Raw genomic sequence first — 72,089 nt, forward strand, 5'->3', positions numbered from 1 at the left:
ACCGAGTGTTGAAAAAACAAACTCGCAAAGTTGAAGAAACTTTTAATCTTACCTTTGATGATTACTATGTTAAACAAGTAGAAAGAAAGTTCAATAAAAAATCAATTCTTGCTGAATCAAACAATCAAACTGAGAATGATAATTCAATTGATTTTGATTATGATCTCATTTTTGGTGTTCCAGATAGGGCAATTGATGTTGAAGTTCATGCTGATGATAATCAAACACCTGAATCATCAAAACATACTGATGATTCAACACTCACTTCGGATACTACTAAAAATGGCGAAAGTATGCTAGATGTTCGTATGGAAGGGGAGCATACGTTTATTCCTCTAAATTTGAGGGGGAGCATCCTTTCGAGGGGGAGAAGAGTAGTATGAATCATGAATTTGAGGGGGAGCATCAAAATGATAATCATGTTTAGGGGGATCATGATGATACCGATACAATTAATCTTGATCAAAATGATGAATTTCACGAAATTGATGATAATATTTCTGTGGTAGGTACTGAAAATGAAGAAATGTACAAAGATGCACCTTTGGAATTTGGTCCAGCATATCCACCACTTGAGAAATGGACGAAGAATCATCCAAAAGAGCAAGTTATAGGAAATCCACAAGATGGAGTTTTAACAAGAGCTCAAATTCATGCGAAGAATGAGGTACTCAATACGAATCAAGAATTTTGCATGTTTAATGTTTTTATTTTGAAAATAGAGCCAAAAACAGTTAAGATTGCTATGGAACACTCAGATTGTGTTGTTGCTATGCAATCTGAACTTGCTGAATTCGAACGAAACAAGGTTTACAGACTTGTTCCAAAACATAATGATGTTTCGATTGTCGGGCTAAAATGGATTTTCAAAAATAAAACCGACAAAGAGGGCAATATTATTCAAAACAAAGCTAGGCTTGTAGTTAAAGGTTATTCGCAACAAGAAGGTATCGACTATGAAGAAACCTTTGCTCTTTTCTCCAGACTTAAGGTTGTTCGAATATTTTTAGCCTATGCAGCACACAAAGACTTTGAAGTTTATCAAGTGGATGTCAAATGTGCATTCTTAAATGGAGAGCTCAAAGAAACTGTATATGTTGAACAACCACCAGGTTTCGTTAATGAAGAATATCCTAATCATGTTTACATTTTAGATAAGGCCGTGTATGGGTTAAAACAAGCACCAAGAGCATGGTATGCAACTCTTACTAATTTCTTAAAAAGTCAAAATTTAAACAAGGATCAGTTGATCCCACATTAGTTCGTAAGAAAGTTGGGGATCATCTAATGTTTGTTCAAATTTATGTTGACGATATTATTTTTGGCTCTACTGACCCGACTTTGTCTAGTGAATTTGAAAATTTGAAGACGAGTAAATTCGAAACGAGCATGATGGGTAAAATCAACAATTTTCTTGGGTTAAATATACGTCAAAGCAGAGAAGGAATTTTCATTAACCAAGAAAAATACACGAAGAATTTGCTTGAAAAATTTGGAATGACTAATAGCACGAAGCTAAGAGTACCAATGGCAGTAGGAACGAAGTTAACACCTTCGTTAGATTCACCTGCTGTTGATCTTACCTTGTTTCGAAGCATGATAGGTTCTCTAGTTTATTTAAGTGCAAGTAGACCTAATATCATTTTTTCTATGTGCAATTGTGCAAGGTATCAAGCAAATCCAAGAGAACCACATTTAACAGTTGTGAAGAATATTTTTCATTATCTCAAAGGACCAGTTTAGTTGGGATTGTGGTATCCTTCGAAATCTGGATTTTTCATTCAAGCCTTTTCGGATTCAGACCTTGGTGGATGTACTCTCGGCAGAAAAAGTACAAGTGGAGGATGTCAATTATTGGATGGGAAGTTGGTAAGTTGGCAGTCAAAGAAACAAACTTGTGTAGCTATTTCTACTACTAAAGCTGAATACATTTCTGATGCTGCTTGCACATCTCAAAGCATTTGGATTCAAAGCCAATTGCATGACTATGCAATTAATATGAAAAAGATTCCTTTGTGCCGTGATTCACAAAGTGCTATTCACATTTGTCATAATCTAGTACAACATTCGAAAACGAAACACATTGCTCTTCATTATCATTTTATAAAAGATCATGTGGAAGATGGTAACATTGAAGTTCATTTTGTGAAAACTACTAATCAAATTGCTAATATTTTCACTAAACCACTTGATGAAAAGTCTTTTATGAGAATTTTAGCAGGTTTGGGAATGTTAGATGTGAATTCAGTACCAGGATCAAATATTCAAAATTAACGAAATGTTGTTGGTGAAAAAGGTGTCGATTCAGAGGCTTGTTGTCTGAACCATTCAGAGTTTATTGTGCGTTAAGAGGCTTCGACACGCTTCATTTTCGTATTGAAACCAAAACTATTCGCGTGTTTGATACTATCATTTCTTTTCTTTTGTTTAAGATTTTGTTCAACTAAAAAACCAAAAATATTTTTTTTGCATTAATTTTCGAAAAGTCAAAAATATCAAAAAGATTTTCTTTTGTTGCATGTTTTATTTCTCAAAAAATTCAAAATCACATAAATATTTTTTTATCTTCAAAAATAGAAAATCCAAAAAGATTTTTCGTTACATTGTTATTTTTTTTAGGTCTTCAAGAACTTTTTCACGACAATTCTTCAAACGGTCATGCTTGTGTTTCTATGGGAAGGTAATTCTCTTAAATCTTTGTAGTAGTTAAGATGTCCCTAGAAGCATACTGCTGCATGTCGACTCAAGCCTCAACTGACTCTATGTGTGTTACGAAAGCCTTAATGAAAATTTTCATACGAAAGTTTCTTCCAAATTAGGCTTACATTTGCATTAGTCCAATGAGCTACTTACTCTTCTCTGATGAGTTAAGAGTTATCTGTTTGGTCCACATATAACAGAGGTACATTCGAATCTTAACCAATCTTTTTCATCACAAAATTTCTTAACACATTTCACACACAAAGACACATGTTTAAGAGGTCATTGATCAAACCAATTGTGACTTAAACATGTCAAAAAATATGTGTTAATGATCTTAAATCATGAGACCGTGATGCAAGTGAAACCCAAATATCCGAACTTAATAAGGAATTGACGGGGAACTGTGTTCCAGATTCATACGAAACACTTGTTTCTGTACCAATGTTTTGTATACTCCAAATCACATTCTTTCGTATGAGAGGTTTTGATCAAATGTTCGAAACCCACGACATTTGTTTTCCAACGAAATCTAGCTTAACTATTTTTTCTATAATGTGATTTCAGTGTGAGTATCAGTTCTTTTCTCTAGTCACTTTCACAAATTTTACAAAGCCACTTGCTACTGACTACATTGGTCAAACAAGTAATTTCGTTTAAAATTACTCACCTTATGTTTAGGATGATGTGTAATGAAATTCGTTAGCCACCCATTGAAGCCTTGAAAAAAAAAGCCCTTCGATACTTCTCTAAAAGTATTCGATTGTAATTCACGGGAAAATGCACAAGCTGTTAGTTATCTCTCTTGATAATTAACAAAGCAACCTTTTCCTGGGGTTTAATTGCTTGCGTGTCAACATTTTTGACATCACAGATCCAATTTTTTTTAATTTGCTTCTTATTCTTTTCCATTGTATCACTGCACTGACGAAATCCTTGAGGCTCTAAGTAATACCAACTTAGGCTGATGATTTCACAAGACTAGCAAATGATTTCATTTCGAATCCCAAAAACGAATGAGCCCAACCTTAAATCTGAAACGTTTGATCTTATCCACAAGTACTCACGAATAGTCTCAAAGTAACCGTTTGGTAACTTGGCCCTAGTTTCAAGGAACTTTATCTGACATAGCTACAATAACGGCTACTGGTGCGCGTTTCAAGGGATGACATGATCTAATTCTTAATGAAAAACGGTTCAATTTATGTTGGGTTACTTATAAAAGGAAAATCTTCTTTCCTTTTGAAATCACGCATTCAAGAATTCATAGAAGATCAAAAGGCGCTATTTTTTCCTAAAAAGCTTCCAATCAACTCGCAAATGGCTGTTGTTCAGAATTCCACTACTGAAGAAATTGCATCCCAACCTATGATGAAGATACAAAGCACCAACTGTCAGGTTGAATCAAATGTCTCGTTGTATCCATATGATCTTAAGATGCTGATAGTTGCATTGAAAAGATCAGTTCTAGCCACCGCCATGTTCAAATCCTTCGCAGTGCCACTAACTTGGTTGTCTATGGCTGCATCCACTGCTTCATTCAATAAAGGAACTGATGTACTGACTTTCAATTTAGTGCACGAGATACACATTCGTCTCACCAAGAAGATGTTTTTGCAGTTCTTGGAGCTTCCCAATTTACCACCCTTTTTCAAACCTTCTAACCCTCAGATTATGTATATGTTCAATAAGATGGGTCACCAGCCACCACTCGAAAAGATAATTGATTTCAAAAAGTCTGGGCTTCCCTGTATCTGGAATTTCTTGTTTGGGATTTTTCTAAGGTGTTTAACAGGAAGAAAAGTGGGTCTTGACAAGGGAAGACAAGAAGTGTATACTGTGGTCATGGGTTTATATTACGACTTGAGTGTGGATTATGCCACTCAGTTGTGGAAAGAATTTACGAAAAGCTTGGAAAGTACAAGTGTGGCTAAGGGAATTTCTTGTGCTAGATACTGGAGTTTGATTTTGGAAAAAGTGTATGAGAAAGAAGGAATTCAAGTTCCTCAGGGTGAAGACATTGCTGAATTTACGAAGTATCAATTTCGAACGAATGTTAAAGATGATGAGCAAATTTTTACAAGTGTTACAAGAATTCCAGATGCAATGCTCAAGAAGATGAATCCTACACACAAGATTCTTGTAAAGTATTTGCAGAGGGTAAACCCTGATGTCGAAACTGGGGTCTTGCTTCAAATTGAAGTTGGCTCTTCCAAGCCATCCAAGAAAACGAAGTCTGATGAGGACCCTGTGAAAGCTACAAAGTCAAAATCTTCGCCCAAGAATGTTGAGGGTGATGAAGAAGAAAGTAGAAGAGAATGAAGCTCAACCTTCGAAAGAAGTTGTTCCGTCAAAATCAGGAATTCTTAAACGGATTCATAGGAAATCATCTAAACGAACTTCGTCTGATGACTCTCCGATGGTTCGTAGGACTCAGGTCAGCAGTAAAGGAGTGGTAGTTCGTGAAATACCTGCTCCTGTTTCACCGTTATCCAAAAAGAGACGTGCTCATGATGTTGCGATGCACATTACAGAAAAACAGTACAAGCGAAGGCTGGTAATAAGAGATGATTCCTTAGACAACGAAGTTGTTCCTGATACTCCTACTGCTTCGACTACTCCTATGGTAACTTCAACACCTATAATCTCTTCAATTTGGAATGTTTCTACCATTTCTCCTACTACTGATGTGGTTCCTATTTCAAACGTCGCTGCTAACGTATATGATACGGGGGCAAATGTTACTATGAGTGTCAACTTTTCTCAACCTATTATTCTTTCTTCTTCATTACCAAGTATCACTTCAACTCCATTTGTTTCATTACCACCACCCATCTCCACTTCTACTTCATCTCCACTGTTTGAAACTATCCTTCAGCAACCGATTACTACTCTTTTTCCATCAAAATCCACAGACACACCCAAACCTCATTCCGATGATAAAACCGAAAGAGGACATTTTGGAGGAACATTTGACGAATTGCATTTTGATTCAGAAGAGGAGGAGATTCCTGATCATATGTTAATGTCAGGAAAACAGTTCAAACTCTTGAACAGGAAGTTGAACTCACTTCTTCAGTCCCAAGATGATTCAGGGGCAAACATTCGGTTTCGGGTCTTGAAGTTGAATTAATGATAAAGGCAGCTAAATGATGACTTCATGAGAAGATAGATCTTTCTGATCAAAATAGTGAACTTTGTATCAAGACTCAGACAGGGAATTCTGACGAGGCCTTAAAGGATTTGAAGGTTGTTGCGAAGGAACGTCATATTCTTTTCGTACAAGATGTCAAAAAGGTTCGTGAAGATGTAAATTTGAAACTTGAAGAGTTGAAGAAGGAAGTCTCTCAGGAACTCGTGAATATGAATTCTCAATACAATTCACTTCAAGAAAAGGTCGATATCATTGCTAGGGCAGTTACAAATTTTGTCAAAACCTTTCAAGACACAATGTCGAAGTATGAAACAAAAGCAACTGAAGACAGTAATCAGCTTGCGAAATTGCAGTCTCTTCTTAAAGAGTTGAAAGAAGTTGTTTTGCAAGTCTACTCCAGCTTCGTTTTCAACTCCTGAGTTGCTTACTCAGAAGTTGAATTTACTTGATCAGGTCATTCATAAGGCGGTTGCTTCTATATCGAAGTTTGCTCAAATGTTGCAACAGAATGCCCCACCTATTGTCACAGGGTTGCAAGGGGGAGAAATGAAGGTGAGCAAAGGAGTGAATGTGAACAAGAAGGGAGAAGGAGAGAAGATAACAACTGGAGATTTGAAAGTTGATGGAAAGGTGTTTTCTACACAAGTTCCTGTTACAATTCCAATGAAGTCTGATACTATCTCAACCACTATTATTACTACAAAAATGATTACAAAACCAAAAGGGATTGTGATTGGTTCAGCTAAAGAAGGGGGTAGTTCAAGTTCTGTGAAACCGAATCCTGATTTGAAAGATAAAGGCAAAGGTGTGTTAGTAGAAAAAATCTAAAGAAGAAAAGAAAGAAGAGGTGGAGGCTGAAATTGAGCTTGAAAGGCATATTCAAAGTATTTTGAGGTTGAGAGAAAATGATCCATCTGGTATGGACAAAGGTGATCCCAAGAAGTGGTATTCGTATGAACCAATCGAATCAAGAGTTGCATTCAATCATATGTATGCTTTCGAAAATAAGCCAAGGAAATGCTATTCGATTGCTAACATTGATTTTTGTCATTTGGACTTTCCGATAAACGAAATGATGTTTATCACTGCTCAATACAAGATTAGTGAGAAATTCAAAAACCCAGATGATTATACACACATGAAAATTCGTTTTCATGCTGTACTTGGAAAAGAGCAAGATGAAGTGTGATCTCTGATCAAGATCAAGAAAGTAGTTGCTATTAAGAAAGATGTCTTGTTTGAAGACATGATACAGAATTTCAGGTATCATGTGATTCGTGCGAACAATCAAGCAATTGATTTCAGTGTTGCAGACTTCCCTCTAATGAACTTGAATGATCTTATTCAAGTTGCATTACTTTTAAAAGAAATGGAGGCTTCACAACTCAAGGGTACAGACAAAGAAGTGTTCAGACTAGGTATTGCTCACATTAAAATCTTCATTGACAATTATTATGATTGTCTTGCCCTGACTGACGAAGAGTTGGCATCGAGTATTGATAGGAAAGTATCTGTTGAAATGGAACTTTCAAAGACACAAACTGAATTGAAAAAGTTTGCTGATGGAGAGATATGTTTGAAACCATTTGGTTTAGTGTTTGCTGGTAAGGACACTGAAGGGAAGCCAAAGAATTTCTCTTTCAAGTTGCTGAGATTGAAAGATACACAACGTCACAATATACGAACTTTATAGTTCATATGAACAACTGCACAAATAACAATGATGGTAACAAGAAGGAGTTAAAGAAGGTTTTAACATGGTATTCAGAGATACGAAGGACGATGCACTTTGCTGCATAGATTCTTACGAATTGAGTAGTTCAACTCGTTTACAAAGGGGGAGATTGTTAAGGTCAAAGTCTTGTAAAGAGTCAAATTGTGTTTAGTCTATTTTCGTATGTAATGTATTTACTAAGTCACTTTTGTACAAAGCGTAAAGGTTCCAGAATTAGTATTTTTGTACTCTCATGTTCCCTATAAATAGGGACTGAGCTATGGTTTAGACTAATGAGTTTTCCAGATTTCATAGTTTATGTTTTGTAATCAAGCTTACTAAGACTAATAGAAACTTCAAAGTCTTATTTACATTCTGAGTTCATTACATTGATTAATCTTGTTCTTAATCGATTTCTCGTATACAATTCTTATATATTCCCGGCCCTCAGCTCATATATGGCATACTCCAAGGTTTGTTGGTCACCGCACGAAGCAGTGCAACCTCAACCCTACACATACAACATGTCTACATATACAACTAATTGCACATACAGATAATTAAACAATAACACAAGTAGTCCTACAGGTCTACGAAACTGGCATAGAAAACTAGCATACATAACTATATCATACTCAACTCGTCATCAACTACTGGGTTATCAAATCCAATGAGCCGACAATAGTACCTTCGACTCTTTAGTATAGTGAGGATAACACATCTCGCGAGTAGTGATGAAATGAATAGGAAGTTTCCGATCACTGTCTCACTGAAAATCCTAGACTATCCAAAATAATAAATACTAAGTCAATACATGGGATATCAATCTTGACTAAGGGTCCACATAATCCATTTTGTCTTTTCTCTCTATTGGGCAAAGGCCTATTGCCCAATCCATGCTCTTAAAAGTCCATATATCCAAAGCCCATTAACGGCCTAACTTTCCTAATTGGGCCTAACTTCCTAATTGGGCCTTATTATTGGATCCCTTATCAAAATTAGCCCAACCTTAATTATTCAGAGAGCCAGCAAGGCCGAAGTCTAATTAGTCCAAAAGCAGCCGAAACCTAAAGCCCAATTTGTCAAAACTCCAACAGAGGGCGTACGCGGGGCGTACTCCTCTGGTACACTGGGCGTACTTCCATTTTGTGTTAACCCGGTGGTTGACTCAGTATGTTGGGCGTACAGAAACTACGCGGGACGTATGCGAGTTTTACCAAAACTCTAGTAAGTGCTTAATGGCTTAAGCACTTAAGCCCAAACTTCAAATCCATTGACCAAATATGCCTAAGATTCATAAAGTCTCGAACATCAACACTTTGGACGTCTATAAAGTTCTTAATACATGGTCTTAATCCATTAAGACATTCCTACTCCATGCATGAGACACATTTAGCTATCAGACATCATTTTTATCACTTAGGACCTCTTCGAGGGTTTGAAAGGACAACTTATCTCGTCCAAATCATATCATGCTCCAACTTGGGGACTTTTGGGACAAGAAATGGTTCCATAAGGCTAGCATGGCAAGATATATATTACAAGCATAAATTTTGAAGCTTTTTACCTTCTGGAGTTTCTAGGGCACAAAGCAACTTCAGATGTACAAGCTTGTTCTCCTTCTCCAACTTCTTGATGCAACACTTTCTTCTTTAACTACTAAAAACACACTCTATAAGCTTACACACTCAAGGAAAGGATTAGGGTTTGGGGAAAATGCCTCAAAACTGTGGAGGCTATGGTAAGGTAGGGTTATGAGCTCATAAGGATATTTATATAGCACTCAAACCCTAAATATTACGGTTTGCATCTGATGCGAGTACGCTTAGCATAGACAAGTGTACGTCCAGCGTACTAAGGCACGCCTAGTACACTTAGCGTACCTTATGTACGCTTAGCGTACTAGTCTTGTTCTCAAAGTTGCAACTTTAGCCCTTAGGCTTCTCATGGGTCGACTCTTCTAACCCCAGGGACTACGAATGACAAAATAATAATAGAAGAGAAGATTCGGGAATGCCTGCAAAATCTAGGGATGTTACATTTAGCCTTCTAGTCGATATATTAGTACAGATCTGAGTGGTGGACCTTTTTGTTTCGATAAAGGTGACTTAATGGATTAAGAGGTGTGTTTCCTGAATACCTCGGCAAGTTCGTAGGTTAACTTGGCGAGTTGGATCGACTTTTCCCGATTCTGCTAGCTAAAGGGAAACTTAGCGAGTTGGACCAGCTTTTCACGATTATGTTGATTAATGAGGTAACTCGGCGAGTTGAGTCAACTCGGAACATTGACTTTGACCATGTTTGACCTTTATGGGGTTTTGAAATATTGATCGGTATCTAAGGGATTGTTTCTTTTTAGGGGTTGAGTAGAGTTGATTTCCGAGGCCGGGATTTATCCAGTTATCATTCAGCATTCGAGGTGAGTTTCCTTACCAGGTTTAACGGGTCGAAGGCACCAAGGTTGGACTATGTTTATATTATGTTGTTAGTATGCTAGTTATATATGTGACTCTTGCATGTGCCGTGTTTATATTTTTTACGGGTTAAGGCCCGATGTCGGGCGGGGCCTGATGGATATCTATATGCTATGTATCTCTGTGATTATTGCATGTGTATGTGTTTATTTTGATATATGTTATTGTATGTGTAACAGCGTAAATTTTGAAAACAATTTTCCATTTTTAAAACGTAATTTCATTCATGACAAAACCATAAAATCCAATGTAACATTGTCATCATACAAAACATATCAAATCCCAAGATCAAAACATACCCAAATCTATCTGTGTGTGTACGAGTCAAGCCGGCGCCTTCCCGCGATCGTCACTAGTACCTGAAACACATTACACAAAACATTATAAACATAAAAGCATAGTTAGTTCCATAATATACCACTTACACACATATTCCTTTCCACGCCATACTCTACACGACCTTCCGATCCATGTGTCTCAGGGGACTTCCGTCCCAGTCCCAGTAGACCTTTCGGTCCTACCCGGATCGACCATCCGGTCCATGATTCCTTGACCTTCCAGTCCACATCTTGTTGCCTTCCGGCCCATAACATAACGACCTTCCGGTTCACATCATAAGGCCTCCCGGCCCATATTATACATAGCATACATATCACATACATAACACCTACAGAACATGCAACACATAGCATACAATACATACATATCATTGCATACAAGATCTTCCGATCACAGATACGAACCTTTCCAGGTACAGTATAGTGAGAAGACTCACCTCGGATGTCTCGATAAATCTCGAAATCAAGAATTCTGCTCTAATCTCCTCCTAATCTTATAACCTGGTTTCTCTAATCAGAAAAACTTTCAAAATCGGCATAAATCTCTTCCTAAGATCTCTCAGGAGGGTAAAAGACCATTTTACCCCTCCATTGGACCAAATGTCCAAACTTTGACTTAAACCCTAAAAGTCAACAAAAGTCAACCTTCTGGGGTATGCGACGCATACCAGATCTGTACGCTGAGCGTACCCGATGGCTTCACAGAATCGGGGTACGCGGCCCCTTACGCCGCGCATACTGGGAGTACGCCCAGCAAAACACCCAGTTTTCTCTTCCTTTTCATTCTGCTCTTAATCGGTAAAGCCACACATCCCAATCATAGATCTAACCACTTCTAAGCCTCTTAATGCATAAATTTGGTGACTCTAAACCTTTGCATGGCTGAAAGAGTCACCAACACCCAAACCATTCCATAAACAACACTTTTGGGTTCCAACTTCTAGCATGACTCCAAAGTAATGACCAAGATAGGATTTTTATGGATCAACTACCCTCAAAATACTGAAATGGGACAGATATAGGTCCTTGGAACCCTTTTTGCTCATAAAGTCTCCACCTTTGGGACTTAAACCCTAGAAATGACTCATGAACACCAAATCAATTAGCAAGGGAAAGTTTTGATCTTTTTACCTCTAAGTGGAACTCCTTTCTCTGTAGATCTCAGATCCAAGTCCTGATTCCAAGCCTTGATCTCCACAAGCACTTCTCCATCTTCTTCTCTAACACACAAAAGCAAAATAGCTCAAATCACACACTCACAAGCTTTAGGACGTAGGAACAATCTTTTAGGGTTTCTCTCTATGAAAATGGAGGCTGAGGATAAGACTATAGTATCCCTTTTATAGTGCACAACAATTAATTAGGGTTTTGAGTCTGGGCCGATTACACCTAGCGTAGCCCAATGTACGCCCTTGAGTCCGCGTCCAAATAAGGCGCATAGGTACTCTTCAGTACGCCCCGCATATTCATTTGCTTCATTATTCTTTTTTAAGGGCTAAATGTGACAACTTGGAAAAGAATAAGGGTTTGAGAGCTTACCTAAATTCCGGGATGTTACAATTCTCCCCCACTAGAACCAGAATTCGCCCTTGAAGTCACATGCTGCGAACAACTCCGGATGCTGCTCCCACATCTCCAACTCCGGCTCCTAGGTCAGCTCGGACCCTTTCCGTTGCCACTGGACCTGCCCCAGGGGTACTTCCTTGTTCCTCAGAACTTTGATCTTCCGATCCAAGTTTTTGATTGGCTTCTCAGCATAATTCAGACTCGCGTCCACCTAGATATCCTCCAATGGTACCACTGCCGATTCGTCGGCTATACACTTCCTCAGCTGCGACACATGGAAGGTATCATGAATCTGGTCCAACTCCGCAGGTAGCTCCAAACGGTATGCTACTCTGCCCACCCTTGCGATCACCTTAAACAACCCAATATACCAGGGCCCCAACTTCTCCCCTTCCTGAAACGAATCACTCCTTTCCAAGGAGACACTTTCAGGAGTACAAGATCCCCAAACTGAAACTCGAGCTCTGATCGTCGCCTATCCGCGTAACTCTTCTGACGACTCTGGGCCGTCAGCAGTCTCTGCCTAACCTGTTGTATCTGCTCAGTCGTCTGAAGCACTATCTCTGTACTACCCATCACACACTGCCCTACCTCTCCCCAGTAAATGGGAGTCCGACACCTCCTCCCATACAACAGCTCAAATGGTGGCATACCAATGCTCGAATGATGGCTGTTGTTATAAGAAAACTCAGCCAAGGGCAAATACGTGTCACAACTCCCTCCGAAATCCAATACACATGCCCAAAGCTTGTCCTCCGTGTGTGGGTGGTATGCGGTACTAAAATGCAGCCTCGTACCCAACTCCTCACGAAATTTCTTCCAGAATCTGGAAGTAAAACACACATCTCGGTCTGAAACAATCAAGATCGGTACTCCATGCCGAGGCACCACCTCCCTCACATACAATTCTGCCAGTCTCTCAGCAGAAGAACTCTCACTGATAGCTAGAAAGTGAGTGCTCTTCGTCAACCTGTCCACAATCACCAAAATTCCATCGACACCTCTTGCAATCCTTGGCAATTTAGTAATAAAATCCATGGTAATCTGTTCCCACTTCCACTTGGAAATCTCCAATGGCTGCAACTTACCATGCGGACGCTGATGCTCGGCCTTAACCTTGCGACAGGTCAACCACCTCTCTACGAACCATGCGACATCTCTCTTCATACGGGGCCACCAATATTCCCTTTTCAGGTCCAAATACATCTTAGTGGCCCCGGAATGGATCGAGAACCTCGATCTATGTGCCTCCTCCATCAAGATGTTAAGCATTCCGCCCACAAACAATACCCAAATCCGACCTTGAAATGTCATAAGTCCTTGACTATCGGTAACGAACTCTGATACCTGCCCAATCACCCGCTCTCTTTTGCGGTTTTCCGGTATCACAGCCTCTGCCTGGGCCCCTCGAATGGTGTCCAACACCGGAGTCATCACTGTCAATCTCATGCAAACGTCTCATATCGGGGCGCTCTCCGCCCTACGGCTCAGGGCATCGGCTACAACATTAGCCTTGACCGGGTGGTACAGGATCTTGCAGTCATAATCCTTTACCACATCCAACCATCTCCTCTAGCGCATATTCAGGTTGGGCTGATCCATCAAGTACTTCAAGCTCTTGTGGTCCATGTATATGGTACACCGAACCCCATACAGATAGTGACGCAAGATCTTGAGGGCGAACACTACTGCCCCCAACTCCAGATCGTGGGTGGGATACCTCGTCTCATGAGGCTTCAGTTGCCTCGATGCAAATGCTATCACATGCCCCCTCTACATAAGCACCGCTCCCAACCCTGATATCGATGCATCACAGTACACCACGAAATCCTCCATCCCTTCTGGGAGAGCGAGCACCGGGGCTTCGCACAATCTCTGGCGAAGTGTCTCGAAAGAGGTCTGCTGCTCTAGGCCCCATGAAAAAGCAACACCCTTCCGGGTCAACCTGGTGACTGGCACGACGATCTTGGAGAAATCTCTGATAAATCTATGATAAATCTTTGATAATAGCAAGCCAACCCTAGGAAACTCCAGATCTCGGTGGGTGACCTCGGCACCTCCCACCTCATCACTGCGTCGATCTTGGCCGGATCGACCAATATTTCATTCTGCTTAACGAGGTGCTCTAGGAATTGGACCTCTCGTAACCAAAAGTCACACTTGGAGAATTTGGTGTAAAGCCTCTCCGATCTCAAAACTCCCAGGATCTCCCTCAAATGCTCCTCATGCTGCTCAATGGATCTCGAATACACCAATATATCATCGATGAATACGATCACCAAACGATCCAACATCGGCCTGCACACCCTGTTCATGAGATCCATGAATGCTGCTAGTGCATTGGTGAGCCCGAATGGCATCACCACAAACTCGTAATGCCCGCAATGAGTCCGGAACGCTGTCTTCTGGATATCCTCATCACGTACCCTCATCTAATGATATCCAGACCTCAAATCAATCTTGGAGAACCAAGACGCTCCCTGCAATTGATCGAACAAATCGTCGATCCTCGGTAAAGGGTAACGGTTCTTGACCATCAGCTTGTTCAACTCCCGGTAATCAATGCACATCCGGTATGAACCATCCTTTTTATTGACAATAAGGATTGGTGCTCCTCATGGCAAGCTACTTGGTCTAATAAACCCCTTCCCCAGCAGCTCCTGAAGCTGTGAGGATAACTCCTACATCTCGGGCGGCACAAGGCAATAAGTTGCCTTGGCAATAGGTGCCGCCCCCGGTACCAAATCGATACGAAACTCCACCTGCCTCTCGGGAGGCACACCCGGCAACTCCTCGGGGAAAACATCGGGAATCTCCCGCACAATTGGTACCTCATCTACCAATTTCGGCCTCTCTACTGCCACATGCGTGTCCACCACGTAAGCCACAAATCCACTATAGCCCTACTGTAGACTCTGTCTCGCTCTAGCCGCCGAACAGAACGCTGACCCAGAACGGGTACCCTCTCCGTACACGGTAAGTACTCCCCCACTAGGGTCTCGTATCGTCACCAACTGAGGCTCGCAGTCTATAACGGCCCCAAAACGGCTCAACCAATCCATGCCCAATATGACACAAACGTCCCCCATCGCAATCGGGACTAGATCTATTGGGAACTCAACACCGAAGACCTCTAGTACACATCCTCTAATCACGTCTGTAGCATACACCGCTCGCTCGTCAGCTATAGAAACTCGTAGAGGTCGACTCAACGCCTCTCGCTGGATATTGATGTGTCGGCTAGAAGCTAAAGACACAAATGATCGACTCGCACCCGAGTCGAATAACACCAAAGCAGGTACAGAACTCACAAGAAAATTACCTGCGTATATCATAACATAAACACAATATCACATAGCTCAGCATAAATAAAAGAAAAAAATTACATACCAGCCACGACGTCGGGCGCTGCGCAGACCTCCTCCGCTGTCAGCTGGAAGGCTCTCCCGGAGCCTTTGGTGCCTCGGCCTTTGCTGGCCGTCCCTCTGTAGCTCGTGCAGCCGCCGGAGCAAATCCTTGGGCTGATCCTTGCAATAACTGCGGGAACTCAACCTTCTGATGGCCTATCTGGTTGCAATGGAAGCAAACCATAAATCCCTTGGGGCAATCCTTGGCGATATGCCCCTCCTTGCGACATTTGTAGTAAGAACCCGATCGACACACCCCATCATGTCCCTTGCTACACTTCTTGCAAGTGCGGCCCTTCTGGCCTCCAGTCCTCGTATCCGCGGACTTACTCCGCTTGGTAGCTAGCTGCGCCTGCACCGGTCGCATGTCCTTCCTCTGAGACTCGGCCTCCTCACTGGCCTGCGTCTCCAGCTCTCTCCATCCTTCGGGCGTTGGCCTGAAGCTTGGTAAATGTCCGATAAGTCGAGTTCGACACGAACTCCTGAATATCCCTCCTCAAAATGCTCAAATACTGGCTCATTCGTGCCTGCTCAGTAGACACATGCTCAGGGAAAAACAATGCCCTCTCGTGGAACATCCTCGTAATCGTGGTCATAGACTCTGTTCCTTGCTCAAGGGATAAAAACTCCTGAGCCAACCGTTCCCTTTCCACAGGGGAACATACTTGTCTCTGAACATCGTGGTGAACCTTTCCCAGGTCACCGCCGCAAGATCTGCCATAGTGAAGTCCGCCATCACGAACTTCCACCAATCCTTCGCTCCCAAACAAAGCTGGTTCAATGCAAACCGAACCCTCAGATGCTCCGGACACAAGCAGGTGTAGAAGCATCCCTCTACATCAGAAATCCATCTCATCGCTGCAATGTGATCCTGCATCCCATCAAACTTCGGTGGCTTCGTGTTGCTGAACTCCCGAAATAGCAACGAGTCACCCCCTGAGGTCTAGCAGCTGCAACAGCCGCAATAGCTGCAGCAGCAGCAACTGCAACCTCAATAACCGTAGTGTACCGCTCATCAAAGACCTCCATCAACGTCGTCTTGATAGACCTGAACATCTCTGGTATCTCAGCTCTTATGGCTGCAGCCACCTCCTCATGAATCAACCGACGGATCTCCTCGTCGCTGACACTGCTACTCTCAGGTGTGTGTCGTGTCCCAACCATGGTGTTTCTGAAATACAACATAAAAACGTCAGAGACTCGCTCGAGTATACTCGCACTTGATAACTCAACCCTACTTGCTCCCTGGTAGCCTAAGGATTCTTAGTTGGACTGTATACTGATCCGGTGTCTGCGGTAGTATGGGCCCAATACTACCACCCACACCGCATCAACATTCACTCCAAGTCCTCCTCCTAGGATCCCAACTCACAAGTACTCTACATCTCGTTAGCATAGGCTACCCTTCGGTAAGCCTCTCATAAGCTCCTCACTGCTATTTACTCGCTCTCAAGCATCTCATAACTGTAGAAATCTCCTAGGCTAAGGCATCACAAGTCAGGCCACTCTATTCCTATCATGAATACCTAGCCTACTCTAGCATGCATAATATAACTCATCATATATCATAATATATCACATATCATAACACTTAATGTAAGGGTATTTTGGGAAATCATCGTTCAGGTGCTGGCTAATCTTACACACAGCTCTGCTCTGCTCGTCTCAAAACTCTTTTACTTTTTTTTTGAAAATTGTTTTATTATTAAAAAATTTCGTCGAATCCTCAGTTTGAGTTCAGATATGCCTGAAGGTGCATCCGGATCCCTCAAACCAAGGCTCTGATACCAACTTGTAACAACGTAAATTTTAAAAACAATTTTTCAATTTTAAAACGTAATTTCATTCAAGACAAAACCATAAAATCCAATGTAACATTGTCATCGTACAAAACATATGAAATCCCAAGATCAAAACATATCCAAATCCATCTGTGTGCGTACGAGTCAAGCCGGCGCCTTCCAGCGATCGTCACTAGTACCTGAAACACATTACACAAAAAACTGTAAGCATAAAAGCTTACTGAGTTTCCCAATATACCACTTACACACATACGCCTTTCCAGGCCATACTCTACACGACCTTCCGGTCCATGTGTCTCAAGGGACTTCCGTCCCAGCCCCAGTAGACCTTCCGGTCCATGACTCCCTGACCTTCCAGTCCACATCATAAGGCCTTCCAACCCTTATTATACATAGCATACATATCACATACATAACGCATACAGAACATGCAATGCATAGCATACAATACATACATCACATAGCATACAAGACCTTCCGATCACACATAGGTACCTTTCCAGGTACAGTATAGTGAGAAGACTCACCTCGGATATCTTAATAAATCTCGAACTCAGGAATTCTGCTCTAACCTCCTCCTAATCATATAAGGTGGTTTCTCTAATCAGAACAACTTTCAAAATCAGCATAAATCTCTTCCTAAGATCTCTCAAGAGGGTAAAATACCAATTTACCCCTCCAATGGCCCAAAGGTCCAAACTTTGACTTAAACCCTAAAAGTCAACAAAATTCAACCTTTTGGGGTACGCGGTGCGTACCAGATCTATACGTTGAGTGTACCCGGTGGCTTCACAGAATCAGGGTACGCGGCCCCTTACGTCGCGCGTACTGGGAGTACGCCTAGCATAACTCCCAATTTTCTCTTCCTTTTCATTCTGGTCTTAATCGGTTAAGCCACACGTCCAAATCATAGATCTGACCACTTTTAATCCTCTTAATGCATAAAGTTGGTGACTTTAAGACTTTGCATGGTTGAAAGAGTCACCAACACCCAAACCATTCCATAAACAACACTTTTGGGTTCCTACTTCTAGCATGACTCCAAAGTAACGACCAAGATAGGAATTTTATGGATCAACTACCCTCAAATTACTGAAATGGGACAGATCTAGGTGCTTGGAACCCTTTTGGCTCATAAAGTCTCCACCTTGGGACTTAAACCCTAGAAATAACTCATGAACACCAAATCAATTACCAAGGGAAAGTTTTGATCTTTTTACCTCTATGTGGAACTCCTTTCTCTGTAGACCTCTGATCCAAGTCTTGATTCCAAGCCTTGATATCCACAAGCACTTCTCTTTCTTCTTCTCTAACACACAAAAGAAAAATAGCTCAAATCACACACTCACAAGCTTTAGGATATAGGAACACTCTCTTAGGGATTCTCTCTATGACAACGGAGGTTGAGGATAAGACTATAGCATCCCTTTTATAGTGCACGACAATTAATTAGGGTTTTGAGTATGGGCCGATTACGCCCAGCATACACCCTCGAGTCCGCGTCCGAATAAGGTGCATGAGTACACGCAGCGTACTCTTCAGTATGCCCCGCGTATTCATTTGCTTCATTAATCCTTTTTAATGGATAAATGTGACAACTTGGAAAAGAATAAGGGTTTGAGAGCTTACCTAATTTTTGGGATGTTACAGTGTGTTGGGTAGGGCCCATTCTACCGAGCTCAAATCGATGTCGGCCAGGGCTCGATGTCAGGTGGGACCCGATGTCGGACGAGGTCCAAAGCTAGGAGGCCCCACTATATGTTATTGTATGATTGGTATGTGGTATTCTGGGAGAACTCACTAAGCTTTGTGCTTAACATTTTCAATTTATATTTCAGGTACTTCTGGTTCGAAGGGGAAGAGCTCAGGATGACTGCATCGTACACACCATTAGAATTTTGTTATGATGTTTTACTCTGATTTATGAGAAAATTGATACACTGGTTTATTTCAAATATTTGGATGATATGGGAAATTAATATTTTATCTATTATTTAAATTGAAAATTTTTGGGACCATATTTTTGGATGTTTCGGTAGGTCATTGGGGAAGAAGGGTTTTGGTCTTTTCGGATGTGGGTGTTATGGTTTCAGTGTTCCAAGGGTTTGATGGTGTTTTTGGAGTCCAAGCGTATAGTCGTAATTTGATAACTTGGTCCTTTATGAATTTTGGGTTTTGATTTGGGAAGTTTTAAGCTATGGTGTATTGATAGAAGCGTAGGGCTTCTCGTCACCTTTCCATGGATATGAAGTTCATTGGAACCGGACTTATAACGAAATGGCAATTTGAAGTTTTGTAAAGTTTGGCCCTTGGTGGAAAAAGCTGGCAGATTAGTCCCTGATGCGGCGCTAAGGAATGCGTGGGAGGGCCAGGTACGCCCAACGTAATGGGCAAAGTGTCAAACTCTACTTTTTAGGTTTTGGGCACCATATATACATCATTATAACCTCAAGACTCTCTCATTTACCAGCTTCCATTATTCTAAAACGCTAATTTCGAACCCTAGCCTCCTCCAATAGTGTTGTGAGCTTATTGTGTGCATATTTGGTGGGTTTTAGTGAATATTCAAGAGGTGGACACCTTTATACTCCATGAAAATCAACTTCCAAACACAATCAACATTAATGAAGTAAGAGAGTGGGGAAAGAGTTGAACTCAGGAGAGGATGAAGGAGACGTGAGGTTGGAGGTTGTGGAACTTTCTGTCGACGAAGGAACGTGGAGAAGCAGTTGAACTCTAGAGACGGAAGATACTTGATTTCTCTCAACTTCGAGTAATATAGATCTATTTGATTTTGGCCAGGATTAACACATAAAATGTTTGTACAGTACGTTGAGGACGAAAAAAAACCATAAGATGTTATATATATATATATATATATATATATATATATATATATATATATATATATATATATATATATATATATATATATATATATATATATATATATATATATATATATATATATTCACGATTCATTTTTATTCTTTTAATTTCGTTTTTATGTTTTATTTGTCGTAATTCGTTTTTATAACTTCAATGTTATTGCATTTTTGCATTTTTTTTTCCGCAACATATGTTTACAACTTTACTCTTTTACTTTAGTTTCATGTTTTATTTTTCAAAATTCTTTTTTACAACTTCATTTTCTTTTTCTCTTTTTATATATTTTTTCATAATATATTTTTAGAGCTCCATATATTTATTTTGCCAATTACATGTCAATACTAAACTACATAATTATTAACCTAAGTGATAAGTCTAGAATTATTTGTTTATCACGCATCGGGTAACGTTCTATAATTAGAAACTTTATTATATGAAAATTTACCTATGACAACTGTAACAACATTCCACATATGTTTCACAAACAAAAATATCATCATTCTTTTATTGTTTTTTTGGACTTTCTCTGGTTCTGAAGTATCCGTTTTGTTTGATTAGTGACGTTTTGTTTGATTATTGACGTTATGGATCCATATATATATATATATATATATATATATATATATATATATATATATATATATATATATATATATATATATATATATATATATATATATATATATAGAATATTTCACAGATATTTCAAAAAAATGGTAATTATTTTATTTATTTATTTATTTATTTTTTAGATAAAAAATAATGAAAAAATTATTTAAAAAAAATCGAAAATTTTCAATTATTTTGCATTTTAAAAATGTTTTTTTTTATCTACAAAATGAGTGGCTAGGATTGCATCTCTACGTCTCACAAAATATAATGGTCTCACATGAACCTAGGAATATATATATATATATATATATATATATATATATATATATATATATATATATAAAGAGAGAGAGAGAGACCTAGGTTCAAGTGTTTCTGACAACTATTGTGTTTCCAAATGCACCAATCAGAAATTAGCAAATAATTAAATTAATAAGGGTATATTTGTAATCATGCTAGGATTAATTATGGTAATTAATTGGAATCTTTAATAACCTTTAAATCTAGAAAAGGTAAATCAATTTATAAACCCCATAAAACCACCCACTGACCCCTTTATCAAAATCCATCATCTTGGATACTTCCCCACCTCGCCTCCTTGAAGTCCCCTTCAACTCCTCCGAACATGGCCTCCCTCCTAACTCTAAGAACACCGGTTCTCTCTGTCTAGATCTACGATTTCCTTCCCGGGAGAGAGCTTTACTCATGAGTGGTCGAGTTATTACCACAACAAAATGCGAAGATGAAGTTAAATCAATAATTGAATCGTGTAGTACAAGGGTGAGTTAAATAAAGAATTACATCTCCACTTTTATTGATTTGGGTTTTCTTTTAATATCTTTGATTTGATTTTTGATAGTACACACAAGTCTAATGAAATTTCGACTTTGAATGTGTTGTTTGTCGCATATATATATATATATATATATATATATATATATATATATATATATATATATATATATATATATAGTTGTAAATTATTGTGAATGACACCAATAGTTGGCGAATTGGTGAAAGCTATCATGTCATACTATTTACATGACATATGATAAGTAACTTTTGTAGTATAAATAACATGCTCTTGCAAATTTATGACGATACGATTTCATAAGATATAAAATATCTCATATCCTTTCTAAATCTTCTTCTCCATCAAAATTATTTATCTATGTTGTTAGTTTAGTTTGTTTTAAGTTATCTTAATCAGGTTGAATTTTATAACACGTTATCAGCACGAAAGCTCAAACCAAGGTTATTTAGAAATGGAAATTACATCTATCTTAATCAAGGTATGTATTACTTAGTAACAACATTATTAACTATAAAAACCTTCATCATATTAACATAATAATAATACTAATGAATTAATAAAACCTATACATTATGGACATTATGGACTACTAACAATTTTATTTCTTATACTAACATTTCTTTATATATTCTAATTTTTATGCATACTAACATTTACATTATGCAACTAACTTTTATTTATGCATACTAACATTTACATTATGCAACTAACTTTTATTTATGCATACTAACATTTAAATTATGCAACTAATTTTTATTTATATATATACTAACGTTTATTTCTGCATGTCAATGTTTGTTCATATTTTAGACAATATTCATAATTTTATTTAAACATTTACTAATATTTATTTATGTTTCTAATTAGTAAAACTATACCAAGTAAAGTTATGTATTACTATAAATCTTATAAATTATTTATAAATATAAACAACGGATATATATATATATATATATATATATATATATATATATATATATATATATATATATATATATATATATATATATATATATATATATATATATATATGTATGCAACTGTTATAAACAGCAAAAACAATGGCTATATTTTTTACCATAAATAAACATCTTTACCCTGCTTATTTTACCCACAACATATATTTCTCTCTTCTATCAGACAAATCAATTTACAAAAATCAAGCTTTAAGATGATTCATCCTTTTGTGATAATCATGACTATAATAGTCATGTTACTTTTCATCCCGATCCTTAACATCGAAGATAATATGGAATTTCATCTGCTTTTAGGCTTGTATGCAATGCTAGCTTTACCACTTCTTTTTGTGTAATATTTATTGAAATAAATGTATTTTAATTTTAATTTTTGATTTTGTTTAAAATTTATAGTTACATTATGTCCAAAATTGCAAAGCTTGAGTTTGTAGCACTTGAAGTTAGTAGGAAAAACTATGTGCCATTGATGATAGATGTAAAAATGCATCTTGATTCCATGGGAATGTCAATTGCTATATATGAATTTAATAATTGCTTGGCACAAGACAAAGCAAAAATACAAGTTTTCCTTTGCAAGCATATTGATGAAATGTTAAGATTTGAATATCTTGATGTTACTGATCCAAGTATTCTCTGGAATCTTTTGAAAGAAATATTTGATCATCAAAAGGAAGTTATACTTCTAATTGCTAGAGATGAATGGAGAACACTGAGGTTTCAAGACTTCAAGAAAATGAATGAATATAACTCAGCTTTGTTCATAATATGTTCACAACTCAAGTATTGTGGACAAGAAGTTACTAATGAAGATATGATGGAGAAAACTTACTCCACATTTCATGCAACAAGCATTACCTTGATGCAACAATATTGGATGAAAAAGTTCACAAGATATTATGAACTAAATGCATACCTGCTTGTTGCAGAGCAAAAAAAAAAGGAGCTCTTGATGAAAAACCATGAATCTCGTCCAACAGGATCCATAGCACTTCCTGAAGCAAATGCTGCAAATACTGATGGTCATCGAAACAATACACGTGGACGAGGGCATGGTCGTGGCCAAGGACAAGGCCATGGCTATTTTAATCGAAACCAAAGCCATAATCAGAACCATAATTTTGGTCGTGGACAAGGTAATAATTGTGGTCGTGGCCAGAAAAGGAACGATTACCAATCTTCACAAAGAAACAATGTCTATACACAAGATAAGGCCAAATTGGTAAGGCATGATATTGGCACGTCACAAAAATCTGATGGTACATGTTATAGATGTGGTAGCACAGGGCATTGGTCAAGGACTTGTCGCACACCTGCACATCTTTGTCAACTTTATAAAGAGTCCATTAAAGGAAAAGGAAAAGAAGCAAACCTCGTTGATAATGTTGAATTCACTCCACTAACTTTTGATGATTTCTGCAAATGATATGGAATACATAAACTAAAATTTTCTATTATTGTTCTAATAAACTTGTGTTCCTTTATTTGTTTCTCATGTAATGTATTTCCTACACAATAAATGAACTTTCTTTATAATAATTATTATGATTATGTTTATTCGCTTCTTATTTCTTTCATATGTGAAGTTTAATATGAGTCCAACTAGAGCACAACATCAGGAAACGATTGGAGATCATTGTATAGCAGATAGTGCTAGTACGCATATTATTTTGAAATCAAAGAAATATTTTTCAAAATTAGTACCAACGAAAACAATCATACATACAATATCAGGTCCTGCAGACTTGATAGAGTGAACTGGGAAAGCCCATTTTATATTACCAAATGGTACAAGCTTTGTATAGAAAATGCCTTATTTTCTCCAAAGTCTAATAGAAACTTACTATGTTTCAATGACATATATTTCAAAGGATATGATACAAAAGCTGTGACCATTGAAAATAAGAAATATATGTATGTTATAGACAAAAACCATGTGCTTGAAAAACTACCAACACTTTATTCTAGTCTGCATTATACATATATACATATGATTGAATCAAATATGGTAATCAAAGGAAAACATTGTGATCCTGGTACATTTAGTTTATGGCATGATAGGTTGGGCCACCCAGGATTAACAATGATGCGAAGGATAATTGAAAATACGAATGGGCGTCCATTGAAGGACCAAAAGTTCCCTCAATCAAACAACATAAAACCATGTGCATCTTGTTCCCTTGGAAAGTTAATTATAAAACATTCTCCAATGAAAGTTGAAAGGGAGTCACCTACATTTCTAGAAAGAATTCAAGGTGATATATGTGGACCGATTCATCCACCATCTCGACCATTTAGATACTTTATGGTCTTAATAAATGCATCTATCAAATGATCTCGTGTTTGCCTATTATCAACTCATGATATGGCATTTGCGAAATTTCTTGCCCAAATTATCAAATTAAGGGCACATTTCCCTGATTATACTATCAAAAATGTGAGACTTGATAATGCTAGTGAATTTACTTCACAAACATTTAATGACTATTGCATGTCTGTAGGAATTGTTGTTGAGCATCCAGTTGCTCATGTACATACACAAAATAGTTTAGCTGAATCACTAATTAAAAGTCTCCAGCTAGTAGCTAGACCATTGATAATGAGGACCAAACTTCTTGTATTTGTTTGGGGCCATGCAATCTTACATGTTGGATCATTGATACGCATGAGACCAAGTTCATATCATGTGTATTCTCCACTACAACTTCCTTTTGGTCAAGAGCCAAATATATCCCATTTGAGAATTTTTGGGTGTTCACTATATGTCCCTATTGCACCACCTCAAAGGACAAAAATGGGTCCTCAAAGAATGTTAGGAATATATGTTGGTTATGAGTCGATATCTATTATAAGATATCTTAAAACGTTAACAGGTGATGTTTTTACAGCATGCCTACCAGATTGCCAATTTGATTAGGCAAATTTCCCATCATTAGGGGAGAAAAGAAGATTATGGAAAAAGATGTGTCATGGCATGAGCCTTCTTTATCATATCTTGAACCTCACACAAAACAATGTGACATGGAAGTTCAAAAGATAATGCATTTTCAAGAAATGGCAAATCAACTGCCTGATGCATTTACTTGCATAAAAAGGGTGACTAAATCATATATACCAGTTGTCAATGTTCCAGCTCGAATTGAAATTCCACATGGACAATGTAATGATAAAGTCACTCAAGAGTCTAAAACATGCTTGAAGCGTGGAAGGCCATTTGGTTCTAAGGATAAGAACCCACGAAAGAGAAGAGGATCAGAAATTGCACTAGATCATGAGGAAAGTGTTCCTGGAGAGACACAAATTATTCAAATTCCCCCAGGAAAGGAGGATGATGCACAAAATTATGGACAGGCAAATAGAATATGTGACCAAAATGAAACTGACAATATAAGTATAATATTTTCTTATTCAGTTGCATGTGATATTATGAATGATGATCCCGAATCACAATTTGTCATCGAGTGTCAAAGAAGAAATGATTGGGCTAAATGGAAGGAATCTATGCAAGTAGAGTTAAATTCTCTTAACAAGAGAAAGGTTTTTGGGACCATTATCCTCACACCAGGAGTTGTGAAACCATTAGGGTATAGATGGATCTTCGTACGAAAAAGAAATGAGAAAGACGAAATTGTAAGATACAAGGCTAGACTTGTTGCTCAAGGTTTCTCTAAAGACCCGGAATTGATTATGAGGAAACTTATTCACCGGTAATGGATGCAACCACTTTTAGATATTTAATTACCTTGGCTGTCTCTAAAAATTTAGAGATGCGTCTTATGGATGTTGTTACAACTTACTTGTATGGATCACTTGATAATGATATTTATATGAAAATCCCTGAAGGATTTAAAATGCCCGAAGCATTAAGTGCAAAACCCTAAGACATGTATTCTATAAAATTACAAAGATCTTTGTATGGGTTAAAGAAATCTGGACGCACGTGGTACAATCGTTTGAGTGATTATTTGACAAGTAAAGGTTAGAAAAATAACACTATTTGTACATGTGTATTTATTAAGAAAACAACATTTGAGTATGTGATCATAGCTCTATGTTGCTGATCTAAACATCATTTGAACGAATAAAGAAATCCTTGAAGTGATTGAACTTTTAAAGAAAGAGTTTGAAATGAAAGATCTTGGAAAAAACAAATATTGTCTTGGTTTAAAGATTGAGCATATGCCTAACGGAATACTTGTACATCAATCAAATTACACAGAAAGAGTATTGAGATGTTTCAATATGGACAATGCTAATCCTTTAAGCACTCCAATGGTTGTTAGATCATTAAATATTGACAAGGATCCATTTCGTCCATGCGAACAAAATGAAGTAGTCCTTGGTCCAGAAGTACCATACCTTAATGCAATTGGAGCTCTTATGTATCTTACCAATTGTACTAGACTTGACATTTTTTTTTGCTGTAAACTTGCTAGCAAGATTTAGTTTAGCCCCAACAAAAAGACATTGGAATGGAATCACACATGTTTTTCGATACCTTCGAGGAACTAGTGATTTAGGATTAAATTATCCTAACAATTCAAAACAAGGCTTGATTGGTTATGCAGATGCAGGTTATTTGTCTGATCCTCATAAAGCTAGATCTCAAACTAGATACGTATGCATGAATGGAGATAATGCAATTTCCTGGCGTTCTCAAAAGCAAACACTTGTTGCCATATCCTCAAATCATGATGAAGTGATTACACTAAATGAAGCTAGCAGAGAATGTACATGGTTGAGATCGATGACACAACTAGTTTTAACTTCATGTGGACTTGAAAAAGATATAGGTCCAACTTTAATATATGAAGATAACTCAACATGTGTCACTCAAATGAAAGAAGGATATATCAAGAGCGAAAGGACAAAACATATACCTCCAAAGTTTTTTGAGTACACTCAAGAGCTTTTAAAGAATCATCAAGTTGAAATCAAATATGTTCAATCTAGCAACAATGCAGCATACCATTTTACGAAGGTACTTCCTACTGCAATCTTTAGGAAACATGTGCACGACATTGGAATGCAACATGTGCATAGAATATAATGTAACATATGTCTAAATAAGGGAAGTCAACTTTACATTGCACTCTTTTTCCCTTCGCTAAAGTTTTTTCCCATTGGGTTTTCTTTAGCAAGGTTTTTAATGAGGCAGTACTTCAAAACTGAACTCTAGATCAGAAATGGTGTCATCCAAGGGGGAGTGTTGTAAATTATTGTGAATGACACCAATAATTGGTGAATTGGTGAAAGCTATCATGTTATACTATTTACATGACATATGATAGGTAACTTTTGTAGTATAAATAACATGCTCTTGCAAATATATGACGATACAATTTCACAAGATATAAAATATCTCATATCTTTCCTAATTCTTCTTCTCCATAAATTTTCTTTATCTATGTTGTTAGTTTTGTTTGTTTTAAATTATCTTAATCACGTTGAAATTTAGAACATATTTCAATTTGTTGATTTGATTTTTACACCAATGGGCTTCAAAACATATATTTTTGTTTTGATGTGACTTTCCTATTGTTGTCGAAGAGAAGAAAAACAAATTATATGTGTTTTTGTTTTTGGTTTTTGTATATGTGACACACGGAAAAAGAACATATAAACAAATTTATTTTTCATTTGTTAGTATCCATATTAACCAAAACATTTTTAGAAAATTAGATTAAATTTGCAATTTTCTAACTTTATTATTGTTTTAAAACTATGTTATTCTCATTCTTACAAAATATGATATTAAGAACACCGTTTTATGTAATACTTATATTCTTATAGAATGAAAAAGTTCACAACAACTTTACCTAGCACGTTCGAGCCTTTTTAAGATTACTTATGCAAATTTATTATAATAAGCATAAAGCGATGTAATTACAGGCTTTGCAATTTATGTAATAATAGCAATGACTATAAACTAACCAAGTTCATGCATATACTTTAAACCAACCAAGTTCTGTCAAAATTACAAAATTTTGTTTTATTATTTGCAATATAAAAGCATTCTCACATAATGTTATTTGACTTTATGGCGGTTATTTTCATTGTAGTTTTAGGATTATATTCTATTAGAATAAATTATAATTCATTAATGCCTACAACATTATGTCATAATTTATAGTTTTATTTTCTATTATAATCTATTAGGTTTTATAGGTTCTTCTACATTCCGCAAGAAATTGTAATTTTTATTTTGTCATAATTTATTTATATAAATCCGTTCACACTACTAGAAAAGAGGCTTTCCTTGATAGACAATGTCTGTCACAAATGCCTATACATGACAGACAAATGTCTGTCATTGAAAGTCATGTCATAAAGGATAATGACAGGCATTTGGCCTGTCATAAATTTTATGACAGAACTTTATGACCCACAATTAAGATACATACACGACACACGTTTTCAACATACATTTATGGCATTCTATGACATAGTTTTACGACATATTTTGTATGTCATGGTTATATATATATATATATATATATATATATATATATATATATATATATATATATATATATATATATATATATATATATACAGCTTATTAATGATCCACGAATACTTCCATCCAAAGCCAACCGACATATTCCTCGCAGCTTTCATGAAGTGTGGAACCACCAGGCTTAGAGCTCTCATGTTCGCCACCACCAACCGCCACCGTTACAAAATCTCCGATTATCTTCTTCATCACACCGGACCCCACGGTATCTTCCCTTCCCTCGATGTTCAAATCTTTCTTGAGTATCACCATCTTCTCCTCCACTGTTTGCCACACACTTTGCTCATGACTTGTTACCGACCTCGATGACATCACCATCTTCGACATGCAAGTTTGTATACGTGTGTAGGGATCCAAAAGATGCACTGATTTCCAAGTGTCATTTCATGAGCAAAATCAGGTCGAAGGAACTCACACCCATTTCGTTTAATGAAGCTTACAAGCTTTTCTACAACGGGATCTCCGAATACGGTCCATTTTGGGACAATGTATTGGGGTACTGGAAAGCAAGCCAGGAAGAAGTTGGCGGAGTTCATGGGAATGCCTTTTACAATGGAGGAAGAGGAGGGAGGGGTGGTGGAAGAGATTGTGAAGCTGTGTAGTTTTGAGAATTTGAGTAACTTTAAAGTGAATAAGGATGGTGTTCAGATGTTTAGGGCGTAGGTGGTGGTGGAGAATCGGAATTTTTTCAGGAAAGGAAAGCTGGGAGATTAGGAAAATTACTTGACTGAGGAGATGAGAGACCGGATTGATTCAATCACTGAAACCAGATTGAAAGATTCAGGGTTGGCACTAGGGCTCACCCAAAAAAGCTTAATACTATTTAAAGTTTATGTTTTATTTAATAGGAGAACAAAACTTTTTAGTCGTCTTTCAAAAGTCAGTGATGATAATATTACATTGCCTTTTATATATATATATATATATATATATATATATATATATATACATATATATATATATATATATATATATACTAGGTGTGAAACATGTGTATTACACGGGTTGATTTAAAAAAAATATATATTAAGGTGTAAATAGAAAATATTTTTTTAATGTACAACATTAAAATAAGGAATAAACATATTTATTGCAATTTAATATCATATATATGATATTTAAAACTTTACATATATAAGTATATGATTTTAATTATAAAAATTGAAACAAACCAAAAATTGACAAGTACATAATATTTATTTAAAAAATACCACAAAATAATAAGTGTCAAAACTAATGAGTGATTGACATGTGGCAAAAAAAACCTTCATTTATTAAGGAGGATATATATATATATATATATATATATATATATATATATATATATATACACTATTAGAAACAAGGGCTTTTGCGACAGATAAATCTGTCGTTATTCCGTATATATATATATATATATATATATATATATACACACACACACACACTATTAGAAACAAGGGCTTTTGCGACAGATAAATCTGTCGCTATTCCATCACTAAAGGTCGACGGATCTGTGACAGACTTACTCCATAGCCAAATATAACGTGGCTAATGACTTAGCTAGAGATGTAGCGATGGACTTGTTTTTCCTTGCGACGACTTTAGCAACGGAATATCCATCGCAAATTGGTCCCTTACTACCGTTATTCATTATTCAGGACATTAGCAACAAAAATATTTCGTCGCTAATCCGTTGCAAACCTCTATATATGTCTTTTCATATGATTTTTTTAGATGTGATTTTTTTTTTGTTTCCGTAGCTGATCCCTCGCAAATATATAGTATTAATTTTTTTTTTTATTACAAATCTAAAACAAAAGAAATACTAAAAACATCAAAAAATTATACAATCCAAATTAAACAATAACAAATTAATACCAAAGGAATCATATAACTATACAATCCAAAACCAAACACTAACATTAAAATACTAAAATCAAATATCAAAATTTAACAAAACATCCAAAAACATCAAATATCAATGTTTACCAAAATGATCAAAATCATCAAATATCAAAGTTTAATATTTATTGATTTTTATTTCGAAGTATAATGTACCATAATCTCAATTTTGTCTCATATTTTGAGTTTCCACATACATATTCCCATTGCTTCATATCTTGCATTGCATCCGAATGGACCATAATGGAATTGGATTCCGATTCCCGTTAAACCCCATGGAATTAAGCGAACCAAGTTCTACTTACTTTTTCCTGCAAGGGAATAAGACATGGTATTTGTTGGAAACATGATTTTCTGTTGATGAAGGACATTATTGTCTACTCATTTGAAGCTAAACTAAATACAAGACTAGAATGGAATTGAATTTCGATTCCGACCAAAAAATATATAAAAAACATGTTGGTGAAAGAAAATACCATGTTTGCATATTAGTCTTCAGAAATTTCTCTTTTGCGATTTGATCTTTGAACATTTTTATAGACCATTATGGACCACTGAGAAGGTCTTAACTGATCATAACTGCTGGACACAAGAAACCACAAGAAAAAGTGCAAGACTGATCTTAACTCCTTTTTGCCAATAAATTCCAGAACCCTAACAATCTGAAAAAGAAAACAAAGTTCGGCATAAATCCCTATTAATATTCCTATGTATAATCAATCAGTTATTCATCCCTACTAAAAGTGAAACTGCAAATACTGACCTGGTCTTCTTTGGTGCACTTATTTGCACATTAAGACAACGAGAACGAACAACTTCAGTAACCTTTGATGAGCTGTCACAACATAGGATCAAACGACAAATATTTAAAATTAAAACCCTCATCAACAAAATAACAAACAACATAAACTAACCAATAAATATACTTTCTGAAAGTTGGATTCTTGCTTATGCAGTTGCAGCATGAGAATTCTCAATATTTGACCCGATATCATCTGAAAAAACAAACATCATGTAATTTTCTTTCCTTAATATAGCATTGCACTTATGTTTTTTTTTTCATTTCAACACTGTACTTTCAAGCTACTTACCAATCATGGCTCGTTGTTCATGAACCATAACAGCAAGATCTTTAAAAATCTCATTTACTTCCCCAATTTGATTCTGTATTTCTCTTTCCTCAATAATCGCCATTAAACGCAATCTCATTGTCCAATAACAATACCTCCTGTCTACACAACACAAAGAAAGAAATTATAAAAATAATGATGACATGGCCATAAAAAGGTAAAAACGGAAGAACAACAACACCTCACCTTCTAGATTTCACAAGAAGTGCACGTTGTTATGAGTTTTTGTCTGAGCTTATATCGATTTCACTGGCTGCATAACTGCAAATACAACCATAACAATCTGTTAATTCACAAAGTTAATTCAATTTAGTTCTGTATGTGAATTGGACATTTACCTTGAAGGAAGAACAACTTGAGGAACAAAAGGAGTGTAAGTTGTCTCTCTTTCAGCTGAAAGGCGTCGAGCTTTATGAAATTCTTTTACAACTGAGAAGGGCCATAACTAGGGTTTTCTTCAATTCCCCAAACATCTGCCTGAGAAGGGCCATGTTTGCAGTTAGCCCCAAACATCTGCAATTTTATCACAATTCCCAGAGTCTATGTTTTTATCCAAGCAATTATAACAGATGTTGGTGATGCCACCCTTGAACCACCGAGTAGATAGATAGGAATGGCCAATGGCTAATTAGGTGTGTGATACAAGATGAAAGAGGCAAATGTCAGAAAGTTAAAAGTATTGCTTACCTCAATTTTGATGTTCCCATTTGTAACATCAAGATCCTCTAAGTAAACCTATTGACCCCATTTCTCTTTCCAATAGAATTCTGATGCGCAATATCATACCAAAAGCCACCAGGATCTTTAATTGATCTGTTGTACATCTCCAACTCCAAGTACTGAAATGGTGCCCCAAATCATCGATTATATGATGAAAATGTTTATTAAAAAGAACAGCAAATAGGTCATGTTTCCTTCTTGTGATTAAAGTTCACTTCGTATTTTGAAAATCCAACGTAGAAGACTTCAAATTAAAATAGGAATTTTGTCCTCTTTGTTCTTGTTAGGTCAAAATATATCCTCATTGAAATAACAGATCTATCTGTTTATGTAGCCATCAATCCTTTCTCAATAATCAAAACTAGAGTATCGCCTTTAGCAAGAACTTATGTATTTGACTCAACATCGACTCTATTTTTCCGACGAAATGAAACAATATATGCAGATGATCTGCTATTGATCAATTTTGAGGATGATACCTTTTGAGGAGAGGGTACGTGTGCCTGTTGGGAGAAAACGTGACCGGGAAATACGAGATCGTCCTCCTCGGATGCAAGAGACTCACCGAGTATCACGACATTCAGCTTTGGTATCTTGTCAGCACCCGACGAGCGAGTCGCCATTCACTCCAAATGAGGGAGGTGATTAGTTGTGGTCATATTTTTCCTAGTTTCCATGATCGGAAACATGACTCGAACGGATTTGAGAGTCAACTCTCCTTCCTCTTTGGTTGGAGATTGCTGAGTAGTTATACTAAGAGATCTGAAAAGACAATAGAGGATTGAACGGCGCTGGCAGGGAAACAATGAGCCAATGAGGAATGGAGACGAATCGATAGGGAAGCCAAAGAGGATGTGAGAGGGATTTGAGTCGACATAAGGCCAATTAGGGCTTTGGGAAAGATATATGCGGGAATGAAAATAAACCAAGGAACCAGAAAAGAAGAGAAGTGGGGAATGAAAAAACGAGGCGTCAATTTTCTGCGAGCGTTTTTAGCAGTCCATCATTATTCCCTCGCTCAAGGTTTTAATCTGAGATGGATTAACGATGAAATGTTTTTCTCTAGATATTATTAGCAGTCAATCGATGATCCCTTGTTAATGCCTCTCTAAAGTATGTTAGTCAAAAATTTTGTGCATTCCATCGTTGATCCCTTGGTAAGTCGTCGTTGATTAGCTACAGATATAATCTGTAGTTGATTCTGTTGCTAAAGGTCAAGGTCAAGTTTCTAGTAGTATATATATATATATATATATATATATATATATATATATATATATATACACTTTAATAAATTAAGAATATAGTCAAGCTATTTCCATGTATTTATGTACTTATTTATTGTATTGAGGTTTGGTTAAAATAAAAGTTGTTAAAATGGATATTATATTTTGATAATATTTTCTATTATAATTATTTCTTTGACTTTGTAATACCGCAACTTTAAGATTACAAATAGGTCAAGGTTTAAGGGTTATGCATTAGGTCATATGGATTATGGTTTAAGGGTTACGGAATGAAGTCATATGGTAAATATTTAATGGTTATGGAACTAAGTCATATGAGTAAATGTTTAAGGGTTATGCCATTAAGTCATATGGATTATGGTTTAAGGGTTATGAGAATAAGTCATATGGTCAGGGTTTAAGGGCTATGCCATTAAGTCATATGAGTTATAAAAATAAGTCATACGTGTAAGGGTTTAAGGTTTATGCCATTAAGTTACATGGGTTATGGTTTAAGGGTTATCGATCGTTTATCCATTTTAATGTTTATGCCATTAACAACAATTCACTAAATTTAATACACCAGAACCCTTAAAGTGAGGAAAAAACATTACAGCCTTTTACCATTTTAAACGTACATGTACCACTAATATAATGTACAGTTAAAAATATAAATACATAACAAAGATTGTTGAGTAACAAAATCAATTTTTGAGTCAATTAATATAAACTAGGTGTTAAACCCCGCTTCGCGGGGTTCGGTTAACCTCGCATTATGGGGCCAGATATGTGAATTTTGAAGTCAAGGTATTGTGATTCATTAGTTACCCTTTCAATTGCCTGATATGAGATTTTTTGTTCAGTTTATTCTTTGTAATTATTCTTTCATGAACTATTTGTTTATACTTTGAACACGACATTAGGTTAAAGAGGGTGTTATTTGTGCACACCTAAATAGGGGAAAATTCATCTTGTTAGTACTTCAGTTGCAAAAGCGAAAACGCATCAGTTAGCAGACACATACATCACACATCACACAACAGACAAACAAAAAAAATACAAATGTACATTGGAAAACTGTACATACTTTCTCTAAAAGCCACTATCTCGTTACCCATTCAAATAGCTTTAATAAAATTACTAAAAAATCAACCTTCTACTGAATTTGAACTTGAACCTGGAATGTCCAATCGTAATGCACTTATAATGTAAGGCTTTGTTCCAAGCTTTGATACACATTCGGAAATGTTCCTTGCTAAACCTCCTACTGCATAGCTATCAACCCTTTTGTTAAAAAAGAGACAAAATGGTCTAACGAAAATGCGTTTACTACAAAAATATATTACTTTAATCTGGAAAAGCATAATGATTTAATCTCTTCTCTTACCCCTGCCCCTCTCACCACGACCACGGCCCCTTATAGTCGGTGAACCCTCTACATAAAAAAAATTGACAACATATAATGATAAATGCAAGAGATAACGATATACTTTTATTTATTTGTGCCATATAGCATCCTACTTTGATATTTCTTATTAGGAATTTCCAACATTCTTAATTTGAATAGATCTCTAAGAAGGGGGTAAGATTATGCCACCTGGTAGTGTAGATACATTGACAGCTGGACGATTTTGAACACGTGCAAATAATACAATTACAAATGTAGTAAATAAAGAAAATAACAGGTGTAGTGGTTTCTCACAAACATCACTGTGAAAATGAAGAGTGATAGCAATTTCAAATTCGGCCCATCCAGATTCTGATAGCTCAAATGGTGGAGATTCCACTACTCTCATTGGATTATTGGAATTGGAATGCAATTGGAACATAACCCTGACTTCGACAAACTTTTTTCCATTTATTCCAATTCCACCCTTTTAGAAGGTTCACTGGTTATCTATCTTCTACATTTTGACAATTTTTTCCTGATGATATCCTGATTACAGTCGCATCGATTTTCTCAATTTGGTACTCATAAGAACTTAGAAGATAAATCGAAAATTTAGTCAAAGTAAATGAGTATAATTTAAAATGAAATAGAATTAAACCTTAACTTTTTGAGCAAATCATTGGTTATCAGTCTGGTTTCCACTTCCTGCAAAATACAAATAATGTTGGTAGTAGCTGTTTCACTTTAAGTCGAACATAATGTAGAAAAAAACACTGTCTTTTGTCTTCGGGTTTTGGTTTTAGGTTTGGGTTTTTCCTACTAAGTTATGTTTTTTATTATATTCTTTTCTTCCTTTATTGACAAAAGTTTTATTTTTAACCTAAATTCTAAATCCCCTTTATCTTCTTCCATATGTTTCTTTGGTGGAGATTTATAGTGAAATTCATCTCTGAAATACTTTATGGGTTCTACTCTGAATGTTTGACTTTGCAATTTCATCTTAAGTTATGATAATAGTATTGAAATGCCAAAAAAATATGACCCTAAAGTTAAGTTGTGATGTGAACATGATTTCAATTAAACGGGCGACAACTGGCAAAATAACCAATAATCTTAAACTACAAATCAAATAATAGTCTATGATATGAAAGTAGTAATTTACTTAATAAATTTCAAAAGATAAATAGTTTCTTATTCAAAAGTAATGTAACATCCCGATTAAAATAGAATAAATACATAATAAACCCGAACCCCGAGATGTAATTTACATAATAAACCCGAAACCCCGAGATGTAATTTTATTATTATTTGATAGCCAAAATCAAAGAATAATTAGTGGGGTGTTGGTTTCGGGGTGCCAAATGAGATACTTTTGATTTCCGAGGGTTAAAGTGTAAGTGCGGGACTTATATTGAAAGGATTTTATGGAGTCAGGGGCCGAAGTGTAAATTTCGGATCTGATTTGAAGATTTGAAGAGGGCAGGGTTGAAAAGGTAAATAATGGGCTATGATTGAAAGGAATATTATAGGGAGGGACTGTAGTTGCCATCATGGCAAACTTTAATTGGAATCAGGTATTTAAGGGATCCGAAACACTAACCCTACGGACTATTTTTGCGGCTGTCATCTTCTTCACTCCCTCTCTCTCCGCCGCTGCTATATCGCCACTTTTCTTCCTCCACAGCTCAGCCGACCTCTTTCTTCCTGTTCCGATCAGCCAAGGCCGCCGGAACCATTGTTGTGGACAACGACGCTTTGAACGGGCCCGCTCGATTGCGCCGCTACCACCCTCCGTTGTCCTCCTCTCCTTCTCTTTTCTGTCATTGTTCACAGCTGCACTCGGTTATTGCGGGTGCCTTGTCGATCACCATTGCTACGTTCGCTGCTGTATCCTCCATTGATGAAGCCAGCGTCACGCTTCTTTTTCGCTGGTGAAGGACGAAGACCCACCGAGAGCAGTCAGATGAAGTTGCGCCAGTTAGATCTTTGAGAACCCATTGCCGTGTGGGTTGCTACTACGGTCGCTCGTGAAGAGCTCCTTTTAGCCGTGAACCACCACACTTTACTCAGCCGGTGAAGTGAGCACCAAGAATGAAGTCGTGCCTATCGGGAGGTGTGAAGTCAAGATCGGAGCTATGTCACCGATAGCCGCTGTCGCTACCATTTTCATATGCCACCATCGTGAACCTCTAGGTGGGTGGTGGTGTAATGGCTCCTAGGGTATGTGTGTGTTTACTATTGTGTGAGTTGCTCACTACTAGAAAAAGGTTAATGTAATACGGTTGAGTGTATGAGTAAAGTACATACATAGAGGGTGTATTAGTAGAGGGGTGTATTAGATTACATGCCTAATAGAGTACGACTACTTAACGGTACTCTATATGTATCCTATCTACTTTTACAACCATCGCATACAATCATATAATACACCATATATACATATCTAATACACCATACACAACCGTACTTGATGTCCCCATTCATGATTGCATTCCAGACCATTTAGCTTTGCATTCCATCCTTATTCATAACCCAATTCCACTCCATGGATGCTACTTGTCATCTATGTTACCCTGGATGAAGGAATCAACGGAAAATTTTCAGTAAAAATAGCAATGTAAAGAAGTGTATTGAGATACCCTTCAATTTAGAATAACATTGGCCTCTGTCATTATGGGTGAAAGAGAAGGCATCTCAATCTCTTGGTATGGGGGAAGGCCTGCAAGTCAAAGCATATGAATTTCTTTTACAAAGACTATAATATTGGCAAAGCTCAAAGATTTTTCATGAAGGATACTGATTTACATATGAGAAGTACCTGAGTTTGTTGAAAAGATTCTCTTAACTTGAACATCAGAGCTGTTAAAAATTAATCATTTATTCAAAGCATGAATCAGGAAACATAGATAAACGCAATAGTCTTAAGGATGCTTTGAAAATTACCATGAAATTGCTCTGCTGAACATCATTCCACTAACTGAAGTTCCTTCTGATATAACAGCAAGTCCATTTTGCGCCTATGATTAAAAAAAGATCAGATTCTATATAAATTCATGTCCAATTTACAAGATGATGAAACAAGGATTTAACATACCTTTGTGGGATTCACTTTATAACTTCTATTGAACATGGGTGTACTTGATATGGATCCATTGCAAGACTTACAAGTTACATCGACAAATATTCTCTCCAGAAACAATGTTAATATGGTGGAGCTTCGACATATCTGCAAATGTGAATGTAAATCTGTTGGAATAGTGTCTAAGGCTGCAACTATATTAGGCAAGTATTTGACCCGGTTGTGCATGGTCCTTTTGGGTTGCCTTCACCATAGCAACTTGATAGGATGATTTATTAAGAGATAGTAAATATTATTAATATATTATGAGAATAATATAAAGAATAATATATTGTTATTTGATTAATATAAGTCATAGAATTAATTGGAATTAATTTGGTGACTTAAAGAGGTTAATTAAATAAAGGGGTATAAACTGTCAATTGTTTGATAGTTAAGCTACAGACTGTAAATCCTTATAGATATACAAGGGACGAATTCTAGAAGCTAAAGGATAGCTAAAATCGTCCAAGCCTTATCTATGGAAAGGATTTGGATAGCCTTAAGAGAAGATTATCCAATTAGGGTTTATGTTGTAACCCTTAAGGAGTCTACAATTATAAATAGACCCCATGGCTAAGGGAAATCGGCACACCTCCTAAAGTAAGAGAACCCTGGCCGATTTCCTCCCCTCTCTTCTCTCCTAAATCATCTTTCTTGCTATTGGTGTTTGGAAGCCATTAGAGGAGTGACATTTGTGACTCTAGAAGCTCCAAGACCACAAGATCAACAAGGAACTCAAAGGTATGGTTCTAGATCTGTTTCAATGTTGTTATTTAACCTAATTAGCCATTAGAAGTCTTGGATTCGAAGCATGTTTAATTAGAAAGCCTAGATCCAAGCATTAGGGTTTTGCATGCGCACAGAGGAAAGATCTTATGGCTAAAACCCATCAGTGGTATTAGAGCCTAGCTTGGTTTTCTTTAAATTGTTGCTTGATTAACTTAAACAAACCTGCAAAATTCGATTTTTTGGTTTCTGAGTCATGGACTCGGCGAGTTCCAAAGTGGACTCGGCGAGTAGGCCTGACTAGGCGAGTCCCTTTGTGCACTCGGCGAGTCCAGGCGTCAGGAATGGCCAGATTCGGGATTTTTCATAATTATCTTATGGAAACTTACCTTAATCATAATAGATCAACCTAAATCCGATTTTTTGATATATATGACTATTATCTTGATCTAGTTAAAGGTATTTATCAACTAATAAAATATCTAATTTCCTTATATGATAATTAATTAATTATTTTAATTATTTTGGTAATTATCTTTCAAAGAAATCTTGAATAAAATCAAATATAGATAATTAGGATATTAATTGTTAATTGGAATTATTTGTTATTTGATCCTCCATGTTTTAAATGTTTAAAACTTGCCCTCAAGTTTTTGAAATTTATATTTGTGATTAAAAGTTTTAATTTAGACAACTTAAATTTCAAACCCTATATTTTAAAAGGTTTAAAATGCAACCCTATACTAATATGATATTACTAGAATAATATATATATGTATAACTAAATGCTAGTCTTACCGTTAGTAGGCCTCATTCACGAAGCCGATCTATAAGGTGGGTATAAGGTTGCGGCCTATAAAATGGCGCTTAATGGGTGTACACTCACACCCACCACTCGCTTGATTGGTGGAGGGTCATTAGCCGAACGGGTAGGATAGGGCAACCTCATCCTCTCATTAAAAGTATAATAAGGAATACAAAGTAACTACACATTTTTTTAAAAATTTCCCAATCTTAGTTACTTTAGGAAAAGTGAATTGATGCAATCCCATGAAATTACACTTTTCACCCTTGCTAAGAAGTTAGTGGAGCATGCGTGGTTTACCGGCACACTAATTGGTTCTAAGCAAAGGCGGCAAAGGGTGATTCATTGTTTATCATAGTTCGATGGAGCGTGTGTGGTTTACTGGCACATCGAATAGGTGATCGTAACAATGAAGGCACCATGTGAATTTGCATGGTAATTCACACCCGCTTTGTGATCCTCGGTATCCCAGTCACAAACAAGAGGGGCATATCGAGATTTAAACATGCCATTGAAATAGTTTCAATTATTCTCATCCGAACCTAGGAATTCTCAATACACTTAGGACACATAGTTTAAGTTTTGTGATGGAGAATTAGTGAATCGTCATTCACTTAACTTCAATTTATTTGCATGTTAGATTACAGCATCCCTTTTCTAGTATGTAAATGTTATTGTTGGATCCTAGCCCTAATTTTTCTTATTGGGTGATAATTAGGGATTCTTATTCTAATCTATCTTTCTCCTTTTCTTTTGTAGATGTCGAACGCAAACAACGTTGCCGCTAGTTGTTTCACGTTGATGAGCCTTTGCCAAAAGGTCACCTTCGATGGAACAAACTTTAGCGAATGGATAAGATACATTCGCACCATTACTCGCTATGAGGATAAGGAGTATGTCCTCGATGAGAAGCTCGAGAAAATCAACCTCGAAATCGCTACTCCGGCTGAAATCACCGCTTTTGAGACTCATGAGCGAGATGCAACGAAGGTACATTGCATCATGATTGCCACCATGAACTCCGAATTCCAAAAGTCCTACGAGGACATGTACCCATACGAGATGCACCAAGACTTATTGGAGAGATACCACCAAAACGCGAGACAAGAGCGTTATGAGATTTTCACCAACATGATTTCCGCAAAGATGGGTCATGGAGAATCTCTTACCGTGCACCTGCAAAAGATGCAAAGGTATGTTGACCGCCTTCACAAGTTAAATGTTGACTTCGGTGAAGACTTGGCGATCGACATGGGGCTTCAGTCTTTGCTTCCGACGTACAACCAATTTAGGATGACCTACCACATGAACAAAGAAGAGGTCACCCTAAGCAAACTCCAAGGTCTCTTGAGGGTCGCTGAGAGGAACTTCAAGGACAAGTCTGTTGCACCTACTCCCAATCCGACTACTGCTCCTGTCTTGGCTATTGGTCAAGGAAAGGGAAAAAAGAGGAAAGCTTCATCGAAGAGCTATCGTAAGGTCAAAGCCCGAGATGGTGCCTCTTCTAGTGGGACCAAAGTTGATCCCGCTAAGCCCTGTCCAAACCCGAAGGAGGCAGAGTGCCACCACTGCCACAAGATAGGACATTGGAAGAGAAGCTGCCCAGAGTACCTGCAAGCAATCAAAGAAGGAAAGATCAAGCCATCTTTCGCAGGTATATACACAATTAAATCTAACGATTCTAATCATGCTATTTCTTGGGTTCTTGATACCGGTTGTGGTTACCACATTTGTTCTAATGTGTAGGGACTAACAAGAAGTAGGGATGTGGAGCAAGGAAGGATCAATCTAATCATGGGGAATAGAAGATCGTCGCCTGTGACCAAGATTGGAGTGTATTCTTTAGTGCTTAGTGTGACAACCCGAAATTTCCATCCAAATCAAACCATTTCAATCCAATAGTAGTAGAGCAGTTACAGTGAAAATTCAAACTTTTGGAATAAGTTTGGCAGTTTTAGGGTTTTACACCTCAAGAGATATTAGGAGAGTGGTTGCACTAGGATTTGGTGCAACACTGTAATTCCATTACTCTAGGTCATTAGAATCCATTCCGAGAATAGAAATATTTTCTGCCAAAAATCTCAGGACTATAAATAGAATTCTGAACCAAATTGGTTCATTATTTGATTTCCAATTAGAGAAAAGCCAAATACTCTCTCACGGATCTTCGGGTTTTCATCCCAGATTGTGAGTCTACTTTCATAGATGTGTTTTAATACTTGTTATATGATTAATAACATTATTTACATGTCTAAACTGCAAGATCCGGGAGTTTACCGCCCAAGAACGTTCTTGGGGAGTAAACTCCAAAAATCAAGCCTAAAGGCCACCTAGTCCCATTTCCGTGTTAGGCATCTAACTAAGGACTTAGTGTTTGATCATTAGAGGCTAGAAACAAATCAAAACCAAGTAGTTTGAGGAGTTTACGGCCAAGGAACCACCTCTTGGGCCGTAAACTCCAAGTAAAGGGCACAAATGAGTGCCTTGTGATCCCTAGCCTTAGAACAAAAACCTAGAAGCTTTAAACTCATGATTTATGCCATCAAAACCCTTAGAAATCATTTCTATAAGGGAGTTTACGGCCAAGAAGCTCCTTGGGCCGTAAACTCCAAGTTTTGTGTTCCTAAGTGCCTTCAAACTTGTCCTAAGGCTTAGACTTTATTTTGGCATGTACCCCAAAAAGATTAGAACCTAGAAAACTCATGGAAACTCAAGTGTGGGAGAGTTTACGGCCAAGAGTATTTCTTGGGCCGTAAACTCCTATTAAGGGGTCAAAGGACACCCTAGACACTTCCTTAGGCCAAGAGACTTTTAGGGCAAGTACCTAGATGAGATATGGGCTAGTTAAAATTCGTAGAACCTCTTGTGTGAGGGAGTTTACGGCCCAAAGAGTTCTATGGCCATAAACTCCATCAAATAGTCCCATTTAGTGCCATAAATCTTCCTTAAGCCAATGGTTGAAGCCTAGACTTGTTCCTAGAATTGTTGGAGACTTGAAAGGACAATAAGAACCCTCCCAAGGGAGTTTACGGCCGTAAACTCCAAGGGAAAAGGGTCTTTGGGCCGTAAACTCCCCAAAGGGGTCAATGTGGTGCCCAAACACTTGTATAGCCTTGAAACAATTCCCCTCTAAGGTTGTAGTACTTCTAAACTCCATTTCATAACTTGGTTGAGAGTTTACGGCCAGGAGCTTACTCCCCTGGGCCGTAAACTCTAATGAATATGGTCTTTTGACCATAAACTTCCATTAGGGGCATTGCACTCCTTTGTTGCAACCCATTAGCCTCCTAGCACTTGACCAAAAGTGTTGCCCTCGCGCTTAAATGTTTATACTTGTATAATTAGTGATTTAATCTCTAATTATTTATATACATATGTCTTCATATGTAATTAGGATCATTGTGTGTGTCTAAGTCTCCACTTGACACCAAGCACTTGTCCGATCCTTCCGTACGATAACAACCCGTTCAATTCCAGTCACATACTGCAGGTGAATTCATACCCCTTAACTAATGTTTTAAACTATTTTAAATGTTTTATGGGGGGGGGGATACAAGTAGAATCATGCTACTCAATATGTCAATCACATGTGATTAGTAAGTAGGACTATATTACTTATTACATCAATCACATGTGATTAATATACAACATCCAAAGGATTTGGCTGCTCATTAGCCGTTTTACCAAACAGTTTCCTTCAAATGATTTTTATAAACATTTTATATGTTTTCAAACTACTTATTACACTATACTTCTTACTCTGTTTATCATATTTCAAACTTATTTACAACTGTGTTTTCAAACAAATGTTCCTTGTGCTTATATTGTTTTATCAAACAAATGTTCCTTGTACTTATATTGTTTTATCAGACTTATGCCTTCAAATTGTTTTATAGATTGACATCAAGTCGATCTTTCCTTAGACTAATATTTATATTTCAAATGTTAATAAACTTATTTATGCTTTGATATTATAAATTGCATGCGTCTATATGTATAGTTATATAAGAAATGTTTAGAAGACTTAGGAAGGCTATCCACCCTATTTCCTTTTCGCGCTTGAGATGTGGTCTGGTGGGATATCGGATACTCGTCCGAAGGTCGTTTAAAGATTAGTTATATATCACGTGTACATATAAAGTCATAAAAGGTCCTTCCAGTTCATCTTATGCCCTTGGGTAGCAAGGGTATACATCCACGTCCATACGTACCACTTAGATTACTAGTAAGCTACCATATGGGTAGTTTAGGAAGATACTAGAACCATTACTAGAACCATTACTAGAACGCGATATCATACAATGAGTCAGTTCATTCATGAGTCAATACTTTCTAGAATATTACTGTACATTACATATACAGCTATACTAGAATGATTTCATCACTATGCTTGCTAGATAGAGAGAACACACATTACAGCTAGCACACTTAGAACATTATAGTACAATTACATGATCACACTTACATGAGTACAATTACATGATCATACTTACATGAGTACAATTACATGATCACACTTACATGAGTACAATTACATGATCACACTTACATGAGTACAATTACATGATCACACTTACATGAGTACGCTTACATATACGAGAATACGTTAATTAATGTGATTTAAATCGGAGCATGACTTAAAATCTCATGACTTGAGTTGCGGCCAGAGTCTCTTGAAGGGGGAGCGTTCAGTTTGCGTATAGATTCTATAATGGATTGACTATCCTACGCCTTGCTGCTAGCTACAGCGGGACCTGTAGGTCTGCGGGTGCCAAACGTCATACATTAATTTCGACCATTCTTATGTCGATGAAACCAGTCCATAGTATTGGTTTGTGTATAGATCTATACTGGATTGACCATCCTACACCTTACTGCCAGCTACAGTGGGATCTGCAGATCTACGGGTGCCAAACGTCATTCCGTTATTACGACCATTCGTATGTCGTTGTTATAGTCGATAGTATGGCGCAATTTATCACATAGTGCCTTTGCCTAAAACCCGGCTTGAGGTAGTTAGTACGGTATTAGTCTTTTTAGAGCTACGTTTTAGTACTACGTTAATTTTTCCATTACATATTTTTAGTGATAACCTCACTTAAAACATAAATGTACAAACTATATTTTTGGATAATGATAGTTATACTTTGGAAAAATACATACTCTTACAAGACACACACACACACAGAACAGTTAGGTCTTGGTAGAAGACACCTTCATATACTAGAAGGAATCATAGGGATTCTAGAGTTTTTCAAACACTTACAAATACTTACAGTTCATATACACTAACAAATTCTTACAATACATAGACTTACAAATTCTTACATACAAATTAAGTCACTAAATACTTATGATCTCACCAGCTTTAAAGCTGATACTCGCTTTCAAAATTACTTGTATCCTCAGGTCATCATAGACAGGTACCGATGCAAGGAGAAAGGAAGATGGAGCTTATTCAAGACTTATCTTTCATTTTGATTTATGCTTTAGTGTTTATCAAAATTTGACATAATACAATTGTATAATAATTATTTTATTAATGCAATGGATGATGTTGTTGCTTGTTTACTACTTTACATTGTTGTTGATATTATACATGACGTCCTCCGCCCCAGAACGTTTCCGCCGTTCTTGGTTTTGGGGTGTGACAGATTGGTATCAGAGCATTGTTTATAGTGAATTAAGTATATCAACCAATAAAAGATATACTAACTATAAATACATAAGGGATTAAAAATACTCTAACCAAGAGTTTATACTTTAAATAGTAAAATATTTAAGTAAGTATACGTGCTGCATTCATACTAAAATCAGTGTCATTAGGACAATACAAAAGAATTACGATTGTTGGGCAACACAAGTGGGCTTAGAGACATATGGTCAAAACTGGGAAGATATAGCCTGATCACCTATATTATCCGAGGGTTGACTAGCATGTGCCTAAGTTTAAGTGTGTGGTTGCAAAAATGCTAAAATCTTACCAACCCTACCACAATGAGAACAATAGAACATAACAATAAATTTAAGATACTATAGGTGTATTTTGGTGTTACTATAAGTACTTTATACTTGAGAATTAAAACGGGATCTTCATTACTAAGTTGATAGTTGCTAAGTGGATACACCGAGGCTACATGTAATTAGGATGTTATAGACCCAGAATCTGTGATAATTTTGCCTTACCCCTATTCTGTGTGAATAAGGAGTTAAGGTCACTTATTCGAAGGTCTATCCTGTTTAGATTACACATAGTTGGTATGCACTTCACAAATAGTGATGTAACTAATGAAGGTTTTCTAAATAATTATTTAGATAATTCGTCTAATAATTATCCTCTTACCCTAAATTCTCGCATAGAAATCATAGCTGGACTCCATCCCCTTGACAACCAGTATCTTCCGAATGAAGTCATAGCTGGTTGGTTTGGAGAAGAACCAGAGAATGATCATCCTATCCCCTTGGATGATCACCATGAAGAAGACCTTTTGTATGATACTAACCCCGAATCAGAGGTTGAGAACCTACCCCAAGCGGCTCCTTTCCAATTCCTAACCCTCTTCCGGCTTTTCATGGCCCGATCCTGAGTGAGTGGAATGCTTGGAAACAGGGAGCCAAGGACAAGATCAGTTTATGCTATTTGATGGTGACCGAATCTTTTACGACTCGAGCAATGGGGGCTCAGCAGATAAAGTCTTGCCAATCTTGGTCCACAGAAGGGCTTAAAAGGAGATTCAAGGCAAGACAGCTCTACATCAGATTTCAGAAGTTGTCGCCTATGCTAGAATGCATACCCTCTACACCATTCATCTAGCATATACTCACAAGAGATCAGAGAGAAACCATGAAATCCTGTTGCAAGCATTGGCTAAATCACGAGCCGAAGTTATAGAACTCCGAGTACGCCAGATGCTGTTCGAAAGACACCTACTTGACATGGAACGTCAATTGGTTGAACTAAGAGTTCACCAGAGGGATGACCGTCGCCCGTAGTAGACGCTTTACTTTATTTCCCTTATAAAAAGAAATCGTGTTTTTCTGTCTATGCCCGATGTGGTATTTTCTATGAAATTATCTTTTACCGTAAGTACTTTAGTTAGGTCTTCATGCTGTCAGGAACTATCTTCTGTGGATATGATGTAAGACCTTTACAAGGTCATTTTCCTGAATCTTTACATCGTGAATATCAAAGGTATTGACAGCCGGCTAACTTTTGTGTCATTCTTCATACAAGTACTTTTATCTTACTTTCATTCGAGTCTATCTGAATCATACTTTAGTCAAGTCATTGGACTATGGTGATTTATCTCCAGAGGCATTTCCAAGTCTCTTTCAGTGGTTGGATCTTGTTATTCGCCAACCCACAATAGCTCAGTTCGAACGAAAAACGTCTTGAGACCATTCTACGAACATACTACCATACCATACCAGGACTGCATCATAGGGATGTAGGTCAAACCTTAGCGAACATACTTTCATTCTTTACCAGGACTGCATCACAGGGATGTAGGTCAAACTTTTCGAGATCATACTCTTACTCTTTTCATGAACAATCTAAGTACATCAGGGTCAACCAGAATCGCTCATAAAATCCTTATCTTACGTGTTACAGGATCATGTCGTCATCTAGAAACAACCAGCCAAGCAACGAGACCTCTACTTTTCCTATGGACGCCGCTACTTTTCAAACGACATTTACAGGTGCCGTAGTGGCTGCCGTAACCGCGGTCATTGCGCACCGTAGCGCTATCAACACGGTCGATAATGCTGATGGGAATGAAGTTCCCAATCGTGATATCCATCCAGGAAGTCACCAAACAGTAACAGTCCCAAGCTCGTAAAGCCAGAAAGCAGAGAACAAGAAACGAAAGCGTCAAGCCCGGAAAGAACGCAAGAGAGCCCAAAAGCTGGCTATACAACATCAGCAAGTGGAAACCCCTGCCGTTCCCGTACCGAGCAGGCCATATGAGGGAAAACTCCCGAAGTGTGATAAATGTAGTTTCCATCATCATGGGACTTGCCATGAGATGCAATGTTGCAACTGCCTAAACATAGGGCATCATGCTCATGACTGTGGAGCACCGAAACGACCCATCACTCAAGTCCCTTTCATCGAGACTAACCCTGCGCACAAGATGAGTTATAACGCAGAACGATTCAAGAAGCGATTTTCGAGGTGGAGTAACGAGGAAGGCACTCGTGTCCACATAACACTAGCTAAGCAGCGAAATCCCGTCACCAAAGCTAGTACTAGCCAGTCATGCCACCAATGTGGTGAGACAGGGCACTTCAAGAGAGATTGCCCGATAAAGCAGAACTCTGGCGCAGACGGGAGGATTCTCAGGATCACAGCTGCAGGAGAGCCTGCTCAGGAACCACGTTAATGTAATTAAGGCGTTTTGTTGTAACAGACTTATAAACTACCTAGAACTAGTGCAACTAGAATCTTACCTTTTGCGAGATCCTATCTGTATAAGGAGTCTTGAGCTGCGTATACTTCTCTTTTGTAGTATATCTTATTCGCAGCAACAGTCTTGTGGTAAATCTGAAAGTACTGTAACTCTGTTCATGGTTGCACGGTTGTCTCTTGTCTGGAAACGTCTTATGTTCAAATCTAATGTCTTTAAATTTCAGTATGATCCCGACATTATCACACGACTCAATTAAATTTGATCCTCACAAAACAACTTCATACGTACGTCCCTATCTTCTAGATCACTTTTCCAGCGAAGACGTCATATCAGAACACCGAAGTACTCATTCCAGGAGTACCTCTTAGATATTTTCTTTCCGAAGAAATCCCCGAAGTACTCAATCCAGGAGTACCTCTTAGTTATTTTCTTTCCAAAGAAACCCCCGAAGTACCACTCGTGCAGTACGTCAAGTTCAATCCAGGAATTCATGCGGATGATCTATCACTGAGGAATGGTATACATAAGAGTGATATATAATCAAGCTTCTACGGGTTTAGAATTGATGATTCTACTTTAACTTCTTTCTCCCCGATGGAATGTGAGCTTAAAGAAGAATCAGTTCTTCGACTACCTTTTCAACCTTAATTATATGCGACTCGTATACCCGAAATTGTGATGGTGAAACCATTTATGAATTCTAATATGAACTTCAGGACGGAGAACTGCTTAAGTATACGAGTAATCACATCATCATGTGAACAAACTTAGAACCCAGTACAACTCCCGAAAACAGATCACCCTATAGTTTAAACACCCACGGAGATACAAGAACAGCACGAGCAACTTAGCGAACCACACGGAAATAGAATTGGAAGACTAGGCTTCTCACCCTAGAGAACCTCGGTCAGATTCTTCCAGAGATCGACGGATCGCATTGTATGTGCCTCGGATATCGAGGATTCCATCAAGATTTTCATAGAAATCGTTATCTCTGCCTCACATAGACAAAATGACTGATCACGCGTAAGGAAAGAAACTACTTCTAGGAATGGATCTGAAATCCGAATATCACAAGTCCGAGTGTTAGGGAAGGATGTCCGAAAGACTATCTCCTGAACTTGATACGGACACTTCGAGTTCGTAGTGATACCTTTCGGATAGGACCAATACGCCCATGGTTTTCATGAGATAAATGATTAGGGTTACGTATTTCTTACTTGGATCAATTCGTCATTTCTCCATGAAATGACTTACTTATCTACCCTCGTAGTAAGAAGAAAACCCATGAAAAAATTTCCTACAGAGGAACTTTCAGCAACGTTCTCTAGGCACGAGATTTGGAAATTGAAGAGTCAAATTTCTAGGACACACTGTTAGTAATGTGGGAAATTTCAAGTACTCTTTCAATTTGCCAAAACCATTGAGCATTCATCGACAATAGAGACGCCGACAACTTTCACAAAAATTTTAGGTCTTACCGACCTACCGCCTTAGTTCATTCAGAACTCCTCGCAAGCTTCAGAAACTCGTACAACTTTGACCCAGCGGGGGGTGGCCTTTGACTGGGAAATTACGCAAGAAAAGGAACCTTTGAGATTCCGAGTGAGTGACCAAATTCTTCAGGATAACTCACTCTGAGAATGGCTTAATACGCTTCGTAAAGCGTGGAAATCTAAATCCAATATAGTTAGGACCTCCGAGATTCTTATCGGAATCTGTCCTATGCCTCGTACAAACTAGACCTACTCCGCGAACTCAGTAACATACTTTCTACTTTTTCGCATCTCGATCGTGAAACCATACCTTTCCGTTAGGACTCTTACAATTCCATTCGTCGAGAACCTTGCCTTCGTATCAGAACCGTAGTGACCCTCGACTGAGAGGTCAAGTGGACGAAGCAACGCCGTCGCCAATTAGTGAAGGTTCGTTGGGACACCAACCGAGAGCCCGATTTTACTTAAGTGCGCTAGAAACAACCGATTAGGAAGTTTCCTCCTCACGACTCGATCATTCGTGCATACTTCCTTTCCTAAATTCTAATTTCGGGACGAAATTGTTGGATAAGGTGTCTAAGTCCATAACTTATTTGGTATATACTTGACCCGACCGGCATGGTCCATTTGGGTTGCATCTCATCCAAACTATTATGGATAATTTTATGAGAGTTATACACATATGTTTATTAATATATTATGAGTTATAATATATTAATATGAAGTTACGTTATTTAATTAGTTTTAGTCTTAAATTAATTATGGATTAATTTAGAGATTAAAAGGAATACTAATTAAATTATGGGCTATTTGTTTTATATAGTGTGGGCTAATACTCATTTGTTAATGGGCTAGGCTTATGTGGAAGTCCATGGATGATCCATGGAGCTTTTAACCCATGGATCCTTGGAATAGGAAAAGACATGGGTTATTAGGGTTTCACCCTAACCATGCATACTATATAAGCATGCTTATGGAGCATGAAAGTGAGCCTAAGATAGCCTAAGAGAAAGCTAGTGTTCTAGTGTGTGTGTGCATGTGTGTGGCCGAAAATACAAGAGTGTGTATACTCTCTCAAAGTTTTCCAAGAGTTTGTGGTGTTTGTGATTCCATTTGAGGCATTCACACTATTGGTGCTTGGCCCTCAAACTCCTAAGAACCCAACACAACAAAAGGTATGTAATCTCTTCTAACTCTTTTATGTTGAAATGTTCCCCATGCCATGTTAGATAGGTTATAAACCTTGGAAAATTATTATTTTGCATGTATTTAGACAAACATAGATCCAAGGTTTATTAGGGTTGCATGCACACTTAGGAAGTGTTAGATTGCTCAAAGCCCAACAGTGGTATCAGAGCCTAGGCTTGCTTGTTTGATACTTGATGCAAAATAGTGAAAAAAGTCGAAATCGTTGCTGTCTGCATGCTAGACTCGCCGAGTCCATTGGGGGGACTCGCCGAGTCCAAGGCAAACTTCAACCTACTCGACGAGTCCGTTCGTGCACTCGGCGAGTAGGATCGAAAGAATGCAGAATCTCGACTTTTGCTGCTGGAAATGGACTGGAAACATTACCCTAAATTGTTTTGGTGTTGTAAAACTTATTTTAGTTGGTGTAATGGTTGTTCTAATCCATTTACAATAGCATATATCAAAAATCCATGATTTTATGTGTTCATATAATTCTTGAATTTTTGATGATCATGTTCATGTTCTTATGAATTTAGAAAATGATAGGAATTATTTGCTGAATTGTTTAGAATTAATTCTTAATCATTTATGTGTTTTAATGGAGTCCATAATTTGTCCTCAAGTTATGGATTACCAAAGGTCACTTTCATTTAACACACACTTAAAACACATAAGTTACATGAAAATGAAGAGTCTTCATTTTTATGAACCTTTAATTCATAAGTTATGAAATGAAGAGTTTTGCAAAGTTACAAAACTTGTCCTCAAGTTTTGGAATTTGTAAAGTTTCACACACTTTAATAAACTTTAATTCCAAACCTTAGAGTTTTAATAGTTAAAATTCAACCCTTATACTATTTATAACATTAATGGTTAATTATTATATATATGTATAAGAATAAGTCGTTTTACCGTTAGTAGGCCTCATTCACGAAGCCGGTCTATAAGGTGGGTATAAGGTTGTTGCCTATAAAATGGCGACTTAATGGGTGTATACTCTCACCCACCGCTTGCTTGATCGGTGGAGGGTCGTTAGCCGAACGGGTAGGACAACGACTTTAAATCCTCATTAAAAGTATAATGAATATTATAAAATAACTAAACTCTTTTAATTCCCAATCTTAGTTATTTTAGGAAAATGTGAACATGGTGCTAATCCATGGAATTCACACTTTGTACCTTACCAAGTCGTTAGTGGAGCGTGTGTGGTTAACCGGCACACTAATTAGACTAGTAAGGATCACGAAGGGTAACTTAATGTTGTCATAGATCAATGGAGCGTGTGTGGTTAACCGGCACATTGATTAGGTGATAATATTAGGAGTACAAAGTGAGTTAGCATGGTTATTCACACCTTGTTTTGTGATCCTCGGCATCCCAGTCACAAAACTTGAAGGGCACAATCGAGATTGAAACATGCCATTGAAAAGTTCAATGAATCTCAAAAGAATCTAGGAATTTCAAATCCAATTAAACCTAATTAATCATTTCGTTTTCATGGTGGAAATTGGTGAATCGTCATTCGCCTACCTTTCAAATATATTATTACTTAGATTACGGCATCCCTCTTCTAAGTGTAATATATTGTGATTGGATCCTAGCCTTAATATTACATTTGGGTGTCTTATTAAGGATCCTAAATATCTAATCTAAACTTACTTTCTTCTTTCAGATGTCTTCCAACACTAATGCTTCAGGCTCTAACCCAACTGGTTCTTTCTCTCTCATGAATCTTTGTGGGAGGGTCATCTTTGATGGTTCCAACTTCATGGATTGGATTAGGAACATCAGGATGGTTACTCGTTACGAGGACAAGGAATATGTCCTCGATAAGGAGTTAAAAGAACTTGATGAGTCTACTGCTACTTCTGAGGAGATCGCTGAATTCAGGACTCATGAGAGAGATGCTACTAAGGTGGCATGTATCATGATGGCCACGATGACAGCCGAGCTCCAAAAGTCATATGAAGATTTCTACCCTTTTGAGATGCACCAAGACTTGATGGAAAGGTACCATCAGAGTGCTCGTCAGGAGCGGTATGAAATAATCTCCTCCATAATAACTACCCGCATGAAGGACGGTGAATCCGTCACGGGCCACATGCAAAAGATGCAAAGGTATGTGGACCGTTTGCTGAAGCTGAATGTTAACATCCCCGAGGAGTTAGCAATTGACATCATTTTGCACTCCTTGCCTTCTTGTTATGATCATTTTCGAATGACATATCATATGAACAAGGAGGAAGTTACCCTCAGCAAGCTTCAAGGACTCTTGAAGACCGCTGAAACCGGTCTTAAGGGTAAAGCGGTTGTTACCTCTACTACTCCTACTCCAACTTCTACCCCTGTTTTAGCTATTGGGCAAGGCAAAGGGAAAAAGAGGAAGCACCCTTCGAAGGGTACCAAGGGAAAGTCTCTTGAAGGCTCCTCATCCAAGACTAAGAACGGTTCTGTCACTCCTTCTGCCATTCCAAAGGATGCTGAATGCTTTTATTGCCATGAAAAGGCACACTGGAAGCGAAACTGCCCTAAGTACTTGCAGGATCTAAAGGATGGGAAAGTGAAACCCACCTATGCAGGTATTTACACTATATTGTCTAATTACTCAACATATTCTAACTCTTGGGTGCTTGATACAGGATGTGGTATTCACATATGTTCTGATTTGCAGGGCCTAAGAAGAAGTGAGGATGTGGAGCACGGGAAGATAAACTTAATCATGGGGAATAGGAAGGCTTCACCTGTTTCCAAGATTGGAGTTTATACTTTGTTGCTTAATAATGGGTTAAAATTAGATTTGAATAAATGTGTATACTCGTCTGAAATGGCGAGGAATATTATTTCTTTTCATGCTTTGTACAAACAAGGTTTTACCTTTTCGTTTGATAATGAATGTGGTGGTATTAATGCTTTCTTTAATAATGTGTTTTATTTTAAAGCATTACCTTGTGATGGCGTGTATGAAACTGTGTCGATTGTAGACAACTTAGGAAATAATGTGTTGTATATTGATTCTTCTACTAGCCTAGATAAAGCATCATTGTGGCATTGTCGTCTTGGACATGTAAACAAGAAACGCATAGACCAACTCCAAAAGAGTGGAGTCTTGGAATCATTTGACCTCAAATCAGATGATAGTTGTGAATCTTGTCTACTTGGAAAAATGACAAAATCACCCTTCACTGGAACTTGTGAGAGGGGTGAAGGTTTGTTGGACCTAATACATACTGATGTATGTGGGCCATTCAAAACCGCCACAAGGGACGCTAACCGGTATTATGTGACTTTTATTGATGATTATAGTAGATATGGGTATGTCTACTTGATCAAACACAAGTCCGAAACCTTTGAAAGGTTTAAGGAATTCAAACAGGAAGTAGAAAATCAATTGGGCAGGAACATTAAGATGCTTCGATCCGATCGAGGTGGTGAGTATCTTAGTACCGAGTTCCTTGACTATCTTAAGGAGTGTGGGATTGTCTCACAATTGACTCCTCCCAGGACACCACAGCTGAATGGTGTAGCTGAGAGGCGTAATCGTACCTTGTTGGACATGGTTCGCTCTATGATGAGTCGAGTTTCGTTACCAATCTCTTTTTGGGGGTATGCCTTAGAGACTGCCGCCCATATCCTTAATCTAGTCCCTACAAAGAAGGTTACCAAAACACCTCATGAAATGTGGACTGGGAAGGTTCCCAATTTGGACCACATCAAAATTTGGGGTTGCGAAGCCTTCGTGAGGCGTGAAACTCATGATAAGCTTGAACCCCGAAGTGAAAGGTGTATTTTCATCGGCTACCCACAGAAATCCTTCGGTTACCTTTTCTACAGACACAGTGAGAATGTGGTCTTTGTAGCACGAAGAGGGATCTTTCGCGAGAAAGAATTTATAAGCCAAGGAGACAGTGGGAGGCAGATTGATCTTGAAGAAATTCAAGAATCAATTGGTGAAGGAACCTCAGACACTAGCAATCAACCTGAGATAGAAACTCCTGTTGATCCAACTGACGAGTCTGTACCTCCGAGACGTTCCACACGGGTTAGGAACACACCTTCGTTTTATTATGGTTTTCATATTACTACGGAAGGTGATACGTTTATTAGTGATAGTACACTAGTAAATTTGGATGAACCTAGCAGTGTTAAGGAAGCCATGGCAGGCCCGGAGTCTGCTAAATGGAAGGAGGCTATGGACAGTGAGATACAGTCCATGTATGACAATCAAGTTTGGAACTTGGTTGACAATGTACCAGGCCGTAAAACAGTCGGGTGCAAATGGATCTTCAAAAAGAAGACCGACATGGAAGGAAAAGTGCATACTTATAAGGCTCGACTGGTTGCGAAGGGTTTTACTCAAACTCAAGGTATTGATTATGATGAAACCTTCTCGCCGGTGGCCAAGATTAAGTCTATTAGGGTTATGTTAGCCATTGCAGCATTTCATGATTATGAAATATGGCAAATGGATGTCAAAACCGCTTTCCTTAATGGGAAGTTGGCTGAGGATGTGTACATGAATCAGCCAGAGGGTTTTGTCAATGCAGAGCACCCTAATAGAGTATGCAAGCTTAAGAAATCCATTTATGGATTAAAACAAGCATCTTGTAGCTGGAATCTTTGTTTTGATGAGAAGGTAAAAGAGTTTGGCTTCTTGAGAAGCGAAGATGAGTCTTGCGTGTATGTCAGAGCTAGTGGGAGTATAGTTAGCTTCTTGGTACTGTATGTGGATGACATACTACTCATAGGAAATGACATCCCAACCTTGCGGGAGGTTAAGTCCTGGCTTGGGAAGTGCTTTGCTATGAAGGACCTAGGGGAGGCTACCTATATCCTAGGGATAAGGATATTAAGAGAAAGGAGTAGAAGACTAATTGGACTTAGTCAGAGTATCTACTTGGATAAGGTGTTGAAAAGGTTCAACATGGAGAATTCCAAGAAAGGAGATTTACCGATCCAAAGCAATACCAAACTGAGTAAGACTCAGAGTCCGAGTACAGAGGCTGAGATAGCTGAGATGAGCCAATTACCATATGCTTCCGCAGTTGGCTCGATCATGTATGCTATGACTTGTACCCGTCCTGATGTGGCATTTGCTTTGAGCATGGTCAGCAGGTATCAGGGGAACCCTGGCAAGGCTCATTGGACCGCGGTAAAGAACATTCTCAAGTACCTGCGGAGGACTAAGGATTGGGTCCTTACCCTTGGTGGCAGTGATGACTTGAGAATATTAGGGTATAGTGATGCTGGTTTTCAGACTGATAGGGATAATTTCCGCTCTCAGTCAGGCTGGATCTTTACCTTAAATGGAGGGGCAATTTCTTGGAAGAGTTCCAAGCAGGAGACGGTGGCTGATTCGACTTGTGAATCAGAGTATATAGCAGCGAGTGAAGCAGCGAAGGAGGCGATATGGCTAAAGAACTTCATCGGAGACCTTGGAGTTGTACCAGCTATTAAGGAACCTATAGAGATTTTCTGTGACAACAATAGTGCGGTTACCTTAGCCAAGGAACCAAGAGATCATGGCAGATCCCGACACATTGACAGAAAATATCACTTCATAAGACACAAGATTGAAGAAGGACTCCTTGTGACAAGGAGGATATCGTCAGATGAGAATCCTGCAGATCCCCTTACGAAGGGACTGACGAGGGTTAAGCATTTTCAGCATGCGAGACGCATCGGGCTGAGGGACGATATTAGTTTTACAGATTAGATAGTTTTCCTGAAACTTGTAAAATGTAATCGACGTTTGATGATGAATAAAATTTGTGATTTATTTATGAGTAAAGTGTTACTATCATTGTCAATTATTTACTATTGTTTCAGTTTTGCATGTTTTGACTTCCAGAATAATTAATTTGTTCAAACCTCCACAATCGATCATACGTCGGAAGTAGGTATGAATCAAGATTGTCATGAATTGGGTTTGTAGATGCCTTAAAGGTGTTTAGGCATGGCAATGGTTGCTGCAACATTCATGAGTACTCATAAGTTATGAGTATTGGTATAAACCCACGCTCACTTGTATCACTTCATGGAATTTATCTCGAGTGATCGTGAGACGATAACATCATATAAATCTTTAAACCTAGAGATATGAGTTGTTACCTATGAGTTGGTTGTGCATTGATTGCACGTAAACGCATCAGTAACTTGATGTTATAAAACGTGCCTTTGTGTACAATTCAATAAGTAGTAGAACAAGCATATCAGTCGAAGTTTATCTGTTCCTTCTAGAAATAGAAGCGATATCCGGGCCCCTCGATGATTTTGTGTTGACCCATATACCAGGCCTGGTCAGAACTAAACCGATGTGTTCAGTGTAGTTCTTCGTCAAACAAATCGGATAATCGAGAAACAACTGCTAGACAATAAGCAAGACATAGTTCCATGTGTTTGTCCGGCTGATATCATGAGAACAGAGGATTATGTGATCACTTATCTAAAATGGCGCTTCATAGTTCGACAGAGTCTTCATTGTTCGAGGGAGTTTTCGAGAGCTACGATTGTTGGTTGGTTCCGGAAGTTATAGGCAAATATAGTTATTAGACTTATCCAAGTGGGAGTCTGTTGGATAAGGTGTCTAAGTCCATAACTTATTTGGTATATACTTGACCCGACCGGCATGGTCCATTTGGGTTGCATCTCATCCAAACTATTATGGATAATTTTATGAGAGTTATACACATATGTTTATTAATATATTATGAGTTATAATATATTAATATGAAGTTACGTTATTTAATTAGTTTTAGTCTTAAATTAATTATGGATTAATTTAGAGATTAAAAGGAATACTAATTAAATTATGGGCTATTTGTTTTATATAGTGTGGGCTAATACTCATTTGTTAATGGGCTAGGCTTATGTGGAAGTCCATGGATGATCCATGGAGCTTTTAACCCATGGATCCTTGGAATAGGAAAAGACATGGGTTATTAGGGTTTCACCCTAACCATGCATACTATATAAGCATGCTTATGGAGCATGAAAGTGAGCCTAAGATAGCCTAAGAGAAAGCTAGTGTTCTAGTGTGTGTGTGCATGTGTGTGGCCGAAAATACAAGAGTGTGTATACTCTCTCAAAGTTTTCCAAGAGTTTGTGGTGTTTGTGATTCCATTTGAGGCATTCACACTATTGGTGCTTGGCCCTCAAACTCCTAAGAACCCAACACAACAAAAGGTATGTAATCTCTTCTAACTCTTTTATGTTGAAATGTTCCCCATGCCATGTTAGATAGGTTATAAACCTTGGAAAATTATTATTTTGCATGTATTTAGACAAACATAGATCCAAGGTTTATTAGGGTTGCATGCACACTTAGGAAGTGTTAGATTGCTCAAAACCCAACAGAAATTCCCTTTAACAGGGGGATGATGTGACAACCCGAAATTTCCATCCAAATCAAACCATTTCAATCCAATAGTAGTAGAGCAGTTACAGTGAAAATTCAAACTTTTGGAATAAGTTTGGCAGTTTTAGCGTTTTACACCTCAAGAGATATTAGGAGAGTGGTTGCACTAGGATTTGGTGCAACACTGTAATTCCATTACTCTAGGTCATTAGAATCCGTTCCGAGAATAGAAATATTTTCTGCCAAAAATCTCAGGACTATAAATAGAATTCTGAACCAAATTGGTTCATTATTTGATTTCCAATTAGAGAAAAGCCAAATACTCTCTCACGGATCTTCGGGTTTTCATCCCAGATTGTGAGTCTACTTTCATAGATGTGTTTTAATACTTGTTATATGATTAATAACATTATTTACATGTCTAAACTGCAAGATCCGGGAGTTTACCGTCCAAGAACGTTCTTGGGGAGTAAACTCCAAAAATCAAGCCTAAAGGCCACCTAGTCCCATTTGCATGTTAGGCATCTAACTAAGGACTTAGTGTTTGATCATTAGAGGCTAGAAACAAATCAAAACCAAGTAGTTTGAGGAGTTTACGGCCAAGGAACCACCTCTTGGGCCGTAAACTCCAAGTAAAGGGCACAAATGAGTGCCTTGTGATCCCTAGCCTTAGAACAAAAACCTATAAGCTTTAAACTCATGATTTATGCCATCAAAACCCTTAGAAATCATTTTTATAAGGGAGTTTACGGCTAAGAAGCTCCTTGGGCCGTAAACTCCAAGTTTTGTGTTCCTAAGTGTCTTCAAACTTGTCCTAAGGCTTAGACTTTATTTTGGCATGTACCCCTAAAAGATTAGAACCTAGAAAACTCATGGAAACTCAAGTGTGGAAGAGTTTACGGCCAAGAGTATTTCTTGGGCCGTAAACTCCTATTAAGGGGTCAAAGGACACCCTAGACACTTCCTTAGGCCAAGAGACTTTTAGGGCAAGTACCTAGATGAGATATGGGCTAGTTAAAATTCTTAGAACCTCTTGTGTGAGGGAGTTTACGGCCCAAAGAGTTCTATGGCCGTAAACTCCATCAAATAGTCCCATTTAGTGCCATAAATCTTCCTTAAGCCAATGGTTGAAGCCTAGACTTGTTCCTAGAAATGTTGGAGACTTGAAAGGACAATAAGAACCCTCCCAAGGGAGTTTACGGCCGTAAACTCCAAGGGAAAAGGGTCTTTGGGCCATAAACTCCCCAAAGGGGTCAATGTGGTGCCCAAACACTTGTATAGCCTTGAAACAATTCCCCTCTAAGGTTGTAGTACTTCTAAACTCCATTTCATAACTTGGTTGAGAGTTTACGGCCAGGAGCTTACTCCCCTGGGCCGTAAACTCTAATGAATATGGTCTTTTGACCTTAAACTTCCATTAGGGGCATTGTACTCCTTTGTTGCAACCCATTAGCCTCCTAGCACTTGACCAAAAGTGTTGCCCTCGCGCTTAAATGTTTATACTTGTATAATTAGTGATTTAATCTCTAATTATTTATATACATATGTCTTCATATGTAATTAGGATCATTGTGTGTGTCTAAGTCTCCACTTGACACCAAGCACTTGTCCGATCCTTCCGTACGATAACAGCCCGTTCAATTACAGTCACATACTGCAGGTGAGTTCATACCCCTTAACTAATGTTTTAAACTATTTTAAATGTTTAAGGGGGGGGGGGTATACAAGTAGAATCATGCTACTCAATATGTCAATCACATGTGATTAGTAAGTAGGACTATATTACTTATTACATCAATCAAATGTGATTAATATACAGCATCCAAAGGATTTGGCTGCTCATTAGCCGTTTTACCAAACAGTTTCCTTCAAATGATTTTTATAAACATTTTATATGTTTTCAAACTACTTATTACACTGTACTTCTTACTCTGTTTATCATATTTTAAACTTATTTACAACTGTGTTTTCAAACAAATGTTCCTTGTGCTTATATTGTTTTATCAAACAAATGTTCCTTGTACTTATATTGTTTTATCAGACTTATGCCTTCAAATTGTTTTATAGATTGACATCAAGTCGATCTTTCCTTAGACTAATATTTATATTTCAAATGTTACTAAACTTATTTATGCTTTGATATTATAAATTGCATGCCTCTATATGTATAGTTATATAAGAAATGTTTAAAAGACTTAGGAAGGCTATCCACCCTATTTCCTTTTCGCGCTTGAGATGTGGTCTGGTGGGATATCGGATACTCGTCCGAAGGTCGTTTAAAGATTAGTTATATATGATGTGTACATATAAAGTCATAAAAGGTCCTTCCAGTTCATCTTATGCCCTTGGGTAGCAAGGGTATACATCCACGTCCATACGTACTACTTAGATTACTAGTAAGCTACCATATGGGTAGTTCGGGAAGATACTAGAACCATTACTAGAACCATTACTAGAACGCGATATCATACAATGAGTCAGTTCATTCATGAGTCAATACTTTCTAGAATATTACTGTACATTACATATACAGCTATACTAGAATGATTTCATCACTATGCTTGCTAGATAGAGAGAACACACATTACAGCTAGCACACTTAGAACATTATAGTACAATTACATGATCACACTTACATGAGTACAATTACATGATCACACTTACATGAGTACAATTACATGATCACACTTACATGAGTACAATTACATGATCACACTTACATGAGTACGCTTACATGTACGAGAATACGTTAATTAATGTGATTTAAATCGGAGCATGACTTAAAACCTCATGACTTGAGTTGCGGCCAGAGTCTCTTGAAGGGGGAGCGTTGAGTTTGCGTATAGATTCTATAATGGATTGACTATCCTACGCCTTGCTGCTAGCTACAGCAGGACCTGTAGGTCTGCGGGTGCCAAACGTCATACATTAATTTCGACCATTCTTATGTCGATGAAACCAGTCCATAGTATTGGTTTGTGTATAGATCTATACTGGATTGACCATCCTACACCTTACTGCCAGCTACTGTGGGATCTGCAGATCTACGGGTGCCAAACGTCATTCCGTTATTACGACCATTCGTATGTCGTTGTTACAGTCGATAGTATGGCGCAATTTATCACATAGTGCCTTTGCCTAAAATCCGGCTTGAGGTAGTTAGTACGGTATTAGTCTTTTTAGAGCTACGTTTTAGTACTACGTTAATTTTTCCATTACATATTTTTAGTGATAACCTCACTTAAAACATAAATGTACAAACTATATTTTTGGGTAATGATAGTTATACTTTGGAAAAATACATACTATTACAAGACACACACACACAGAATAGTTAGGTCTTGGTAGAAGACACCTTCATATACTAGAATGAATCATAGGGATTCTAGAGTTTTTCAAACACTTACAAATACTTACAGTTCATATACACTTACAAATTCTTACAATACATAGACTTACAAATTCTTACATACAAATTAAGTCACTAAATACTTATGATCTCACCAGCTTTAAAGCTGATACTCGCTTTCAAAATACTTGTATCCTCAGGTCATCATAGACAGGTACCGATGCAAGGAGAAAGGAAGATGGAGCTTATTCAAGACTTATCTTTCATTTTGATTTATGCTTTAGTGTTTATCAAAATTTGACATAATACAATTGTATAATAATTATTTTATTAATGCAATGGATGATGTTGTTGCTTGTTTACTACTTTACATTGTTGTTGATATTATACATGACGTCCTCCGCCCCAGAACGTTTCCGCCGTTCTTGGTTTTGGGGTGTGACACTTAGGAATAATTTGGTTTTAGATTTGAACAATTGTTGCTATTCGCCAGAAATGGCTAGAAACATCATTTCATTTCATGGTTTATATAGGCAAGGATTTAGATTTTCTTTTAATAATGAGAATGGTTCTATTTTAGCTTATCTAAATGGTGTGTTTTACTTTGAAGCTATACCATGTAATGGAATATATGAAACTGTTATGATTGTTGATAACTTAGGAAATGATGTTTTGAATATAGATTCTTCCACTAGTATGGATAAAGCATCCTTGTGGCATTGTCATCTTGGACATGTTAACAAGAAACGCATAGCCCAACTCCAAAAGGATGGAGTGTTGGAGTCATTCGACCTTAGGGAAGATGACACATGCGAGTCTTGTTTACTTGGATAGATGACTAAATCACCCTTCACAAGTACGTGTGAAAGGGGTGAGGGTCTATTGGACTTAATACATACCGATGTATGTGGACCATTTAGATCAACCACGAAGGATGGGAACCGCTTCTACGTGAATTTTACCGATGATTATAGTAGATATGGGTATATCTATTTAATCAAGCAAAAGTCAGAAACCTTTGAAAAGTTCAAAGAGTTCAAGAATGAAGTGGAGAATCAATTGGGTAGGAAAATCAAGATGCTTCGATCCGATCGAGGAGGAGAGTACCTAAGTCATGAATTCCACGATTATCTCAAGGAGTGTGGAATAGTTTCACAATTGACGCCTCCTAGGACACCGCAGTTGAATGGTGTGGCAGAAAGGCGTAATCGAACCTTATTGGATATGGTTCGCTCTATGATGAGTCGTGCTTCACTACCTATCTCTTTTTGGGGGTATGCCTTAGATATTGCCGCCCATATCCTTAACCGAGTCCCTACTAAGAAGGTTGCCAAAACACCTCACGAGATGTGGACAGGGAAAGCTCCCTCGTTGGCACATATCAAGGTTTGGGGTTGCGAGGCTTTCGTAAGACGAGATACTCACGACAAGCTCGAACCTCGAAGTGAGCGATGTATTTTCATCGGCTACCCGCAGACATCCTTTGGATATCTCTTCTATAGACCGAAGGACAATGTTGTCTTCGTTGCGAGGAGAGGAGTTTTCCGAGAGTGAGAACTCATAAGCCAAGGAGACAGTGGGAGGCAAATCGAACTTGAAGAGATTCAAGAGTCGATAGATGAAGGAACCTCTACCGCTGGCAGTCAACCCGAGGAGGAAACTCCGGTTGAACCGATTGACGAGTCCTTACCTCTTAGACGTTCCGATAGAGTTAGAGTTCATCCCCAATTTTATGGTTTTCATATTACTACCGAAGGGGACACGTATATTAGTGATGGTACACTATTAAATCTTGATGAACCTAATAGGTATAAGGAAGCCATGGCAGGCCCGGAGTCTGCGAAATGGAAAGAGGCAATAGATAGCGAGATCCAATCCATGTATGATAACCAAGTTTGGAATTTGGTTGATTATGTGCCCGGACATAAGACCGTTGGGTGCAAGTGGATCTTCAAGAAGAAGACCAACGTGGATGGAAACGTGCACACATATAAAGCGCGATTGGTTGCGAAGGGCTTTACTCAAACTCCCGGAGTTGACTATGATGAGACCTTCTCGCCAGTTGCGAAGATTAAATCTATTAGAGTGATGCTTGCTATTGCCGCATTTCATGATTATGAGATTTGACAAATGGATGTCAAGACCGCTTTCCTTAACGCGAAGTTGGCTGAGGATGTTTACATGGCTCAGCCAGAGGGGTTTGTGGATCCGAAGCATCCAAATAGAGTGTGTAAGCTTGAGAAATCCACTTATGGACTTAAGCAAGCGTCTCGTAGATGGAATCTTTGCTTCGATGAGAAAGTCAAAGAGTTTGGATTTGTACGAAGCGAAGACGAATCATGTGTATATGTCAAAGCCAGTGGGAGTATAGTAAGCTTCCTCGTTCTATATATCGATGACATATTACTCACAGATAACGACATCCCGACTCTACAGGAGGTTAAGTTCTGGCTCGGGAAGTGCTTCGCTATGAAGGACCTCGGAAAGGCTTCTTACATTTTGGGAATAAGGATAGTAAGAGAAAGAAGTAAGAGACTAATTGGACTTAGTCAGAATACTTAAGTAGAGAAGGTACTAAAACGTTTTAGTATGGAAAACTCAAAGAAGGGAGAATTACTGATACAAAGTAATGCCAAGTTGAGTAAGACTCAAAGTCCGAGTACCGAAGCTGAGATAGCGGAAATGAGCCAAGTACCATACGCTTCCGTAGTTAGCTCAATCATGTACGCTATGACTTGTACTCGCCCTGATGTAGCCTTCGCTTTGAGCATGGTTAGCGGATATCAAGGGAATCCTGGCAGAGCACATTGGATTGCGGTGAAGAACATCCTTAAGTACCTTCGGAGGATGAAGGAATGGTTCTTAGTCCTCGGAGGGAGTGATGACTTGAAGGTGCGAGGGTATAGTGACGCCAGTTTTCAGACCGACAGGGACAACTACTGTTCGCAGTCGGGCTGGGTCTTTACCCTAAATGGAGGAGCAGTGACATGGAAGAGTTCCAAGCAGGAAACCGTAGCTGATTCAACGTGCGAATCAGAGTACATTGCAGCGAGCAAAACGTCGAAGGAGGCAATATGGCTAAAGAACTTCATCGGTGATCTTGGAGTTGTACCTGCCATAAAGGAGTCCATGGAGATTTTCTGTGATAACGAAGGAGCGGTTGCCTTGACCAAGGAACCGAGGGATCATGGTAGATCAAGACATATCAACAGAAAAAATCACTTCATCAGACATCGTGTAGAAGAAGGACAACTCGTAGTGAAGAGGATATCATCAGAAGATAACCCAGCAGATCCGCTTACGAAGGGACTGAGTAGGGTTAAGCACTTGCAGCATGCTAGGAGTATTGGGCTAAAGGATGATATTAGCATAGATTAGATAGTATTAGAAACGTGTAATAGATAAATGTAATTAACATTTGATGATTAAATAAAGGAGTTTTATTTATGAGTAATGTTACTATCTTATGTTAATTATTTAACTATTGTTTCACTTTGCATGTTTTGACTTCCAGAATAATTGAGTTTATTAGGAATAATCGAATTGTTCAAATTGACCACAATCGTTCATATGTTGGAAGTAGATATGAATGAAGATAGTCATGAATTGGTGTGTAGAATGTCTAAATGGTGTTAGACATAGCAAAGGGTTGCCACAACGTTCATGAGTGCTTATGAACTAGTTTTGAGCAATGGAACAAACCCGTGCTTGCTGGAATCACTTTATGGAATATGATATAAAAGGTGATCGCAAGACGATAATATCATATAGTCTTAAAACCTACATATATGGTTTGTTATTTGTTGATTGATTGTACATTGATAATGCGAAAACGCATCAGTAACTCGGTGTTATAAAATGCATTGTTGTGTATAGTTGGTTAATGAATAAGTAAATGCATATAAGTCGAAGTTTATCTGTAACTTTTATCTAAGAAGGTAAAAGTGGTATCTCGGCCGCTCGATGATTTGATTTGACTTATGTGTCGGGCTCGGTCAGAACTGAATTGATGTGTTCGATTAAGTTCTATGTCAAATGAATCAGAGATCGAGAAACCTAAATGCTTGACTAACCATTCCATACGATTGTCAGCATGATATCTAACAGAGGACTGTACGTTCCCTTATCTAAAGGACAAGATTGATTAGATCAGAGTTTGACAGCGTCTTTGAGAGCAACGATTGCAAACCGAATTGTACTTGTGCATATAGTTACTAGACTTATCCAAGTGAGAGACTGTTGGAATAGTTTCTAAGGCTGCAACTATATTAGGCAAATATTTGACCCGGTTGTGCATGGTCCTTTTGGGTCGCCTTCACCATAGCAACTTGATAGGATAATTTATTAAGAGAGAGTAAATATTATTAATATATTATGATAATAATATAAAGAATAATATATTGTTATTTGATTAATATAAGTCATAGAATTAATTGGAATTAATTTGGTGACTTAAAGAGGTTAATTAAATAAAGGGGTATAAACTGTCAATTGTTTGATAGTTAAGCTTTAGACTGTAAATCCTTATAGATATACAAGGGACGAATTCTAGAAGCTAAAGGATAGCTAAATTCGCCCAAGGCTTATCTATGGAAAGGATTTGGATAGCCTTAAGAGAAGATTATCCAATTAGGGTTTAGGTTGTAACCCTTAAGGAGTCTACAAGTATAAATAGACCCCATGGCTAAGGGAAATCGGCACACCTCCTAAAGTAAGAGAACCCTGGCTGATTTCTTCCCCTCTCCTCTCTCCTAAATCATCTTTCTTGCTATTGGTGTTTGTAAGTCATTAGAGGAGTGACATTTGTGACTCTAGAAGCTCCAAGACCACAAGATCAACAAGGAACTAAAAGGTATGGTTCTAGATCTGTTTCAATGTTGTTATTTAACCTAATTAGCCATTAGAAGTCTTGGATTCAAAGCATGTTTAATTAGAAAGCCTAGATCCAAGCATTAGGGTTTTGCATGCGCACATAGGAAAGATCTTATGGTTAAAACCCATCAAAATCTTTGTAAATATGATCATCACAATAGTTGTAATATTGAGGCACTAATGATATCAACAGACAAGTGTGAATTATACAATAAACCAACATACATCCCATTGAACTCAAAGGTTGGTTTAAGATAAAGGAGGCCTATTCTGACATTCAACACAAGGTTTAGAGTACAAAATACAAATGAAGTTTTATCCTCCTCCATATACTTACATCAAAACCACAACTAACTCAAAATAACAATGCAAGGGTGCAAACTCCTTCTGAACATAAAAACATATGAGAAAATACAACTAACTCAAAATAACACAACACGAAATACAAAGGGGAAGTGTGTACCTTACTCAGTAATTCATTCACAAAAATTTTATGCAAAGCCTCCATAACAACAACCTCCATCATGACCCTGAAATCTGCAATCTTCCACCATAAAACACAAAGTATAGCTTCCCACTTTTATATATCTCGTTTTCTATTAAAAAAACACTCTCACATATTTCTCTTTTATTGATGTAATTCACAAAACTTTGACCAAGTTAACATGAAATGTGAACTTCATAGCAATGACTGATCAAATCAGTTCATCAAAGAAATATGTTACTACCTCCCTTAGTACGTGTACCTCCAATTGCTCTTACAATTTTTTTTTTGTTGTATAGAAGCCTGTAAATTGGATAAAATTGTTAATAGAAAGATAGGATATGTCAAATTTTTACTAACATATGAGCCAAAAACATGTTAATAAATGCATATTTAGGAAAACTTCTTACCTCTCTCTTTAATAAAAAGGTTTCAGCCTCAATTTAATATGACTGTATAACCAAATTATCAAAATAGCAATAATAAGATATAGAAGATTTGTTCAAATGAAAATGAAAATCTAATTCAGCCACAAGAAACTTACAGTTTTGGCACCACTAGTGGACTATATCTCAATCAACAACTCTTTGATGCAGACCCTTGTTATGAACATCTACGTTTTCGAAATTTAGGTTCTGATTATTCACATTTTCATGATTGTCATTTTCATAACTGAGTTCCCAAACACTAGTAGGTAGCCTCTCTTTTTCTTTTCATGCTCCATCCCTTCAAATTTGTTCAGAGACCAAAACCAGATACGTAGAGCTGAGTTGTCACTTTGAATACTGTATTATCTCAATATATCTTTTCTTGCATACATTAATAACCACTATTTAAGTGACATAAAGAATAAAGAAAATCAAACTTAAGAGTAATAACTGTTGTAACAAATGTTCTTTCTAAACTACAAATTGAAGACGCATAGGAGATATCACTAACCAAAAATTTCAATATGATATAATAAAAACAAGTCTACCGAGGTCCCATTCCCAAAAAGGTGAAACCACATCTTGAGAATATGAAAGGAAATTAGATTTTATAATACCAAAAACAGGTTCATGAACAGCAATAATCAATTCTTTTGTTTATTGTTTGGCTCCATAATTTTGGGGTGAGGGGTCTAGAGGGCATGAAAAAACTATGGTTTTCTATAGTTACCTGATCAGGTAATTGTACAGTTAATTTACACAGTCAATTAAACAAATTCACAAACTAAACTACAACCCTAAACATATAAATTGACACATATCAATTTCTTCAACACATTACCGATTCAACATTGCACATTGCGTCTAGAAATTGGTGATATCATGAAATCAAAACTAGAAATGTCATAAGAAAATGCTATTAAAACATGGAAATATAAATAGAACCATCTGGGGAAGGGATGATGCGTGAATAGATTTGAGATGAATCGTAGTTGCATAAGAAAATAAAATATATTTTTCTCTCAATAGACTTATATTTAGTCTTATCAAGCACAAAAGATCAATCAAACATAAAGAAAAATCAGATAAACAATAAAATGAAAATACAAGAAATAAATTACAATAAACACATTGGATTTTGGAGGAACAACTAACAATGCAATGGCTAAATAAAGAACAAACCGTGAACAGAAAAAAGATGAAATGCCTAAGCATGAAATCAGAGTGTCAATGAACATAGTAATTACATTTAGACTGATAGCAGTGGTTTACCAATGAGACATTGTCAGCGGAGGAAGTTGATTGATCGTACTTGTAAACTATGTGAAAGAAGGGGGAGGTGGAAGCGACTGGAGATTGGAGTAGGAGGCTTCACCGGTGTCGTTAACTGGAGACCGGAGGCGAAGGCGGCATGAGGTGGAGTTGATGACTTTATTTTCCATTTTGACTTTGTGAATGAATAATAAAAGTTGTATTACATTTAGACTTGCGCCAGGCTTTTGGGGGCTTTCTCCAAGGCCCAAGCATTGGCAACTTAACCAATCTTCAATTGTGTAACCGTTCAAGTAATATAAATATTAATTATTAATTTTATTTAATTTTTAGGTTTTTTTGGTTTAATACTTTATTTAAATTGGTAGATTTTTGGTACAGATTGTTGTAGAATAACATCACAGGGGCAATCCCATCTTTAGGTCCTTTAACAACCATTCAATACATGTAAGAAAATTCACAAGGGTATTTTAGTAATTTTGAGTAATAGAAATAATTAGAAGGGTAGATTTTTCAAGTTTGAAGGAGTTTGACTAATTGCCAATTTGCTTCAATTTCAACAGATGATGTTAGAAATATTTTAAAAACATTAAACTCATGTTCACACTATTTAGGAACGTATGACAATCTTATTTTATTTTCTTTATTTTTTTGTAGTTGTTAAGAGTCAACAATGAAAAAGCCAATCTTTTTACACTTGAAGATACACCCATCAGGGTGGGTTCAAATAAAGGATATTTTAAAATCAACTATGGGTTTTAGTCCATTAGACTCGAAGATTGACAAAAATGACTTATGATGAACAAATCAAGAAGAAAAGGGGAGTTAAATACAAAAACACTAAAATGGGCACTTATGCTGCATAATCCTCATCTTATTTATCTAATGTTACTTTAAAAATCAATCTTTCAATTTCCAAAGAAATAATTGAAACGATCATCTTCCTCCTCAATTCACATCTTCTTTGTTCTTTCTTACCTGCAACTTGAAGGAAACAGAAGGAACTAACCTTCCTTTGGAGTTATTCCTTTTTTAGAAGTTTTCAGAGGTACAATTGTCTTTTGGTAGATTGTTGAATTTGGTTTGCTCCAATACTAGGAGTAACTTACCATTTTCCTTTTAACTTCTTATAATAACTATCCCTGTACTGCTCAACTCTGTCCAGCAAGACCAGAAATTCAAGTGTTTGTATATACATAATTCATAGTGTATACAAAACAAAGGATTTCTATGTTATTTATGCATTATGCTATTACATAAACTGTTCAATTTCTAACCATTATGATATAAAATGATTATTGTATAGTTCTTATTTGTGTATTAAAGGGACATAAATTCAACATAGTCAATAAGATAACCATCCATTGTAGAGATGATCAGATGATGGTGTTGTGACAGGGCGGTGTAGAGATGGAGAAAGGGTGGTGTTAAGGTGTTGTTCCATTTCGTGATTGGGAGGAGGAAGTTGAGTACTTGATTCAAAATGGGCGTAATTGATGGAGGTATATGCGTATTTAACTTAGGAATTAAGTCGTACTTGATTCAAAATGGAGTATATTTGATTTAGTTTCTAGTACGTCTAATTAAGAGTATTAGATGTTGTAATTGTTTCTATTAGATTAATTTAGCATTTTATAATACGGTTTATACTTACAACCATATTAGATGTCGGTGTATTGTATTACCTACTTTCCAGTATTGGCTACTGCCGGAGATTGGAGAAAGACCCACCATGCCGGCCAGCCATGGTGGCCACCGCTTGCTGCCATGTTCCGTCGCCACCAGCCACCATGGAAGGTGGTTGTGTGTGTGTGTGATTTTGTGTACTTTAGGTGTATGTGTGTGTGTGTGTGTTAATTTTGTGAGTTCATTGTAAATTGTAACAAAATGGAATAATGGAAAAGAAAATCGGTCACCACCACCATAGGGTGGTGGTTGCCGCCTCCTGCCGCCACTGGCCGACGTGTCGGGTGGCGGTGTCCTTTGATTGTGTTTGGACCTCGTTTGATGGATGTTTGGACAATGTGGGACCAATGAAACCCTAATGGGCCCAAAGAAAACCCTAATGGGCCTTATGAGACGTTAATGGGCCCAATGAGACCCTAAGCGACCTAAAAAGCCCAACCAAATGATTAATGGGCTAAGATTGGGTAGGAAACCCTAATTACGGGTTGGAAAACCCTAATGACATAAAACCCTAATTTGGGGGATATGGTCGGGACACACACACACGAGAATTATTTAATAAACTTGATATATTAAATAATAATTATTGGCAAGTTAATTTAAGGCATTATGTCCTTAATGGATTAAGTCCTTAGTGGGTTAAGTGAGAAACACTTAACCCTAATTGTCATTTTATGTGAAACCCTAATTTCATTTGGGCTTTGTGTTGGGCCTTTCCATTGGGCTTTGGTAATTGGGTTATTAATGGACCATCCAAGAATGATCATATGGATTAGAATATGATGTTGGGGCTTTAGGGTAAGGCCCATATGAGGGTTGGGCCCAATTTTGAAAATTGGGCCATGTGTTGGGCTTTGGCCCATTATTTGAGTTTTGGGCCTTTGGTGTGTGAGTTAGACTTTGGGCTTGGAACCAATTATTAATTGGGTATTTTTTGATGTTGACAGTTCGGGAAGCTGTCCGCCAGCAATTGGAGTTTTACCTGCGGGACTTCAATAGTGCCAGGTGAGTTCTCCTCACTATATCAACAGGGTCTAAGGCACCAATGCCGGCCCTTATCGGATTTGTATTCTAGTTTATTGCATGATATCTTTTTGATTTGCATCTTGGTAATTAGGATGCTGATATGTTTAATGACCGGGTAGTTAGAGTGTTGTTATGCTGTTATGCTCTACTAGAATGGTATCTTAGTAGTTAGGGTGTTGTCATGCTATTATTGTCACACCCCAAAACCGATAACAGCGGAATACGTTTCGGGGTGGAGGACGTCATGTGCAGTACCATCACAATTGCATAATAGTAAAAACAAGAAACATACAACCATTGGATTACACAGTGAGTTTAATTACAAGTGTGTTTTGTAATGTTCATCAAACACCAAAAGTAAATCAAAAATAAGAGATGGATCTTGTAAGCTCCACCTTCTCCAAAAAGCTTCACCTGTAACTGTCTATCTTTGACCTGAGGATACAAGTTATTTTGAAAACGAATATCAGCATAAAGCTGGTGAGTTCATAAGAGTTTAGTGTGAGATTTTTGTATAAAAAGCATTAGAACTGATAGTATGAGAAGCTGCATTTTACATT

The 72,089-nt window shown here is 37.5% G+C and overlaps 1 long non-coding RNA gene across 3 annotated transcripts; it reads right to left on the reverse strand.

Annotated features, from left to right (window-relative positions):
• Positions 1 to 30,840: 30,840 nt before the first annotated feature.
• Positions 30,841 to 33,625, reverse strand: LOC111898721 (uncharacterized). 3 transcript variants are annotated; one of them, XR_002852690.3, is made up of 9 exons: positions 33,175 to 33,625; positions 32,663 to 32,814; positions 32,314 to 32,561; positions 32,162 to 32,236; positions 31,937 to 32,077; positions 31,772 to 31,840; positions 31,609 to 31,680; positions 31,322 to 31,507; positions 30,841 to 31,156 (listed from the first exon to the last, which is right to left on the reverse strand). It is a non-coding gene; the product is annotated as an uncharacterized LOC111898721 (long non-coding RNA). The 3 variants fall into 3 exon arrangements; XR_002852689.3 differs by having other exon boundaries at positions 31,760 to 31,840; XR_002852688.3 differs by having other exon boundaries at positions 31,609 to 31,840.
• Between the last annotated feature and the right edge of the window lie 38,464 nt (positions 33,626 to 72,089).

The sequence above is a fragment of the Lactuca sativa genome, chromosome 4 (genome assembly GCF_002870075.4).
Source record: "Lactuca sativa cultivar Salinas chromosome 4, Lsat_Salinas_v11, whole genome shotgun sequence".
NCBI lineage: Eukaryota > Viridiplantae > Streptophyta > Magnoliopsida > Asterales > Asteraceae > Lactuca > Lactuca sativa.